This window comes from Passer domesticus, chromosome 4, assembly GCF_036417665.1.
Source record: "Passer domesticus isolate bPasDom1 chromosome 4, bPasDom1.hap1, whole genome shotgun sequence".
Classification (NCBI taxonomy): Eukaryota; Metazoa; Chordata; class Aves; order Passeriformes; family Passeridae; genus Passer; species Passer domesticus.
Window position 1 is genome coordinate 63,259,702 of NC_087477.1, and position 72,089 is coordinate 63,331,790.

Below are 72,089 nucleotides of genomic sequence, written 5' to 3' on the forward strand. Positions count from 1 at the left end.
ATGTTAAACAAAACTGAGTGTCAGCATAACTAAAATAAATAAATACCATTTTTCTAAATTTTCAGTGATTGTTAGAGCACTAGCTAAAGCGTTCAAAGAATGAATGCTTAGTGCTGAAAAGAGACACACATAAAAAGAAGATAAGTAGAAAAAAATCTCAGACTTTACAGACTTATCACAGGCAAAAAATATGCCAATTTCCTGAGGAAAAAAGGAACATAGTAAAGACACAATTTTCAGAAGTAGCAAGGGAAATAAATTCTTCATGAGTTAAAAAAATGTTTATCACCTGGCTATTTTATAATGAAAGGGAGAAAAACAAAAGTAGTAGAGAGTGTGAAAAAAAAGAGCATAGGAAAACCTTGAAGTCCCCAGCTGCACATTCTCAGGAAATTGCTCTCTCTCAAAGTAGATGCTAAAGCAAGATCTTACTGAAGTATATAAAACTACAGTACTCAAGGCAGGAAGGAAGATTCTGTGAATGAAGTTGAAAAAGAGTCTCTGGTTCATTCCAACAGGCAATAGAAAACAGAAAGGGAACACTCTTTCTCCAAATTCAATAAGCAAACCAGAAAATATGACACATCCATAGGGACAGACATCTAGAATTTTTTGCTATGCTTTTTGGATAAGTAAGAATCTGCAGATGGAATAGAAGATGACGCCCATACCTTGAACAGTCTTTAAAGAAATCTTAATCACAATTACACCTCAGTGTATTGGCCCCGCCTTCACCTACACTAAACTTCCAGAATCCCAGTCAGTGTTGGCTTCAAGCCATAGTAATTATATCAGTATAGAATTATGTCTGACTGAATGAATGTTTATTGTTTTCACTAAACGTTTTACAACCAGCTAATTTAGTGGACATAAATCTAAGTAGTTTCAGGGAATTACAGGGTTTGATATATAACCATTATCATCTGGCATATTAGTGGAAAGCAGTTCAAAATGTTTAAAATACGTTGTTACATTAAACTGTTAAAGGAAGAGAAGCACTTTTAAGCCACACAGTTTGAATCGATTTTTCCTTTATTATGCAGGGACATTTAATATGGAATTCTATCACATAAAGGCAAAATGAAAGGTTAACTTTAATTTCAGAAATTGCTGGGACAAAAGATTTGCAAGGAGTATGATGTAGATTTCTTTGTACAACATGTATATAAAGATTGCTAGTCTCAGATCTTAAATGTTTTGGTGGTCTGAGATAAGTCAGTTGTATAAAATATTCCTTCCTACATTAAAATCCTCACAGGCTGGTTTAAGTTTTGTCCTGGAGTGTCACTATATAAATTTCCTTGACAAGTCAAAGCATACATCATTTACAATTACATTATATGATACAGGAATGAGATCATATAAGCTTGCACTATTCAAGCAATGTTATGTGTAGCTCCTAATAAATTTAAGAAGATATTTTTATCTGGTAAGCAGATAAAAGCACAAAACTATAATGAATGGTAAAGTATTTCTTTTTTAATGAAAAGCAGTGAAATGACAATATGTATGTTGGTGAAAGAAAAATAATAACAATAATTATGTTCATGTTCCTTTGTCATACATTGCTATTCCTCTTGAGAAAAAATGGGGAGAATATATGCTAAGTAAGTGTCCATATTTCCAGAACTGATAAACAGAAAGATATTAATTCCCTGAACACCAAGTTGTTGGAGATTGGAAAGATATTCTGAGCCTCTGTTGCTAAATCTTCACTCATGTTTTCATATGTTCATATGTTTTCTTCAGCCTCTCAAAATACTGATCTAAGTACTTTTGTATAACTCTTCCATGATTTTTGACTTTTTCCTGAAGCATACTTGCAAAAATATGGTAGAAATCACAGAACTATGGCTTATAATTTAGGTTAGATGTTGGTGTACACAGTCCTCCAAAGGTCTCTTGTGTTTCTAAATTAATAACAGGGAGGTAAAAAAACCCACAACAACAACAAAAGATGTAATTTGCCAAAGCTCATTATCAAAGCTAGGAGCAGAACATAATTTTCAGATTGCAAAGTAATCTTTAGAAATATCAACATAGTTCCGTCTATCACATGGTAATACTAACAAGTTTGATGTCCTACATTAACACATACAAGAACCAAGTTATAGTAATATTTGTATGTACAAAACGTCTTAAGGAATCCATGAGAGTCCATCTAATTAGACACTAAATTACCATGAGAAGCTTCAAGTAATTATCAGTTTTGCTGTTTCTGGGGAAAACTCTCATCTGAGTCTCATCTGATATTATAAAGCTGATTGCACTGTCTTCACTGGAATTAACTCTAATAGGCACCAGAGAGATTCTCAGGTCTCAGGTTATGAAAATATTTAAATATTCCCTTAATTTTAAGCAAATGAATAACCCTTTTGACTTTGCTATATCATACCTCTACAGAACTCGAGATTGTTGCCTTAATGCCTTCTTGCACTCTGCAATCAGAAAACTGGACTTTGTCACTAATGTTGAGATAGCACAAGTGACTAGTCCAACTTGGCGCTAGTTGGAAAGCATCCTGAGGGATATGGGTTAGGCAAAGGACAAAGTCAGGACCCAGAATTTTGAGAAAGCGAATTTTAATCTATTCAAAGAATTTGTTAATAGAAAAGTGCCCTCAGGGACAAGGGTGCAGAACAGAGATAACAAATCTTTAAGGAAACGTTTCATAGAGAACAAGTTTTAAAACCCCAGATGTAAAAAATAAGAGAAGGAAGGCAAGAGACCAGCATGACTGAGTCAAGAGTTGCTGGTCAAAGTAAAGGCCAGGAAGGAAATGCAGTGCCAGTGGAAGCAGGGCCAGGCAACCTGGAAAGAGTAGAGTAATGCATAAACTGGGTTTTTTTACCTGCACTGCTTAGCTAAAGTTTGGATTGATTCCTCAGTTTTCATTAATTTTCTTCAATAAAATTCCTATAAAAGAGAAATTTGAAGACTAAAACAAGAACTTAGGAACTAGAAGTACATAAGAGTTTGCATTTCCGATTAACAACAGGCTGTTTCTGAATCCATGCACATATAGGAATAAGCAGTATAGCTTTCTAAATCAGCAGAACTTAGAAACATTATTTGAGAAAATAAATAAATAATCCTTCCTCAAGCCAGAATATATATTGCTCACTATTCTTAGAAATTCACCAACCATCTGTGGTCTAATTTTTGTTGACCTCAATACATTATGGATGGCAATGCTAGATAAATATTTTTGTTAAGAAATCCATAAGAAAATGCCTTGGGATTTAGCTGCATGGCTCACAGATCTCTTCACAGGTTGTTGGGTTTTTTATCTGTTGGTTTTTAATCTGCTTTTATTACATATTTATGCATATTTTAAAACCAGATACTAATACAAATAGGAAATTAAATATATAAGATGCTATCTTTGCTTTTTCCTACAGCTCTAAGATAATGTGTAGAGTCTGTTCCATTTTCTATCAACCTCTCAGTTCTTTTTTGTAATGAAAAATTAATCCTGGTGAAATGTTAAAGAACTCACTTTGTTCTTATTGCTGCCATAATCCTTTTAAGAATATTGGGATAGATGAGATTTCTTATCATGAGACTTCATTGATAAAAGCTGGGTTTTGCCCACCACAAGTTAGTTCAGTCAATTATTTATAACCTTTTCTCATATACTTCCACCTGTCTCATGCCTCAACAGAAGTTTATCTTGATTATTAGACAGAAAGAAGTTTTAAAGGAAATAATGAACTATTGTTTTGTCTTTCAATTTTTCTAAACTCTATTATATGCAGACTGTGTTTTGCAGTGATATTAAAGCTTGGAAGGTTTTGGGGTTTTTTTACTATATGAAAAAACTAATTCTTGCATAATTTTTACCTGGTCTTCTTGTGAACTTCATAGATTTATCCCTACAGGCATTTATTCTAATTCAATTTCATATGGTCCCTGGCAGCCCATTCCTCCATCCTGTCAAGGTCCATCTGGTAACAGTCATTATCCTAAATATATTGACTCATTACTCTATTTGGAGTTATCTGCAAACTTGATAATCAAGCATTTCATCACCTCCTTCAGACTCCTACAGACTCCTGGAGTTCTTGCCTTCCTGCTGCCCCCAAGATAGAGCATGACATTTTAATCACTACATTTTGTAGTTATCTTCCAACCTGTTCTGAACACCATTTAGTCATTCTCCAATCTAGATCATATAAGTCTAATTTTTATACAAGAGGAACCAAGGTGACTATTAAGACTGTTACATGAATAAGCTGGAATTAAATGTTTTGAATCAGTGACTTCTGTAGTGGATGGACCTTAGCTCAATACCATGTGCCCTTCAAATTGCTCTACCAGTCCTCTTCCAAGCTGGACTGGGGAAAGAATATAAAATGGAAAACCACTCAAGGGCTCAGGCAGATTACTGAGAAAAAGAAAAAGTTTTTGCATTCATAAGCAAAGAAAAAAAAAAAGTTTAATCTCTACTTCCCATCATCAAGCAATGTTCAGCCACTTCCCAAAAAGCAGGGCTATCAGCACACGTAGTAGTTGGCCCAGAAGGTAGACAGTGCAAATAAAAAATGCCTGGTCTCCTCCCTGTCATTTCCACCTCCTCTTAGCTTCTATATCTGAGCTGACATCACATGGTATGGAATATCCCTTTGGTCAGTTCTGGTCAGCTGGCCTGGCTGTGTCCCCTCCCAGGTCTGGCCCACTCCCAGCCCTGTGATGAGGGTGAAATATTGAGAGACAGCTCTGCTGCTGTGCCAGCCCTGCCCAGCAGCACCCAAAGCACTGCTGTGCTAGCAGCACCTTTACAGCTACCAATGCACAGCTCTGTGAGGGCTGTTGTGAGAAAATGAATGCCAGCTCAGCCAGGTTCAATACAACTCCAAATGAAGTTCTCTCAGATTTTTTGTTTGGTTAGAGAAGAAGGAAGAATATAAAACTGGTAAATTGATATCATCCAATTATAAAGTCTGTACAGTTAATACTGCACTAAAATCATGGTCTCCTTAACAATGTTGCATGGACTTCCACAACATTAAAGTTAAGGTAAATTTATAAATCCAAAATTCTGGTTTTGGTAAGATTGATCTTTGTACATACTTTTAATATAGGACTATTTCTTACATTGGATTATTAATTCCCCCAAGAGTCTTCAAGATACTGAACACTCTGGCCTTCATCCAACAAAGCACTTAATCACATAATTTTCTATTCATTTTAGTCTAATGTTTTGGAGGCTTGAATTTAAGCTTTAGTGCTTGTTTGGACTTGGATCAAACTGTTCAACAGCAAGCAGGAATGATCCTGCTTTAAGTTTTTAAGAAGAAAAACTCAGTGATATTTGGACATAAATTATAAAAGTTGTTTTCTGTAGGAGACATGAAAAAGGCAGATCAGTAAACAAAATGTATTTCATCTGGTTCAAAGAAAAAAAAATCTAATAATTAATCTCTTCTTCCTTGTAAAGATTGTATCTAAAGAAGAAATACTATCCCTTAGGTTTTATTTTGACAGTTTTCTTGATATTCTTTTATTAGCTCCTTCTTTCCCTGAGAAGGTTTTGTATCTCACTTTAAAAGACACAATATATGATAACGAAAATTCTGTTGCAGTTGTGCACAATTAAGTACAAGCTGGTATTTAATTTAAAATTAAAAGAGATGGAACACATGAAGGAAGAAGATGAAACTATATGATTGCACCAACAAGTACTTATCAAATTCACTAATTTGTATTTGTGAAATATAAATATACCAATTGTCCTTACTTAAACACATTTGTGGCAGATCTTTCTTACACAGAAAGATTTGTGGGAGAAAAAACAGATCACCAAGTCCAAATGTCAACTTTGCACCACCACCATGTCCTTAAGTGACACATCCAAAAGTTTTTGGGACACTTCCAGGCATGAAGACAATACCACTTCCCTGGAAAGCCAGTTCCAATGCTTGACAACAATTTATGCAAACAAATTTTTCCTTACATTTAATCTAAACTTGTTCAAGTACTCCCAGCACCAAGAAGTCCACATTTAAATTCCGATGCCAAGAAAAACAAGTCAACAGATAATAAACATTAAAACTTGGCAGCAAAAAATGTATGTTTAGCTTTTCTTTTGAGCTTCCTAATGATGGTGTCATTAGGAACACCTGCTTAGGCCTGCAGATAAGGAGCAGCTGTTTGGCTAGACCTTCCTTAAGGGACATGTAAAGTAAGAACAAGATCCTGTCTGGTGATTTGCTGAGTCTTAAAAACAAAGCTGTCAGTAAGAGATGATGTTAATAAAAATGCAGTTTTTTAACATGACACAGTACATTCAGAACCCCAACTTTATACTTAACGAGTGAAGATAAAAGGTGATCAGACTTTGGTGACAAAAATACAAAAATCTGTTGTATTGGTGATTACTGCAAAGATACTGAAGAGATTAGGACCAAGCAAACTCCAAGCTTGATGTACTATTCCACCAAATTATGCCAAGTTCTGCAGAGAGTTCAAACATACAGTCTTTCCAACTCTAACGTCATTTTACCAACTGTATTTATCAGGTCATTTGGAGTTTATTTCAAAGGTCTTTCACTACCTGATTGCTTGTTATAGTGCTGAAAAGGGCTTTCCACAGGCAGTTTTTGGAAATAAGTTACATTTACTAGGAACTGTGAGGTATGCACTTCCTAAAAAGTAATTACTGGGGAGGACAACATGACAAGTAGAATAGTTCAGAATGTGGTAATTCCTTTTATTAGAAGAAATAAAATGCAGTGTGTGTATTTTAAATAAGCAAGACATTTACATTTAACGTTGCATTCATGTCCCTTATTAGGAGTATGTAGGTATATATACATCTATCTCTATTTATAGTGGGGTGTGTAAATATAAATATAAATATAATATATAATGCTATTCCAGGGAAAGTTTTATGAGTAATTTTCTACATAAGTATTATTTTAAATAAACCACTACTCAAATGAAATTTATTTATTGTCTTCAAAGAAAATATTAGCCTCCATTATTGCAAAATTCTGGTAATACTGAAAATGGGAGTTAATACTGGAAATGGGAATTTGCAGTCAAAGATATTATATAAGTACCATGAACAAAATACTATGGAAAAATTCATGTTTGTGTTGCCTCAAAGAAGATACATTATAGAAGAATGAGCCTCTGAATTTTCTCAACAATTTATGAAGTAGTATGAAAAGAAGACAATGTACCATACCACAGAATTTCATTACATCCTAATAATTTCATTTATGTCTTAAATCAGAAATTATCAAATGCTATCAGGAAGTGAAAAAGTCAAGTTTCTTTCCTCATCTATCAATTTGAAAGGAACATCAACCTCTGGATAATTGCTTTGGTTTTGTTTTCCCAGATGATGTGGTTAACTCTATTTTATGTCAAAGAAAGCTTACAGACTTGTTCCTCATACACCAGAGTATTAAATACACTGAAAGTTTTTCTACAGTTCAAAAAGGTTTTTCCCACCATTTTTGTCATTTAATTCATTTCCCCCAGTCCTAAACAATTTAGATGTTTTAAATTAGTGTTTTCTAGTTGAAATAAATGTTTCCTAGATTGATCAGACCAACAAACTCTACTATATTTAAATCCCAGACCCGATTTTCCAAATGCCTATATAACTATTACTTGCATTCATCTTCCTGATGCATTTGACTTCAAAGGGATGAAACATGAAAGTAAAATTAATCAACTGCAGTAATATTTGCCGAATTGGGCCCTTAGAGAACATATTATTCAGGCTAGAAATGCATAAAACACTAAAGAGACAATATTGTAAATAATAGTATTTCTTTATGTGATATATTTTGAGAAAATGTAAACACGAGTTCTCTCAGTCTAGAGGATACTCTGAGGTAAAGTGTATTTCTTGAAAATCTGTCCTCTTTGCACAGAATATTCAAATTATCAACATCCAACAGTCCTTTCTTCTCCCAGGTTTATCCAACTGTATGTATGAAGTGGTGGTATTTCAAATATTATTGACAACTTACCTACTTCTAACACAACACCTGGATGGATAGAAGACAGCTAGACAATGAGAAATGTAACTCACGATGAGTTATGAGAAATGTAACTTTCTTGTAAATATAGAAAATCTATTCAGATTTTTCCACAGCTTGAGTATACACCTCTCAGTTTAAGGAAAGATAAAATATCCGTCCTGTTCCATCTCCCTATGTGATTAATTGGCCCTTTGATTTTTTTGCTGTTATAACAAGTTTTCATATTGATACTGGAACAATTTTCTTTTAAAAAATTACATTTAATAAAAAGGTTGATTCAAATTATTAAATCTGAGGTGTTTTTTTCTGTTTCAGTTTGCTTCTGATAAATAGGTTTACATCTCTGTCAGATGTAAAAAATAAGAATTTCATATAACTTACATTTTCCAAGTTTTTAATATCCTCTACTTTTTACACTTAGCATGTTATGTTTGCTTTGGTTTCGTTTTATTATTTTTAAATATATATGTATTATTGTCATCTTAAGTATGTATTTTATTGATTCATGTGTTATCTGAAAGGGTTGCATGAGCTGCCCATCAGGGGGCACTAACAGAGCATCCAGCTTCTTATCTCACCCTGTGCAGGTTATAACGTCACCTGTGCGGCCATCCTAGTTTCAGATCCCCTTAAGTGTCTTATGCTTGAAGCTACAAATCAATCTTGTAAGCACTGAGGGTGTGCACAGATCCCTGAAGGTAGCTTTTCAGAGATACAGTCAATGCCTACTTCAGCAACTTGGATTTACAGTAAATTTAAGCCTAAAGGCAGCCAGTGCAGAAGTAAACAGAGCAACATAAGCCAGTAACACAGTATAACAATAACACTAAAATAATTTTGGCTTTTTTTTTTAGATAGCACTATATGTTAGAAAAAATGTTTTAAATTAGACCCTTTATTTCCCCTTATTTCGTATTTGTACTTTTCTCAATATTCTTTTTGCTTTTCATGTCTTTCATCTCTTAATCAAACATTCTCAGGTGATTTAAACTGAACTCCACTTATGCAACACTGGTGGATTTTTCTGAGATCTAAAATAATGTAAACTACATCAGAGTTATCCCATAATATACCATGAGTACTGGAAGAGAGACTAGATATTATGTCTTCACCCAGAAACATTTATTTGAATTATGGATGCAATTTTAACTCCAAGTATTGTAAACCTCTGTTTTATATTTCATAGAGAAGACCTCATAAAATACAGGTGCTTTAAAGCAGTAAAAGAAATTTAATGAAGTACAACTTTTACATGTATAAAATACTTTACGAAAGGGTTGATTTTATTAATGTCTGTATTTTGTTCATTTTGTGGCTGGAATTGTTGCTAGAACTCTGAATGTAATGAATACTGTCTTTGCTCCTGTTAAGAAATGATAATGAAAGACAAGTTAAAAAAAACCACCAAAAAATTTGAGTTTAACTATTAAATAAAACTCTAAGAAAAAAAAAAATTCCTGACTTCTGAAACAATTGTAGAAAACCTTATTTTGAAATTAATATCCATTACTTGTGAGCCTGTTTTTTGAAGCTCTGCAATATGGTTTAATTTGGTTTTCAGAGATAATACATGTCATGTTAGCAGTTGGTAAAAAAAAAAAAAAAAAGGAATTCTGTAACACAGACCTAAGAAAACAAATCTCAGAAAAGGCATAGGTTTTACAAACAAACCTGAATGCTTTTTGCTTTGAAGTAGTAGTATGCTTTTTTGAGTCTGCTAGAAACTGGCTGATCCTCCTCAAGGAATGTGGGATGGTCAATTATGGGACTGTCATAATAAAAAGATATTCATCTTGTGATTCTTCCCTTTTGAAACTGTGATGAAGAACATAGTGGCTGAATCTCTTGACTTGCTTAAAGACATGCACAACTTCATAGCTCCTTGTTTTCAATTACCTTTTTTCCTGGCTGTAGTCTTGGATGCAAATAAGAACACTGCAATTAAAATTGTTGTTGATATAAAATTTCCTAACCAGAAAAATTGAATCCATAAAATATTTCTAATAATAAATTTTGGTTGTTTGTTTTTTCTCTTAATTTTTTTTCTTGGAATACATTATTAAGATTATTAGAATGTGTACTGCCAAGAAGTGTTCACTACTGAAAAGAAACTGGGGTTGATACTTCTTTTTTAACATTCATGCATATGAAAAGATAGTATTTACTTTCTGCTCAAATTCACAGTGTTGCATATGCATTAAGATGCTATACTGTCTCAAAGGACATTTTATTGTGAATGAATGAAAACGAATAAAGAAGAAATATGTAAAAAGAATGGAGCACATCTGGTTTCTAGAGCTATTTTCTACCATAACCTTCAGCTTATAAGCAAGATTTTTGTGATAATTATCTGTATGAAGCAAGGGCAATACATAACTACCTCATTTGTAAAATCACAAAATCTTACAAAAGTTTTACATTTTAAGATTAAAATGTAGTCTTTTAATACATACAAAATGGTTTGGAAAACTGTGGACGATGTTTCAGAAGCCTGAAAAAAAATATTGTCTTCTGTCTCTGAATTCCTCTTCCTGTAAGGATTAAGCATAAAGAATATATAGAAAAAAACTGTTTCTCTACTTGTGATGTTAATAAAGCCATGTGATACAAAAAAGTTCCATCACATATGCACATGGTTGCACTTGATTGGCAAGAAGCAGCTTTTGAAGGCATTCATCTCTTTATGAATAGAGTACTGATCCATCAGAAATAGTTTTCTTAGTTTAAAAATTAGGAAGATAATTAAATATATTTATGCTGATGTGCTGGTTTTGGCTGTAGCAGAGTTGATTTTCTTCACAGCAGCCAGTATGGGGCTATGTGTTGGGTTTGTGCTGAAAAGAGGGTTGATGACACAGGGATGTTTTCATTACTGCTGATCAGTTCTTATAAAACATTAATGGCTTTTCTGCTCCTCACCCCACCTCACCAGCAAATTGGCTGGGGATGAACAAGAAGATGGGAAGGAACACAGCTGGAACGGCTGATCCCAACCAACCCAAGGAATATTCCCTATCATTTGGCATTATGCTTAGCATATAGAGCTGGGGAAAGAAGAAGGTGGAAGGACAAGAGTAATTTATTGTGGTGGTGTTTTGTCTGCTTAAGTCACCATTACATGTGATGGAGCCCTGCTTTCCTAGGAGTGGCTGAACACCTGCCCGCCCTGGGAAGGGCTGAATAAATTCCTTGTTTTGGTTTGTTTGTGTGCACAGCTTTACCTAATAATCTTTCTTCGCCTCAACCCACGTGTTCTCACTTTTATCCTTCTGATTTTCTCCCTGCTCCCCCTGAGAGGGAATGAGCAAGTAGCTGTGGGCCTTAGTTGCCAGCTGGTGTAAACCATGGCAGCTGGTTTTCTTCTGTCTCTGTTGAGATTATTCATATCACCTGTTTTAGATACACTCCTGAGTAGACATGATTGTCTATTTTTATTATGCTGTTCTGTGCAGGCATCCAGAGAAAAAAGTATTAGTAACTGAAGTAAAGCACATCAGATAAGATACATGTCATCTGACATCCAGTGTTCTGTGTCTGGTGTAATCTAGTTGTCTATTTTCACCATAGCTAACAGGCAAAACTAGTTAACATCATCTGATCCTTCACAGGTAGCTCTTTTGAGCTTGGATTTGTTATCTGTAATCTGTTACTTGTTGCCGACAGACATAACTAAGCAATTAACTTTAGGCACTTAGCTAGAGTTATGTGAGATGGTTAATAACTAAACCAAATAAACAGAAAATTAAACCAAATAAACCAGAGGTCTGTTAATTTTTTTTCAAAATTTACAGATGAACCCCATTTCTATGTGCAATTGAATTTAAAGATTAACACCTTAACACACAACCTTGTTGATGATCCTTCTGTATTTCAATACTTAAAATTGGTGTATTCTAATAATATAATTAGATATTTATGTATCCAATGTATGCACTCATTAAAATCCTATAAAAATCATTGGTATTTGATTGCATTAAAACCAGAGGGGGAAAAAAACATCTTTTACTTACTATAATGTAAAAATCCTACTATTTTAATTTTGGATACTATTATGCCTGACTTTGAATAAATTAATGAACTTTAATGCACTACATTACAGCTTAATCTGCAAATATCTGGAAACAAACTGGAACACATGATACAGGTTAGTTAAAGTGTCTTGTAACAGAGGAGCTGCCTTAGTGAGTTAGTGAATTGCTTCATTTGCTCCAAACTCTTGTTTCTAGGTCTGGCTAGTAGTCAGTGTTTCTTAGCAAAAAGTTCTTGCTATTTGAAGAAAACATCTTCTTTATTCTTATACAGGGAAATGTAGAGAGTGATTTAGGCTCATCCCTCCTGCTATGGAGAAGCAATGAACAGTCTGGTAGCAGTCTAGCCAGTGCTAAAGCAGATGAAGAAAAGTCTTCTAGAATCACAATTAAATCATAAAATGGGAGGACATAAAAACTTACAAACCTGTTATTTTATTCACATTCACAATTAACATGCATTTTTGTAGTTTTGATGATTAAATCCTTTCTCAGCTCACCTTCAGTTTATACAAAAAAATATACTTATTTAATGCAAAATGTACTGTCCAAATCTGTTACTTCGAGTGACAGTATATTTTTTCCTCAGTATTCCCTTTTCTCTCTTTTGGGTATATTTTTATCACCTTTTTGGATCATGAATTTCAGTGTCAGGAATACTTATGTGAATTACAAGAGGTAATCTGAGCTGTTAACCTCTTATTAGAATACAAAATCTATATGCAGTGTCACTCATAGGCCACTGTTTGAATTTTAAACATTCATAGTCATTTATCTCATAATATTGTTCAAGTTTTCAATTAGTGTTTAAAAGAGTCAAAAATAAAAACTCTTGCAAAAGTTTAAAAAAAAGAGAGAAAGAAAACATCTTTCAAAAGAAGAAAGGATAATCTCACAGTCTCCTTTAGACTTTTTTAGATTGAATAAACTGAGGGGAAAATAGTTTGAAGACTAGCTTTCTTACACAGCCACTCAATTAAAGAATATAAGCAGAAAAATATGGCAGAATTTCGGTAAAAGGGTTCTTTCAGAACCTCTAAATGCTAATAAAATGTAAATACAATTCCATAAGCCGGAAGGTCTCTCCGTGGAAATCCCGAAAGGGCGGGCTCTGTATTGCTTTAGATTTTCTGTTGGTTTTTGGCTGTAAAACTGTCCTAGTTACAGGGATAGGAGGCAGAGTTTAGCATTATATGGAGGTGACCACAATTGTGTATCTTACACAGTTGTGTATCTCTAGGTCATCGTTAGTGGAGTACATTTTTAAGGCAGGAGGGGAAGCAGAAAGGTGGCCATTCTTCTCTGACCCGGTGCTGGGGATGGGAAGGGGCTGTCTGGACCGATCACCAGCACCGCAGGTCCCCTGTTCATCATTCTTCCGTCCCCATGGAGTCCAGACTTTGAAAAGCTCCTGTGCAGGAGCTATTCAGTAGCCGCTAGAAGTGGAGGGCGAGGGTGACCCCCGGAGCAGCCGAGCCACTCGAGCCAGAGCCCGCTCCCGACACATTCCTGCTGCCTCGCGTCTTGTTCCCCTGGGAGGGAGCCCCAGCAGCCGCAGGGCCGCTGCCGCTCCCCCTCGGATGCACAGACAGCACAGCTTGGGGCTGCAGCTTGCCCTGGGAGAGAGCCCCAGCAGCCGCCGGGCCGCTGCCGCTCGGCCCCGGGCACACAGAGCCCGCCGGCCGCAGAGGCTGGGCCTGTCCGGGCAGGGCCGCCCCACGGCTGCTGCCCAGGGCGGGGAGCTTGCCCAGCACCCATCGCCCGGCAGAGCAGTTCCTGGTCCAAAACAGCTCTCCAGGTTCTGTTCTGTCCCTGTTTTTGCGTTTTTCCTGGGCTGGGAGGAGGAGGCTGAGCCGCAAAAAGAACCTCTCTGGTGTGCTATCCTTTGCTCTCACGAGTATCATGCAGACATCATGGGGGCAGCCACAGTTTTAGTTTTGCCCTGGGCCAGGAGGAGGCACCTTGCCTTTGTTGGTTAAGCCATTCTGGTTTTGTTTAATCATTTATTATTATTGTTGTGTTTATTACAAGCCTCTTTAGAACATTGTGACTCCGGCGTCAGTCTTCCTTTGCATTTATTTCTCCGTTGTAGAGAAGGGGATGGCTTGAGTGGCCTTAATCTCCCCATTGAGTTTTTAATCCCAGGACAAAAACTAAATTAAAAAGTGAAAGTAATCAATCCATAAGTTACTCAACTTCCCACAGTATTCTTTTTTCCTATTACTTTGTCACTGTAACCTCTCATATTATGTAAATCTTACCTTATCATTAATCGTTTTTGTCGCCTGTGCATGAATCTCATTAATCTCTGGCACATCTTCACTGAGATGAAGCAACCAAACTCAAAATAAGGTCATATGAGGACTTTCTAAAACATAGTATTTTCTATATATATTTGTATTTCTATTTATCTGATTTGTTTTATCTTGCTTTAAGAGACTTCTTTGAAATAGTTTGTTGATTTGTATGTAAGCAAAATGTTTTTTTCTGTTTCTTCTGAATTTGCTTGAGTAAAGAAGTAAAAAGTTCCCCTTCAAACAACCTTTACTGATAGCCAACAAAGTAGTTATTGATGTATGATACACTTCAACATCTGCAAGCCCAAACTATAAATAATGCATTATACTGAATAATAATTTTTGCGGTGTGATATCATTCAACACAGCACTACATGGGCTGTTGTACAACCACACACAGTGCTGTAATTTTAAGTTAGGCATTTTATTTTTCTGGAAGAATTTAGCAGTTCAGAAATTAGATAGTCACAAAAAAATTAGATAACAGAATCAAACTGTTGAAAAAGTTTATATTCTGTTTAAACATCTGAAGTGATGGCAACAATAAGTTCTTCATAACTGTAGATTTTATGTGACTACGCAAATCAAAATAATCCAATTTACCTTTTTTCTAGAATTGACATCTTAGATGAATCATTGTAACAATTAATGCATTATGATTCATTGGACTAAAACTTGTTTCTACACTGACCTCACTGACCCAGTAATATTTGAGGCACTCGGAAAGTGAACCACCTGTTGATATCAAACTGGGTTTTTTATAACAATAAGAGTATTTTCCATTAAGTAGTAGTGTAATACATATCTAAGATCCATGGTTCTTTTTATTCCACATAATCACAGAATCATTTAAGTTGGAAAAGACCTCTGTGATCAAGTCCAATATTTTATCAATAAATAACTTGTCAACTAGACCATAGCACTAAATGCCACGTCCACTTGTTTCCTGAACAGCTCCCAGGATGGTGACTCCACCACCTCCCTAGGCAGCCCATTCCAATGCCTAACTCTACATAAAGAAGTTCTTCCTGTTGTCCAACCTGAGCCTTCCCTCTTTCTGCTCAAGGCTCTCTTGTCGTGTCACTAGTTACCTGGGAGAAAAAGCGGACAGCCACCTGTCTACAACTTCCTTTCAGGCAGTTGTAGAGAGTGATAATGTTTCCTTGAGCATCCTTTTCTCCAGGCTAAGCCACCCCAGCTCCCCCAGCTGCTCCTCATGACTTACCCTGTAGATCCTTCCCCAACTCCTTTGCCTGTGTCTGGTCTCAGCCCAGCCCCTCAATGTCTTTCTTGCAGTGAGTGGGCCAGAATTGGACACAGGATTTGAGGTGTGGCCTCACCGGTGCTGGGTACAGGGGGACAATTGCTGCCCTGCTCCTGCTGGCCACACTATTTCTGACACCAGCCAGGATGCCACTGGCCTTCTTGGCCACCTGGACACACACTGGCTCATGTTGAGCAGCTGTTGACCAGCACCTCTTTTTCTGCTGAGCAGCTTTCCAAGCACTGTTCTCCCAGCTCCTGCTGTGACTGGAGCACTAGGCCTTGGTGAGCCTCGCACAGCTGGCCTCAGCCCATCAGTCCAGCCTGAATAACTGTACGGACAAAACTGACACATAAACATGTTTTTTTCTTTTTGACTTTTACCTTCATGTAAGATGTTGCATTGACCCCATTTGTTGTCTTCATTATTCTTACATTTTTTCCATTACTTAATTAACTTTTTTCCCTTTGACAGTTGTTTTGCTTTCTTATTATTATTTTGTTACTGCTGAGATCTGAGGTGTAAAATAGAGATTTTAATTTCCCTAAACAATTGTGAATAATATTAGTTTATGAAATACAGTGTTTCTCAATTTATTTTAAAATTATTTCTCAGCTATTTCAGGAATTATATATGTTAATATAAAGTAAATGCCAAGAATAATATATAATGAAATGTCAAGAATGAGTTCCTGTACACAAGTATAGAGCCATATTGATTTTTTTCTGAATGCACATCTATTTGTTTTTTCATTTTATCACTTCTCATAGTTTTATTTGCTAACAAACTAGAGGATTTTCTATGAAGATTATTTTGTAAAATTTTTCTTGGCTCTGAGTTTGTGTCCCTGATGGTAATAAAGATATGAAAAAAGTTGTAGAACTAAGATGGTAAAACTAACATAATGAATTGTATTCTATAGAGTCCCCTCTGCAGGTTGTGTTACCTGTAGGAAGGAAATTTTTCACCTTATGAAGTGTGGAAGTGATTGTGTTAGCAAGGTTTAAGATTTGCAAATATAATTATATTTAACAATTTAAAAATTTCTTTTGGAAGTACTTTTAATGCAGTATAATAAAATAATTTCAAAACTATTTCAAAATAGCTCTTGAGGGTTATAATCACAGCTCTTTTGATAAACTTTTAGAGAAATCTAACTGATAATATGATAGTATTTGTGAATGACAATTTGCCAGAATAAGCTAATGGCGATTTGATCAATCATTGGTTATCACAGTCACAAATTAATCCAAAATGCTTTGCACCGGTAGAATCCCTAATGAAATATACTGAAGACAATGGCAAATATTTCTGTTCTTGCTTTTTACCATGTTCACAAATTCTATAATGTTCAGTGAAGCTGAAATATTCAGTGAGCAGGAGCTAGGGTTGATCACTGAGCTGAGAAACACAGTATTTCCCCCACTGGGTTGCACAAAGTGGGCCTCAGATATCAAGACAGAAGTCAAATGGATCCTGTCAAATGATTCTGTGTTGCATGGATCCCAACACAAGGTCAAATGAGACCTTTTTATATGCTTGATTAAACTCAGTTATAATTTGGATATAACTTGTTCTTAACTGTATGACCTCACCACAGGAAAGAAAGGGGAAGACAATCACCATGTATATTTGTGCAGGGTAAGCTTGCTTTCTTTCAGCTGTGTCATACACAATAATAGGAAATTTCTACCAGAACTGTGGAGGAATACAGAGAGCTGGCCAATGAACTTTTCCAAACTACTCTGGCCTTTCATATCTGCTTATATCCTCACTTGACCAGTTTCTTTCTCTCATAGTTTACAACTTCTACTTTAAGAAGTTTAAATAAGCAGGGGTTTTAGGTTTTTTTCAGAGTAATACTTATTTTGTGTTTGAATCATACTTTTCCTCAAATTAATACAACCTGAAGCAGAGCATACTTAAATTTGCTCTGTACCTTTTGCTCTGGTATGTACTTTTTGCTCTGATTTGCTGTATTATCTTCTGGTAGTCTATGATTTTGACATTTTAAGTGCCAGAAATTCTTTAAAATGTGAGGTATAATATAGGTTCAAAAGCATGTTTTGAAAATAGAAATTTATGGGCTTTTCCTCTGAAAATGAAGAAAACCTGATAGCTACAGAAATTTTGCCTCCATGTACAGCAAAAAACATGGAAAGTATGGAAAGGCAGAAAAAATCTGACTCATTATGTCATGGTCAAATATTTTGACAGTTCTCTAAATGAAGAGAAAATGGGGGAAAATTAATTGCAAATTATACATGGTTTCTATTTATTTAAATTTTCAGTTTATGGTTTAAATTGCAAAGGGGAAATGAATATAATAATGAAGGTTTTTCATAAGACTATTGTTTATCTGCTAAATTGAAGACTTCACTGTGCAAAGACAGTCTTTTTTCATATGCTGGAAGGGAAAATGAGGGGAAAATGGGACACAGACATTAAAAAAATATATATTCTAACTACTTTAAATTGGTAAATTAATCCCTGAGAATAGAAGAGCTCTTATATTCTGAAGTATTTTGAAGGAGAGAAGATTGAGAACAGTGTTGGCCAAATATAAGAATACAATTGTGACTCTCAAAAGTATTCTGCTAAGTCTGATGTGCAATCCAAAGAAACACAAGAATTACAATGTTTCTAGTGCCTTGTTAAGAACTCCTAAGATTATAAAAGAAACACCAGAAAGCTCCCTCCAAAAAAAAAAAAAAAAAAAAAGGAATATAATGAAGGTGAAAAATCAGGCTGCTGCTGCTATTCAGTCAGGACGAAAAATATTAGGCACTTTTACTAGCTGGGCATAAAGTATTCCTGTAGCATTTTCTAAATCTTCTGAGGCAGTGGATGGATCTTCAAATATGTTAGAGGAATGTTAATATAATGATCTGATCTCTTCACTTGTATTCTGCATCAGATGTGAATTGTATGTGTGGAGACTGAAAGTGACTTCATCAACTGGAAGCAGATCCATTAGAACACTGGTCCATGCTGGTACACTGTAACCAAGCTGGAGGAGGGAATAAACCCTAATACTTTATTGATGCAATTTTTGTTAATACTGAACTGGATACATAGTATCTTCATTTTGAAAACACTTAGCCACCTTTTCTATGAACATTTCCTTAATCTTCTTATATCAGGATGGACTATATATATCCATGCAATTTATCTCCCCAGTAAGAACTAGGGAAGTTCACATGAAAGTGAAAATATCTATGCCTCATCTCAGTTTATTGTTATTCTTGTATGTTTTTCCTTCTGAAATTAATAATTTTCATCTGCCTTTTATAATTACAGTAATAACAAGACCAAATGTAAAAATCACACTTCTCTGTCATCCCTTGTCACTTGATGCTCACTTCAGATAGTTGGACATTAATTTGTCTTAGCACATGCTACACATACTCATTTTCTCTCTGGGAGTTGTGCAAATGACTGACAACAACCAGAGAGGGATGAATATATTGGAATACATGGGTTTAACACTGCAATGAAACACTTGTAAAGATTAACAACAGAATAACTGTTTTATTACCTGTTTGGCCTTAAAACAGGACGTGGGCATTTGTTGGTGTTTGGCTTTTTTAAATTGTTTTTAATTTGATAGTCATACTGGTACTTCATATAGGCAGCTAAATTTGAGAAAACATGCACTTCATTTTAAGCACTGATGTTTAACTCATCTCATGCCCTGTAGAGATGTCATGAGTAGCAGATGAGTGCAACATGCCACATTAATATCATAACAATGAACTTTTTATATATATATATGTATGTATGTATGTATGTATGTATGCACACACTATATACTGATTTATGGAGAGCTTTAACTCTTGTCTGTGAAGAGACTTTGACCATTAATTTTTTCTTGTGATCCAAAGGGAAAATTCTTTTATCAAGGCTAAAATACCATAACTTCTGTGTCGCAGCAGTGAGCTTCCAAGCAGTCCATAGATAAAAGTAAATATTTAATGGTAAATAGTATAAATTACTCAGAAATGTTTCAGATAAGTAAAAGAGAATTCATAATAATAACAATTCATAAGAAATGTACTTTACAGTTTACTGCATAGAAGGAGAATTCATCTATCAGCAAATCTGAATGTTTGACTGGCACCATGCAGCATAAGTTCAAAGAGCTCTAAACACTTCCAGACATCTGAAACTCCTTTCCCAAACTTTTAAATATCTTAAAAAGTTGAAGTGGATTCTTTTGAAGACAGCTGAAACCAAGAATGTTGTACTTGCTAACCTAAAACAAGATCTTTATTCTTGCTCTACTAATAAATTTTCTACTAAAAAAAGTCTTTTCTCATGATCACTAACAAATGATGTTACCTCTTGTAGGTTTGGTTTTCTCAAACTAAAGGGAATAAATGGACTAACCTCCATTGTATCGTGCTATCATTCTTATATCAGTTGGTTTGTTTGGGTTTTTTTTAAATAAATATTACACATTTCAAAAATAGAATAGAAGAACATATATAGATGGAACCACTTGAGTTAAGTCTCCCTTACAAATAATAAAATCACAAACAGAACATAGTCACTAGCTACTAAGAGATCTCATTTTCATACTTTGCTTTCTTCTTTCCTCTTTGTACACATTTCAAAATACAATGGTGCATATCACTTTCTTATTCAGCTTGATGGTGCATTTAACTATACATGCAAGATAAATATGATTATTACCATTAAAATATTTTTTTAAGAGACTGTTTTGTAAGGGAGGGTGTCAGGAGGATGGAGCCAGGCTCTTCTCAGTAGTGCCAAGCAAGCACAAAAGAGATAGCAAGCAGAAGCAGATACAACAACACCTGATAATTAAAAAGAACTTCTTTACTGTGCAGATGACCAAGCACTGGAACATGTTGACCAGGGAGGGTGTAGAGTCTCCCCCACTTGATATATTCAAGACCCATCTGGACAGAATCCTGTGCTGTGTGCTCTGGGATGACCCTGCTTGAGCAGGGACCCAAGGACCCAGTTATTAGAGACTGTAGGACTCTAACAACTCAACCCATTTGGTGATTCTGTGATTTTGTGAATTTTTATTTAAGGTGAAGTGGGATTCTTACCAAACTGATGTGCAGACTTGCCAAGAAGTTAAAGTTGCAGTTGATAAACTTTTCCATATTTAAATTGCTAAGTAAGGACTGAAGGGAAACCTCTATAAAATGCTTATATATTCTATTCTTAAGCTATTTCTAGTATAAAAAAAAAAAAAGACTGCCATGCCTAGAAACAGCTGAAATACATTTTCTGTCAGAGGTGTAGGGCTGGAGGGAGACTGGGGGAGAAGTGATATTTTTTTAAGAGATTTTTTTAATATTTTGACAGTGAGTAGTCCATTGGAATATCCTGCTAGTCAAAACCAATTCATTTTAACAAAAATGTTGATAGAGAAAAATGGTTTAGCTTCCTACAATTATAATTTTATGTTTGATAAATACAGTTGACCTCATTCAATTGGACTATTCACAGTAGAAATTACCTTTACTTATAATATTTATATTACTTTTTACCTTTTTAATGCTGTATTTGTGTATGCTAATTTTCAGGAAAATAATGATTTAAATATTTTCTTCATTATAAATGCATGTAAATGTAGAATTTTCCTCAGGATAAATTCTGATCTATTCTGCCTACTCTGTAGGTATGTGTGCAGAGGTCTGAGTGACAATAATTGGAGGGGAGAACAAGGGCCTTTAGACCTGGGTTTCAACAGCAGCAGAGGCCAGGATATCTGTTTCCCTAGAAAACTAGTTTTCTTCAAATTTAGATGCTTGTATGTAGGTGCTGGGAGCATCAACAGTATAATGTCAGCATATGGAATAAGACAACATTCTCATTAGACTATGATCTTGTGTCCAGCCTGACAGACAATGCGTCAGATATTTTAACCCTCACAGCTTAATTTCCTTTGTACTACATTGGAGTTGTGACTGGCAGCAATGGGATGTTTGCCAAATCTTTTAAGGTGAAATTTGGCATATATATATACACACACAGACATATGTAGTATATAGATGCAGCAATCATAACGTTTTTCTTATTTTACTCTTGATCACAGTCATCTAATGAACTTGAGTTAATAGCTTGTTCTCTTCTCCATTTCATATCTATTAAATACAAAGAAATATTGTGGTAACATATAATAAATGTCATAGTTTATAACATAATTAATCAAATTAAATAAAATTTTTAGAGAAATTGTGCTTCATATAATATGGTTTTCTCTTGCCTAGAGAAAAGGAGACTCAGAAGTGACCTTATCACTTTCTACAACTACCTGAAAGGAAATTGTAACATTATGGGGGTCATCTTCTTCCAGGCAACCAGCAACAGGACAAGAGAACATAGCTGCAGCTGTGCCAGAGGAGGTTCAGGTTGGACATCAGGAATAATTTCTTCATGGAAAGTTTTGTTAAACATTGGAATGAACTGCCCAGGACCATTCCTAAAGGTATTCAAATAATGACTGGACGTGGCACTTAGTGCAATGGAATAGTTGACAAGGGGGTGATGAGGCAAAGTTTGGACTTGAAGATTTTAGAAGTCTTTTCCAACCTATATGATTCTGTGATTATGTGAATATCTAGAAATCTTAATGCTGCATTGCCAAATGACTTCGGTAGCTCTGAATAGTACGTACAAGGTGATTAGTGTTCACTGGAGAAGAAATCATAGCAAGTTGCTTGTGAGAATACTATGATTTAATTTAACTTCATAACTCGTAGTCATATGGGTCTAATTTAATTTTTAGGCTTTAGTTTAGTTATTACTTGCTTAGAAATTAAATGCTTGCAGATTAATGCTTAAGTGTTGTCTGTTATATTGCATAGCTTGAAATATACATACTACACATTGAGCTGTGATAATTAGGGAGCTACAGCTCTTTTAACCTCTTTTAAATTCTCATCCTTTACTGCTTGATTAAGAAAATGTTTATTTCAAATATATTTCATAGGTTAATAGATGGAGACAGTGGATTTGCTCAAAATACAGTTTCCTTTTGAGAAGTGATTGTCTACTAATTTCTTACCATGTAGTCCATCTCTCTGTGCATAAGATGTTCATATACCTGCACTATTGTCTTCTATTTGATTTAATCATACTAATTTTGTTTGTCTTCTTCAAACCAAAAGCCACTGTTGGCTTCTGGTAGTGATGTGTATTTTGATAGGCAAATGGTAAAGAAAAAATGCACTCCAAATATTTTACAAGCTAAAATTGCTAATTAACTTTAGTTAGTATTGTATTCTTCATGGAATTAAAGGAAATGGATTGTCCCTTACCAGTGACAATATTTAAATAAGATGCATTTTTCTTTTGCCAGCAAACAAGGGAAGTCTGGTAGATTAAAAGCTTAGATTTGTCTTTTCTCCAGCAGTTGAAGAGAGTGCTGAAGTACATACCTTAACTAGCTTTTAATCAAATTAATGTATAATTTAGAAGTTCCTCACTATGAGGAGAATAGAGGTTTTATCAATTGGCTATTTCCAGATTCTGCCATTTCTGGCACCACAATTTGCCATCTTCTGCTTCTCTGTCCAAACAATGCTTTTCTTCTCAGTGACATTTGCATATGTACAAAATTCTACTAAAATTCCTCAAAATTGTTACAACATATTTATGTAAAAAATCATCATAACTATGCCATCATTACACAGAGTTAGAATTGCACCTAGAATTAGCTAGTCTTCAATGCTAAAGTTAATCTTTTGTCAAGCGAGAATCCTGCAAAGTCCTTAGCACATGTACTATGCTTCATGCAAAAAAAATAATAAGCACATTTATCCAGAATACTTCCCTAAAAACCTCAAAGCTGATCTGCAAACAGGAATTAGACTTTCCTTTGAAGTTCAATAGCTATATATATTTATAAATAAATTTTTTACCTCTCATAAAGAAATTACTGGAGACAATTACAAACCAAACATATCTTAACTGGGACCCACGCTTTTAGGTACTTAGGAATGTGAGAGACTGAAATGTTAAATGTTAATGACTCAAAAGATAGACCATTTGCAAAAGCAGTGGGAGACTTGCTGAGGCCAGGTTTTCACCCCACAACCTAAAGGAAGCAGGAGAGTTTTTGTGTGTGTGTGGGTGAGACCTCTGATCTGTGTAAGAACATGTAAGAGCAGCCCAGGTGCAGGGGGTGAGCATCCACCACTGGATGATGACCTCACCAATCTGACTTCTGTTTAGATAAAGCAGTTTAGCTCTGCAACTGATTCTGTTCTTGATAACCTGGGACTGACTGATGAATAAACCTGTCTCAATTGTCTCAACTATACTGGTGTGGGAAACAGCTGTCATGTGTTAGAAGGTGTTATAAATCAGCTGTAATGTTGTAGAAGGTGTTATAAACCAGCTGTAATGTTGTAGAATGTGTTATAAACCATCAAAGACCCCTGAAGTACCCCCACACTCATTATCTTGGGCCTTCCACCAGAGAACTGCATGTGTTGCATCAGACAACTTAAAACTCCCCCACAGGTAAGATACTTGGATGTTCCCACCTGCAACCATTGAATTTTTTTCAGGAGTTTCCCTCACCCCTGATGGATCAAGACTTTGACCAATGGACATCAAAATTTGAGCAAGTCCCATTGCTGGATCTATGGTTGGTGACATCTTTCCTCTTCACTACCTACTCTTATCCGTTCTTTCTCTTTCCTTCTTTTCCTTATATATGTTCCTAATTTATATTTTTATACTTTTATATTGTTATATTTCTGTAGATAACAACCAAAATGGCTACATGCCTCTCCTTTCCAAATTGCAACCGAGTTGTTCTAAAATAAACCTGCCATATATACATTGGTCATTCAGTGCTGTTTCACTTTAAGCTGCCACAGGGGATCTATTATCAATAACCTCAGTTACCCCTCCTTCGGGGGCAGGTTGTGACAAAGATAGATAAAAGGAAAGCACGCAGTGGACCTGTAACCAAAGGGCTATTATTGTGATTCTTTTTGGTAGAGAGCCTTGGTTTTTTTTATCTCTTTGTGAATCTACAATATTTTATTTTCCAGGGAAAATGGTGGCTTTGATTATTTTTATGATTCAGTCAGTGATTTTCAGTCATGGGTTTGCTGTTTGGGAAGAAGGGTGGCAGATTTGCTGGTATCATAATTGCAAATTGTTGTCTCTTTTTGGTATTTGATTGTTAAATTACCCTTGGAGAGAAAGTAGTTTGTTGATAGCAGATATATTCATTCCTGCCCTAGAATTCTCCTTAAGTTCCACTTACCCACAACAAAAAAACCCAAATCTTTGTGCATTTCTTTGCCACATTTGAGAAAGAACAAAAGCTCTTAATTGCAGATCCTCTTGGAAGCATCAAGACTAAAATATAGTGTGGCTTTGTTGTGCTTTTCACTTGTAAATAAATTACGTTTCAGATTGAAAAAAGTAGAAAGAGGAAATTTCAGGATGCAAAAAATAATCTTGAACAGCAGATGGAAAAAAAAAAGGAACTGAAAGCAGCTGAAAGTACAAATATATATATCTTTAATTTTTTTAAAATAATAAAAACATAAAAATTAGAATATTTTATTTTCTAACATTCACTCCAGAGATTTATAAACATGCATATTATATGATAATACCGATTTTATGCAAATGTTTTCTCTGCAATCTGAACAATAACAAAAATATTTTCTAGGCCAGTGTGAAATACCTGATGCTTGTGTAAGCACTTGCTCTATTCAGTTTTCTTTCTGACTCATAAGATTGGATCTGGTTTCTGTTACAGCTTAATTTGCATAATTCACCTCAAATCCCTGGTAACAAATATTTCTGCAAGCAACACAGTATGCAGTGTATGGTATGAGTTTTAGTGAATTGAAATTCAGGCACTATTTTCATCCATAAAAAGATCACAACTAAAAGGTCTTAATTTCCCAAGGAAAATAAATCGTCAGGGACATATTTGCATTTTACAGTTTATGTAAACTACTTTATGCCCCAGAGAAAACAGAGTACTCTTCTTCTCCACGAATCTTTAAAATTCCAACATATAACCCTGTAATTTGAGAAAGAATAGATCATTGCCAATGATGATTCATAAGTGTATGTATCATTCAGCATCATAGCTCATCAAAATTTATTTCCCAATTTTACATGGAGTTGAAACTCATTAACAGTCTTATATTTTCATGCTTGAAAACTGTGTTTATCCTTGTTTTTCATTAATATTATTAAGAGGAAAAATATGAACATCACTTTACAGTATAGAAGATTTGCGTAAGAAAGAATAGGATTGATGGAAACATAGTACATAATTGTTCTCATTTGACCAAAATATATAAAAAAAACTTGGAAAGGAAAGCAATGTACCTGTGGGAAAAAAAAAAAAAAAAAAAAAAAAAAAAAAAAAAAAAAAAGTAAATTTTAAAAAAGATTAAAAAACCCCAAACAAAAAGAGGAAACAGCAGTATATGCTAACTGTTAAAGTTACCTGCTGTAATTATTAGGAAAAGCTATGTGTTTTTCTATTTTCTTTTTTTTTCGTCAGGTAATAATTTTATATATGTACTACATGAAAGCTTATTCACAAAAGGTATAATAAAATCATACTAAACCCACACACAAAAAGGAGGAGAAAATAAAACTGGCAAAGGTTAATGAATTACATGATTGATATAACACATAATTCTATTTATGTGAGTAATCTGTCGGTTTGAAACAGGTTAAAACTTCTGCCACACTTCAAAAAATACAAAGTTTTGAAAGATACAAAATACCTCATGTTGTTTTTAAGCCATTATCAACTGCATTAATGCCTAGTATTTCACAAACAACATTTTAAAGTGAATAAAGAATCAAACAACATCTACACATTTCCTCTTGAAGAACTTGCTAGACATATAGTAATGTTTCTCTCTATCCTTAAATTCTTTTTGTTTAGCCTTGTGAGCTGAGGCAGGAGAAATTTTTGCAACAATAATTTCAAAAATATTTCAATAAAACCTTTTATTTTCATTTGTTTATAATGATAATAAAATTATGACCATTTAGACTGTATGTCTCTTGAGGATAAACGGTTTGAGGTTTTTTATGCAGAGAAGTAAAACTGCTGTTTCACATATAAATCTGTTATTTTGACAATGTTAAAAATAGCTATGAAGCCAAGCTATTGGCAGATGTCTGTATAGCAGTCTATATTAGCACCAGTTATGAGAGCAGAGAAGGACTTGGTATTTGTATGCCTGAGTCTGATTGATGTTCACAAACATCCAAGTATTTGGTAACTTCTGAAGCATACAGCAACAATTAAAATGTCATTGAACCTGAGTTAGCCCAGGTGGTAGCAAATATTTTCACAGTACTGTTCCTCCTAGCAGAGCAGCGTGTCTTGTTGGGCACAAGAAAGTCTTAAGTGGTTCTGATGTTAATGAATCAGCCTCTGAAATAGTTTCTGAAATGGAAACAGACTTAGTATAAAAGAGAAGGGAAGATGGGTGGTAAAAGACCACAGAAACAATGCCAAGGGATAACTTAAATGATGGAGAAAATTAGAGATAAGAAAAAAATAATCCAATACCACTACAAAGATAAATAGATTTTGCCAGCAAGTGTGCTGTGCAGCATTTCAAAAGCTGTTCATCCTGATGACATAAATAGGACACTTACCTAAATCATGAGGTGGCTTCTTGGGGGTTACCTACCCATAGAAACAAGGATTCTGCAAATATGGTTTATACCTATCATCGATCTTGGCACAAAGTCAAGATAAGTAAAGGGTGCAGTTTGAAATCCCTCCACATAATAGCAACAGACAAATTGATACCTTCACTGTGTCCAACATGAAAAGATCACTTGTGACTAAAAAGAAAATAATTTCATACGAAATATTCAGCTAAGCCCACTCAGAATCTGTTCTTTTGCTGTCAACAGATATTCACAGAGCCCTCTCAGAAGAAATTAATGTCATCTTTTACCCAAATTTTAGCCTAGTTTTTTGGAGTTATTTTTGCTAGGTAAATAAATTACATAGTGTTTAAAACTTGTCAACACAACAAACCCATTGTTTTTACTAGATTATAATTTGCACATGCTGTCTAACAGAGCTGACATGCTTTCCTGGGATCTGAAGGAATCACTTTGAGGTTTATCTGACTTGGAACACTTGTTCTCAATTCTGTCAGTACAAAAATAAACCAACATCAAAATAGCTGTCATGTTTGCTACTCAAATTATATAACTCAGCTGACAATTGCTGAAGCCATCATTTATGTCTATATGAAATGCTACTGTAATAAGTGGTTAGAAACCACTGGTATTGTTAAACACTAAGAACCCATTAGGCAGCTATTACAGAGATGTTGAAATAATTAGCTAAAGTTCATTCTCATATTCTGTGGCTATCTAAACAACTATTTAAAGTATTTTAAAAAAACTAATTTGGTATCTTAGTTACAGCATCTTTTACAGCTGTATGTTGGATTTATATTTAAATCCCAATTCATACTTTCTTTTGCTAGATGGAAAACTTTTGGAGTGTTTGCAAGTGGCTTTCCCACTTGTTTTGACCAGGAAGCAAGCAAGAAAGATGACAGTCAGCTTGTTTTCTCTGTGGCAGCTGCTGTTAAAATCATTAGATCTGTACTTGTATCATGAGAAAAAACAGGCAACAACGTAATAAAAAAATAGGAAGAGTTTAGTAATAAAGAATTTTGATGAATAAAGTTCATTTAGACTTTTTATTTGCTGCATCTTTCAGATGAACTGATTTTTCATAAAGAGAAAATGTCATTCATCTGTTGGCTTAAGGCCTCAGCTCACCAAAATAATCTGATTTCAAGCTGTGGCCCTTAGCTTAACAAGGAAGGTCATGATATGGGGGTTAAAGCAGTAGAAAGAAAATAAAAGTATGGCAAATACCCTATAAAATCTGAAATAAATCTGTAAGATACTGGAAGAAAGGAAAACAAGAAAAGGAAGAGAAAATTTTCATGCTCACATTTTAATGCAGGCAGAAAATCAAAACATAAACATTATTTCCTCTTTAAAAAATATTGTAATAATTTATCTTGAGTGAATTTCATGTGAAATGAGTCAATAATATAAAAAAGTGTCAAGAAAAGGATTATAGCACTGATTAGAACCCTCGCTACTGCTTATTTATATTGGTATAGAAGCAAAGATTAAACTGGAACACTTCATTTCTTCTCCCTTTACAAAATGATTATTTTTCTATTTTGCCTCTCAGGCTTATCTCAAAATCTTTGAACCTTCACAAATTAGTGTAACAGTCTGCACATGAAGCTATGTGTTGCACAAGAAAAAAGCACAATGGAAAACGAAATGGTGTATCAGATCTGCAAGTGGGTTTTCCATGTATGAGATCCCTATGGAATATTTGGTTGTAGTTACAGAAAAATACAATTACGTGACCTGCCTGAGAACACTATTTTTGCCACTGCCTAATGAGAAGTCACAAAATTTAAATTTTATTACTCCTTGTTGTACAATTGATGTGAATAATTTAAGATCTAGTTTTTGTTGTCACTTTCCAATTTTGTCTTTCACAGATACTAAAGATTGCTTTTCATTTCCCTTTCTTACATTACATAGTCATACTGGGATGGAGTATTTTTGTCCCAAAGCAATTAAAAATGCAAATTAAGATTGAAAGTTTTGTATTTTGAAAAGAAGATGCAATCTTTTATTTCTTTAAATTATTTTAATGACAATAAATTTATAGAGAACATGTCAAAAGGGGTCAAAGTAATTTTCATATCAGAGAAAAATATTACAGAAAAGGGGGTTTTTTGGTACTTATAAACTTAACATACTTAACACTAACAGGTCAAATAAAATAAAAGTATGATTCTTTATCCCAGGATACTTATTCCAGTCCACTTACAAATTATCACAACTTGATCTAGCTTATGCCCTTCCGCTTCCCCTTCCCCTTCCCCTTCCCTTTTTCTTTCCAGGAACTTTTCCCGGAACACTTTCAAAAAAATTGCATTGTTTTTTATCTAATCTTTAGAGTTTGACTTTGTTTCTGAGTGACCAAATATGTTTTGGTCATGATTAGGTCTATTTTGCAAGCAGGAATGCTCATAACATAGCTATTAGAAGAAATATATCTAATATATATATATATATCTAAGACAGATGTCTCTAAATATATCTAATATATCTAAGATATCTAATCCATATTTGCACTACTAACACAACATAATTATTTAGCAATCTAAAACCAAAGATCTAATTTGTGGTTTTGCTTTTTTTTTTTTTCTAAATATCAATAGAATTCTTTAGAGCAGCCCTGTAACTGACTGAAATGTAAGACATTATTGGAACAAATATTTTATTTAAGTTTTTAGTCACAGAATCCCAAGATGGAGTACACTTTTGGAATTTATTATCAGGCTCATTCTAAACCTTCAGAGAAATCTTGTCATGTATTATAAGGTGTCATATCTTGTCATGTCTGTAAGACATAACATGTCATCCGAAGTACCTTTGGTTCTATAATGCTTCTGGAAACATCACTTTACATAACATGGCTTCTTAGCAGTCTGGGTATAGAATTTATCAGTTTTAAATTATTTTTCAATATATACTATTGATATAGTAAATATTGAAAAATAATTAGATAGAGTCCTTTCACTTCCTTTTCTTATGTTTTTAATTTTTTTTTACCCATTATTTTTGCTTTATCATTTTGAACTACAGAAACAGATTCTGAAGTTCTTACCTGGCTCAGGAAATACAATTCTATCAGAAGTCTGATGGATCTTGTTACTGCTTCCCTTCCTTTCATCTAGAAGAGAAGAAAATTGGCCAAAAGATAAATGTGAAACCAGTCCAGAGAAGGCATGGCATAGGATTAAAATAAAGATTGAAAGGAAACGATATGACTGAAAAATTGCTATCTAAATGACAATAATATGGCATACTCTTAATTGTCAAAGAAAATGCTTGACTAAAATACAGTTCTAAACTTAGTAAACTGTGTTATGGATCAATGAACTGTCATAAAACCACATTTCAATAATTCATTTAAACTTTACAAATTCCAGAAATTTATATTGGCTGGGATTGCCTACTAGGTACAGATCCTACCTGGTAAACAACTGCTTTAGAATTGATTTCTTGCAGCTTTTACCAAAGAAACCAAAAATCTCTACCTTTCCTTTTTTTTTTTCCTGACTGTAATAATGGAGGGTAAGCTCCCATATGTCAGTCTCCAATTTACCTTTTTTCTCTGTAATGATAGAGATTGTTTTGAATAGATATTTCTTTCCAGTAAAAAGCAAACCAAAATACTAAAAACAAAGAATGTCCATTTTCAAATTCAGAGTAGCTCAAAACGCATTTGCCTGCTGAACAGCTCCTTATCCTCAAACTTGAACTCCCTTTTGAACAGAAATACTTTCCAGTATGACCCATTTTGCCACTGACATGTCACTTAGCCTCTTTGAAATGACAGTTCCTATATGCCCTTCACACTGCAGTTATTGCAAAGCTCTTTTATTTTATTCAGAGCCCCCATCATTGTTTTGATTCATTTTTATCACTACTGGCCATCCCTGTCAAAGCTTCCTAGATCTAAAAGTAATCTTAGGAGGACTGGCAGAAGTAAGACTGAAGTCTCATACAATTTTGTTCTTCACTTTAAAGTATTTGGTCATTTGCTTGGGATGCATGATTAACTAAAATTCTTCATGCAAATAAAGACTGAATTCACAGAGTAGCTGGTGTTTTCAAATTTTACTGGTAAGCCATTTTTGCAGAGAATATACAGAAATGGATGGAGAAGCAGAAAAAATATTTTCCAGAATTTTAATTCTGTTGAGGATACTTCTACTGTCATGTAATAGATGAAACATTCAGGTATTGAATAGACTGGATATGGGTGTGCATGCAAATACTTTCCTTTTACATACTTAAAGATTTGTAACTGTCTCAATATGAGTGTTAAGAGGACATATAGTATCAGGAGTATCTTTGTATCTTCAAAACTTCCTAGACTGAAGCAAAAGTTTTAGAGAACGCCTGATACTGTATTCATCCAATAAGCTCCAGCCCATTTCCATAATACAAGAAGTCATGATAGTAATCCTTAGTAGAAACAAAATCAGTTCAAAGTGCAGGATGTTCACAGTTCATGAGTGTAAATACAAATAAAGTCACATGCTAACAACACAAACAAAAAAAAAAAAAAAGAAAAAGAAAAATGGACTCAAAATTATGGGTTTTAATTTTGCTAGTGATGATAGAGTGCTTTGGGTTGGAATGGAGCTTAAAGATCATCCAGTTCCAATCACTCTGCCATAGAAAGGGACACCTTCTACTGGGCCAGATTGCTCAAAGCCCTGTCCAACCTGGCCTTGGACACTTCCAGTGATTTTACAGCTACTCTCCATACTACATACCCACATACACACCAAAGCAAAAAATTGTTCCACCCACAAAGCCATTAAGAACTTAATGAATTTCAAGTATATGTGTAATTCAAGGCTGGATGCTTGCTCAAATGTGTGAATAAATATAAACTGTGTTCTTTAAAAGGAAATGCTTTTTAAATGTAAAGAACTCAGGTTAATGAAACAAGCCAGAGAAATTTACTGCATCTAAATACTTATTCTTATTTAGATATGACACATTAGATTTACTAGGAAATACAACTTGAAGTGGTTAATATTTTGTTAAAATATATTACATCTTTCCAGTAAAATGTTGTGAAGTAGTTGGATACTGTATCTAACTTTTAATGAGACAACAGGTCTTTCATCTTACTGCCAGTAAAAGATGCAGACTTGTAAGCAGCATTTTTAATTTGTAACTTTTTTTTTCCCCTTGCAATTACTCATAGATTTCTTACCTTCTGCTACCATCATGTTAGAACAAAGATGTGAGGAAAAAAAAAATTGAATGTGACATCTCTTCATCTGTTTGGAACTAATAATGCCTTCACAGCAAACAGTTGTTTTGGTACATGCTGGATACTGATGTAAAATAACAGTGGATGAAAACATATGGAATAGTTACCTAATTTGTGTGTGCATTTCCTGACATAATTGGGTCATTCTTGCAAGTTTTGCAGAATAAATTAATTCAGAGGGAAACAGTCAGATAATTTTTAAATAAGAATATTTGCTCTATAAACCAGGAAATAAAAATAGAATATTTTGTTACTTTGAATAAAATTGTCACAGTTGAATGATACTTTATTCTTTTTATTACTGTCATTTTATTAACTTTCTATGCTCTAGAAATATATTCAGTTCTCAGTAAAAAAAAGTACATCATATTCCATAAAAACTAGCTAAAGCCCCCTATCCAGCTCCTGCTTATGGGATATTATGGATTACGAGTGTAAATCTTCATCTAGGCAGGGAGACCCCCAGCATTTCCATTGCTGTGCTGCCTCACAGGGTTTCTCTGGTCCCTCCATACAAGCTGCCCCTTTAACAACTGAAATCTGCTTGTTGTGTTTCTGCTCACCAACTCTACAGAGGTGTCCACCTCAGCAGATATCTAATAACCAATCTGCCTTAATCAGCAGCCCAAAAAATATAACTGCTGACCTTTTGGAAAAGAAACACTAGAAATTCTTCCCTCTCAAGGCACTGTTTATGAAGATCCATGAGGTGGGAACAATTGCACAAGCACTGCCATGCTGATGACACTCTTCAGCACGTGTGAACATGTGAACCTAGAAAAAAGGCTTATGCACAGTATAACTGTGTCCACAGGTTCTTAACTCCATCAGGATTCAGGTGGCTGTGAATAACTAAAAGACTTTAGGAGATTGTAAAAACTTTGGTTTGCAGTAGAAATGTAATGCTCTGCTCTGAAGCCAAGGAGGGTAATAAACTTTCCTCAAATGGAGGTCACATTTTCTAGATAACGTAGGCATATATTCAGTATATGTTCTTAAGAGTGAAGACAACATTTTAGCAAATATAAAATTATTCTGTACTCCACATTTATGCAAGTTAAAACATTTGTAAAATGAAGAGACAAATATCATAGGTTTCTTAATTGCTAAACTTATGAAATTAATTTGCAGTTCTAGCTAGCAAACAAATGAAAAGGTAAAAAACCTGATTATTTTCTGTTTTATTTATTTTTAATTTTATTTGTTAAACACGATAAACTGTGAAATAAATACATTATAAATAGGGTAAGGATGTGATTAGTAACTACCAGAGAGTTGAAAGAAATAGCCCAGTCTAAAAACCTGAGTTCATTGTCTAAAGGAAAAAAAAAATAGCTTTGAATACCTTGAAATGTCAAAATGAAGCTAAAGAAATGTTGATTACTGTCTTTGCTATTTATGGCCAAATAAATAGTGAATGCATAAAAACAGATTAGGAAATACATGAAGACCCATTATTTTCTGATGTTATCAGTATTCTAAGTCTTCTGCATTTTTTTATGAAGTGAGCAAATAGTTTAACTTGTGTCACTTAGTTTGGGATTCCATAACCATATTGTTATAAAATAGTGGCAAATAATGTTCAGGGCCAAGGAAAAAGAGTCATCATTCTACTCTTTGTAAAGAAATATGTGTATGTGTGTGTATATATATATATATATATATACATCTATCAGTTAGAGAATACTAAATCTGTAATGGAAGTATTAATGGCCAGTTTAAAATTTTTTTTATCTGACTTCAGTAAATTATTTTATTATTAACACTTTTCAAGCAAGTGGTTGTCTTACATGTTTTTAATTATTGTCACTATGTGGTCAAAACTATTAATCTGAACAACCATATCTCAAATATACTCAATATTATTCTTATAATGCCCTCAGCCCACTTTACCATAGAAAAACTGAAACAAGCCCTTGGGTCACAAATAAATCATCTTGAACATCAATCATTTTGTAGAAAAGTGCTACTTTCCAATGTTTGAATCAATTTTTCTCCCTATTAAGAAAGAATTTTCTGAAATGTTTGAGAATAAGTGTCTAGTTACTGATATTTTCTGAGGGAGGAAGAAAATGAAGAGTATTCATAATATTTTGCTGTGCAATAAAGATCTTTTTATCTCTATAGGCATATCAGACCAAAAGAAAAAAGATAAATAAGGACAGAGTGAAAACAAGAAACCCTGAAAAAACTCAAAACAACACACCAGAGATAGGAGTAGTTTGGTACCTACTACTTGTACATTTGATTGGAGTAAAATTCCAGGTACTGTGGTAACTAGGTTGCAAAATATGGAGCAAAAATTGTGCTCTCATTCTTTCGTGCTTAGGAAAATTCCTGAGTTCTTCATTAAAGGTAGCACTGAACACTTCATTAGTAGTAACACATTGAATGTTCTTTAAGAAAAGGTTTTGCCAGTTACTGTAGCAGGTGAAAGGCTTTATGGTTCAGATGGGAGTGCCGAGGTACCTCCCCTGGGGGGCAGTTTCAGGACTGTGGATCATGCACAGTCCTCTGGTGGAAGGCCCCAGAAATGAGTCTTGGGTGCTTCAGTGGTCACTGGTGGGTGCTATCTTTGTGTGGCTGGTGATAGCTGAGCCAGGCAGTTGTGCTCTTTAAGAACTTACAGAGACAGTGACCATGGACATGAATGTGAAGGTTACAGAATAGTAACTTCCATCCTAGGTATGCATCAAACAACACAGCATTCGACACGGAATTATAAAGACACTTATTTTCTATCTTGAGAAGATTGGGATACACAGATAAGAAAAATTTCATTACTGCATTTTGTTACTACAGTGTGCAGAGACTAAAGCTGGTGTGAATATGTTTGATTATTTCATAATTGGAATATGCTTCTTCATGGGTTCAATTTCATCTATGGATTTTTTGAATGTCTTAATACTTTCTGAACACTTCTGATGAGTGTGTGTATGAAGAAAGAAATATACATATGAAGAGCTGTCTTACCATGACTACATTTCACCTAAATACTTACAAGTTTTATTTCTTCAATCCTGGATAAAAAATGTAAAATGACAAAAAACTTCCAAAGCTGTAATGACTTATAATCTAAATAACATATACAGGTTCCTTGTGACACAAAGGAAGAAATAAAGAATTGAAACATGAAGGACACCAGACATTTTATAAGTATATTCAAGGAATTAGTGTCTCTAGGGTTAGAAGATATCAGCGAACTGTATAAGTGAAGTACCTCAGTGGTTATTTGAACCTTTTATTTCATATATGATGGGAAGAGTTATGATATATTGAAAGTGCTGAATTTAGAAGGGAAGTTAAAATTAGCCCTAGGCTATGCCTAGAGCTTGTAATATCATAGACACACCTTTGGAACAGCCACAAAGTTTCTAGACCTTAGAACTGGGAAGAAAGTTTTCTAAGTGTAAAATAACTGCAATACAACATTATAGTGGGTCAGCTGCAGACTGAGAGCCTGAGGCTGGGTTTATATTACAAAGTTTTGCTGCCAGAGCTATATCAGCCTGCGCTACAACAGCAACAACAAAGAAAACAGCAGAAACCCTCTGTGACACCTGTAGGCTGGCAAGTCCTCCATGTAACTCTGTCCACAGAAGAGAATTTATGGCTGCCCACAGCAAAGTATTGCAAGGCATGTAAGAAGGTAGAAGTGATGTGGCTTAGTGGAAGAATGTAGTGATGATTGTTAGATTGTAAACATGTAGAAAAATCTAGATTGCTGTGGACCCAGGATAACCTGGCCCCCCTGGGACCCACTTAAGTTTGACTGCCCACAGAGTTTGCAAAGTTCACTCTGAAAACAGTTTCTAATTGGGAAGTGCAGTTTTTCCCAGCTGCTGTAGTTGCCAGTCCAGACACCTGCCCAAAGCAGCCATTTCCAAAGTGGAGCCTCTGCCTTCAGCAAATGCTGCCAGGCCAAAGGGGGAGTCTACTCAGGTGCCCTGACCTTCTGAAGGGACAGGCACCTCCCAGCTGCCCCCAATTCCAGTTCTGATCCCACTGGTGAGTGTTGAAGAGACAGTAACAATTTTGGGGCACTGTTGGAATACAATAACAATTTTCAGTTACCCAGGACACCCTGAGATCTGGTTTGCCCCAATAACACATATTTCTGAAATTAATTTTGCTAAAACCATCTCAGAGTTGACTTAAGCTATTATCCAAATGAAAACTCTGAAATTTGTATTTCCCAATATTTGATAAATTTGGAGATAATTATAAGCAAACTCCATGTGTTTATTTTTTATGAAACTTTATTTTTCAGTACACCCTGAGCTTAATTACACACTTCATTTTAGCTACTTTACAGTAACTGAGCTATAAGGTAAGCAAAGAGTCCCTTATGGTGTGATTACTTCCACATAGTAAATATTAAAATACATCTCTGGCTAATATTAAAATACTTTCTGTTAAACTTGGATTTTAACAATAATAGGAATAAACAACAGATAAGGAAAAAAAGGGACATAAAGGGAGATAAAAATTTTCAATTACCTTCATATCTTACTACAATTGCTAAGAAGTTAAACTATCATTTGCTATTATCATATAAACTATATGAAATAAAATCCATAAGCATAATGAAGGAAGTTAAGAAATTAATATGACTGCTGCTTCCTACAGTATAGAAATGATAGACTTTTGAAAAACAAATGTGATTTCAAGTTTGGGTTTGGAGGGATTGGGCCAGGGCCAGGAAATTCTTCATTAGATCTTTTAAAATTACTCTTTCCCTCTACTGTTGCAGTGACCCTAATAACAAAATTATTGTACATGAGGAGTTAGTGACCCACACAGTGCTGAATCTGAGTAGGCACAGGCCTGTGCCTTGTACATGTATGTCTGGGCCATGAAACATGTAGCTCTTTACTTCAAGACAAGCTCAGATAGCAAATCCTGGGGGAGAAGCCCATAGCTGTTCCCATGGGGTACCAGTGATTATGTCACCTGTGTACCTGTCTTATATCAAAACAGCATTTTCTCATGTGGACACTTTTACTTGACAGTAAAAATTATTGATAAAATTGTTTTCCACAAAGAAAGTCCTAGAAGGGGTTCTAAGTATCAAAATGCTGGTGAACCTTTCTGTGGAGAGGATCAGCACAGTCTTACTCTGATCAGATGTGCCTTGCCACTTGATGCTGTCAACTTCAGGACTCCCTGAACATGAAGCAACCTAGGATTATCTATGCTATTTCTCCTTTTCATTCTATTGATAACTGTCAAAGAAGTTATCAATATATTTTGGAATCTACCATCTGTCATTTTTACTCATAACAGACACTGGCCATAATGTATTACAATAATCATAGAAAATTAATTCACCTATAACATACTTTTCTGCAACCAAAACAAATGACAAAATGTGGTTAGTACATTTTACTGTACAAGTAAGGTATAGCATAAAAAAATATAGCCTTAAAATTGAGTTTACATTTTTAATGAATCTTATGATAAGTGATTTAAAGCACATTCACAGCGATCATCATCATTCTTACTTTCTCAATAATTGAAGGTGGGTGGAAGAGAAAATGCAACTCTTGGTTTAGCAGCTATAGGGAAATCTTGGATCCTCAAAAATATGTTTTTTGGTCATACTCACTTTCTGAAGAACTCCATCTCAGTATCACTTTGAGGCACTTAAAATGGTATTTTTCTTACTGGCTTCTATTTTACAGTCAGAAGATATTTTTTTAGCCTTATTTTTCATTATATAAGAAATGTGGAAATTTATCTCAGATACAGCTTAGTTTTCAAGCAGCTCATCATGTGAACTTGCTTGTCAGGTAAGCATTTTAATTTTAATCTGCGCATAGCAAAATTGCTAACATCAATTATATCTGTAGTTGGTAAAAAAAAAAACCCACAAATAAAACCTTAAATAAAAATTAACAAATATTTATAAGTGGTAAGGATGATTATTAATTACCATCAGTTGAACTTTGAAAGGCATTTCCTGAGTAAAAACAGTCAAAATCAGGCAAGGTTATTCAGTGTAAGTTCAATAACTGAGATATCCAGAAAAGGCAAAATGCAAATGAAACATTACACCCTTGATCCCCTGTAGTTAGCATGGATATTTTCTTCTCTATCTCTAGTTGGTAGATTTCTAAAAATATAAACTATAATAAACTTCATGATGCTTTCTTAGGAAGCTTTAAAAAATCTCACACCGCACTAATGCATTTCACTTGTCAAATTGTCACTACTTCTCTTTAGAAAATGAGTGTAAAACTCAGCAAAGCTCATGCCCTGCTTGAGGAGGAGCATTATTGTTTCATTTCAGTTTCCTTATCTGCAACAGTATACAAACACCCATCTGACACCCTGAATATCTGTAATGCAATAATAAAATGTTCAAACCTGCACAAATTAAAGGCAAAATTTAATCTAAGATCTAATGAAATATCAATGAAACAATATAGTCTGAATATTTCACAATTTGCTAATTATATTTCCTAAAACTTTTCCTAAATATTGCTAATTTCTACCAGTGATAATGGACAATATGCTCTATTTTGCAGTTCCAGGCTGGACAGACTGTTTGGTCCAGGAGCCTTATAATTTATTGGAGCTGTACTCTGCTGATACTACTCATCTTGATTCTTTGTTCATTGACCTATAATAGATTTAAGTATAAACCCACCTCTGTCTGCAAAGCTAACAAGAATTTTCACCCTGAAAGACATGCCAAAATATATTCTAGGTCAGACTGAGTGAGTGGGTCTGTATTTTACCTACACATAATCTACTCATATTAGTAATTGTCACAGATAACAGTAAAAATGTTACTACTGTAATATAAAAGTCTCTTGAAAGAATGGAAAAAAGGAATAATAATAATAGTCATAAGAATAATAATAGTCATAAGAATAATAATAAATTGAATATATTTATCTGTAAAATTATAAAATAATTAAATCGAAAAATAGAATGTCACTCTTAGTTCTTTGTAATGTCATATCAGGGCAATGAAATGTTTACTGAGATTTAGCTTACCTGGTTTCTAGTCTACATATTTTTGAAAATGCAACATGAGATATAAGACAGCAACATGGAGAAGAGCTCTGATTTGTAGAGATGTCAGACAGACTTTCTGAACAAGAGCATAAAAGTGAAGTTGATGCCTACAGGGGAAACTAGAGAGGGGAAAGAAAACAAGACTTAACATTTAAAAAAATATATATATAGTAGAAATGTTATTTTTTGTCTGGATTAAAATAAATAATTAAGATTTTGAATTTTTTTCAGAGAAATTGAGATTAGCTACAGCTCAGAGCATAACAGTAACACACTAAATATTCTATTGCTTGAGGTTTTGGGAAAATATACCTTTGGTCAGAGTCATAGATATGGTATTTGTTCAGGGAATGGAGCAGATCTAGAAAAAAGAGAGTTTTTTTACCTACTTTGTAATGAATTTTGTTGAATTGTCTACCAATTTAATAAGGCTGTAAGTAAAGATGGACAATGCACAGCACATTTATATGAATATATAAACATCTATATGAGCATACACTTCTGCTTACTGATATTCTCTCAATAAATTAGATGGCTACATTTAATCTACATGTCTAATAACAGTCTAATTTTAGAGTTTATGGATAAAAGTACAATGACTGAGGGGAAATATAGAATTATTTCCCTAATTGTTTTGTGAGCATGCTCCCCCTTTTTCCATAAGGGCTACTCTTACTATATTGAGACTAATTAATCAAGAACATAATGTACATATCAGAACAGACACTAAGATCCATTTTACTCACAGCAACAACAGTGGCCTTGAGAACAGTAAACATTTTTTATTAATGTATTCTGTAAACCATGCCAAACCCAAAAACTTCTGATAAAACAAAATACTTTCCTGGGAGAGGAGAAAAGATATGTGATATGTGATTTTTAATTTTGAGAAGGCTTTAACACTATCCTTAAATATGTCCCAGGTGAAATCACTCCACATTTTTAATCATTTTCAATTTTAAAAAAAGAACTAGAAGAAGTTATATGAAATATATGGGATCATAAAGTGAGACACCTTTGTAAGTCTAGTCACATTTTATGATGGGTCAATAATAGCATCATATATGAGATACAGGAGGTAAATAAACTGTTATGTATTCCAGTGTTAATTAAAAAAAAAAGGTTGAGGTTTTTCTCCAATATAAAACTTTCTCAAAAGATTAAGAAATTAGATTAAAATTCCTTAAAAAAATTAGAAAATATGATACGTGATGAAAAAGTAAAGAAAATTTTGACCTAGGGAAAGAAAGAACAAGGTGAAATATTTTGAAAATGTAAAGAGTTAATGTAAAGAAAGTAATCAACTATTTGTCATGCCCACTGTCTGGCTAGCACACGAGGAAATTGTTTTGTTTTCAAACACATAAAATTCATGTCAGAAATTGCAACTGTAAGGAATGTTTAGTGATCTAGGGAGGCTGGGAAATTCCCCTGTGAGATATTATAAAGCATGCCAGACAAACATCTACCATTGATTTCTGTATATAAAGTACTGAAAAAGTTCCCACAGGACACTTCTCATCAGAAAATATATAAACATTAAGATCTTTCTTTATGTTCTTGTAGTTGTAGTTTGTTTCACATCAAGAAGGATGGGTATTCATCACTTCCATATCCTTTGGCAGTGAGAAGAATTTCTTGGAAATGTGTAATGAAAATGCATTGGCTTCATGCTGATTGCATTTTCAGTGGAAGTTGCCTACCCAATTAATTACTTTGTAAAATATGTTCTTCCCCTTGAGTGTGCTTGAAAATAAAATGATCATACAGCCATTCATACAGGAAGATTTTAGAAGAGTTAGTGCCTACGTATACAGTCTGGTGATAAAACCTTGAAAAGAAATTCCAGTCAGATAACAGTCACAAACCCCCAAAAGTCAGAAATGGCAAAGCCACATGTCACTTTGCCATCTCCATGTTGAGACTTCAAACAAGTTTGATGTCAAATATAGTTAAACAGTTATAAAATTTCATCAAAATTCTCTAGAAACTGCAGCCTAGTCTTGAAACCCTACAGAAACAGCCAGAGCAATGAAGTAGTGAAGTGTCCCCAGGATCGGAATGTTAGGTGAAGAAACCTTATGAACAATACATTGTTTGAAGAGGCTCAAGCAGAAGCTGTATTAGGGTATAAAGTTAAATAATAACTTGGTCATAGCTAAGAATATGAAAATATAACCCAGAGTAACCTCAGATGATTATACAATAAAACCACAAACCCAGGGGAATTTGTATATATATGTATACTAATATATTGAACTGGACCAAGATCAGCACGTGCACGCTAGGAATTTTGTCATAGGCATGGTCAAATAGGAGTGACCAATCACCTCTGATATTATGATGTTTTTCTTGTTACCTTTTTGTGTAAAAGAATGTGCTTGTTTCCTGGGAGGTGGGCCAGCTGTATTAGATGTCTGGCACCCTGTTCTGTAATAATTTTTTTTTCTTGGTGAGTTGATCAGCTCTTGCAAGCCAGGTGAAAGAATCATGCTTTAGGAGTAACCAGTTGAAAACAGATCATAAATTTGGCAGTAGCACCTCCCATTTTGCTGATACCTGTCAGGCTCGAGCCTATTGTGCCCATATTTTCATGCCTTACAGCACAGCATCTTGGCTGCAGAAGGTACACCATTAGCTTCCCTGCTGAGTTCAGGGAAGACTTGGTCAACTGCCAGTCACCTCTGTGTATGGGATGAAGGGTGAGAGTGAGTAAAGGACTCTATACTGGAAGATGGAGTGGGTCTGCAGCTTTGGCAGATTATATATACAAGAGGTATGGACTGGGGAGCCTGGCATTCAAGGGCAGCTGCTGGGCAGATGAGCTCCTGGGGTGTCTGAGACCAGCTACCAGAGGGATATATATATATACAGACACACATACATATATATATACACACACTTTTTTTTTTAGACTTAAATCCTGTATCATAAAGCAGAGATTCACAAACTCCCTAGACATCTTAGATAAACCAACAGAGCAGGAAAACATTCTGTACCGCAAAACTATCTAAACTTGAAAATTTTTATGATCAAATTCTGTGTATCATTGTAGAGAAACACGTTAATTTCTAAACTACTTAGTATGCCATCATTTTTTTCTTGAAATTGAAAGACTATGATGTTTATCAACATGCAATGGTGTTTGTTCATTATGTTGATTTTTATTACAGGATCCCACAATTTGAAATAATTATGAAAGAAACAACAGAAACGGATTTTTGATTGTTCATTGTTTGTGGCATCTGTAGGAAATATGTCGGCTTGACATCAACTGTTAACAAGCTTTATTTAAAATTTAGGGGAAAACAGTTGTAAATCATAAACATTGTCTATAATAGAGCTTTGTAGTTTACATAATTATATTCTGTGAAAGAAGGGAGGCAAGCTTGGTCTGACTTCATTTTTCCATTAGAAAAGATTCAACTGTCTGCATCCCATGATACCAGCTGCACTGCGCTTTGTATGAGATCACTGTGCTTAATTTCAATAGCCTGCAGAAAGAGTTTGTTTTTTAAGTCCTGTCTTTTGCAGATGTGCCAAGGGAAAGATAATTTTGGTTTCTCTAATCATATGCAGAAAGCTAGCCCTGTTCTTAAGCTTTACTTTCCATGGTGCTTCCAGAATAGCCCGTACAGAAATCATAGTTTCAAGTTGAAGAGAATTTTAAGTCAGTCTGTTTCCCAAAAGGATTCTCCTAAAGTACTTAGAATTTGTTCTAAATATGAATATTTTTTACTCACGGGTATACTAAATGCTATTTGAAAAGAATGTGTGTGTAAAGATTTTGCAAATATAAGACCAACATTTAAAGTAAATGTATTAAAGGGTGATGATAGGAACATGAAATTTGACTCAACAAAGCTTTTAGATACAACACCCCTTGAACTTTCATCAAGAACTTTCATTGGGGCACTGAATGCAGGTTTGCAATGAATAGAAAAAAATATTCTTTTTCAAGATAAATTTTCATCTTGCTGTTCTAATTCAAGCTAAATGCTCATGAAAAAGTCTATGAATTTGAAAACTTTTAACTCCCTTTAATTATCTGAAGGCATAGTGTATATATTTCCCTCTTCACAAATCCTTAAAAATAAGCCCATCATTTTATTTCATGTTTCCATTAGGCAAAGGACAGTACTTAAAGTAATGTCTCTTGGAACTGCAATTCTGTCCTGTGAATGTTAAATTAAGGTTTTAGACTTCTGCCCTGGCAGTACAGATGCTCAATTAAATAATTTTTTGCTCACAAATTTTACTCATTTTAACTGAAAATCAACTTTGGATGAGTTATTTCCTAAACTTTGGGGAACATTGGTAGTGTTAATTAATTGACTAAATTGCCCAATTGTCATATCATTTAAGATATTTAAAATATAAAACTATCACATCTCATTTGAATAAATTAACAATCAGTAATAATGTAAATGTAATCACATTAAAATAATCTTTGTGATTTTTTTCTGTATGGCAAATAAATATTTCTGATTGTATATTTCTTTTTATTGAAGGCAAATTAATTACTTTTTTATTAAGAACAATCAAACTTTGAGTACGTATGCATGTGCTTTGAAAATAGATTAGATTAAAGAAAGGGAGATCAATAGATCAATAATCAATTTTATTGTGTGGATTAGACAGCAAGACAGACCTACACCTAATGGCAAAAAACTCCTAAGAATTCACAGCAAATATGAATAGCAGCAGTAAATGCAGCTATATATAAAATACACTACAATAATAAAATTTTATGTGAAAATACTACATTAGCCTGTGCAACGTCAATAACAAAGTAAGCTTTCTAATCTTTAAATATTATTTGTGCCTTGAAATGAAGGACCAGAGAAATAATGAAACCAATTTTTAATGTTAATCCTTTCTTAGAAGATTAGAAAGTAAAACTAGCCAAGCAGATCCTGACTATTTCTGAGACCAAGCCCTTAATCACATTATAATATAGCTGAACACAACTTGGTCGGGTGCTTATTTAATTATAATTAAATGCTTGCAACACGTGTGTCAGTGTCAATATCCCTATTCCTAGAAATCAACACTAGGATATATGTCTAATGATGATTCCACACTGAAGCTGTTGGGAAGTTTCTTAAACATAGTCTCCAATGGATTATATCTGAGAAAAGAGATTGAAAAGAGAAAAAAAATGTTCAAAACAACCATAGTATTGTATTACCAGTGAGTGGGAAAAGTGCTGGAGTAACAGCCTGAGACACCTACAGACTTTATTGGTACATAGACCTATCATTGAGAAAATTTCTCTAAATTGAAGTGTTCTCTGCATTTTAGATTAGTACTCTCAAAAGTTCAAAGCCCTAATCCATTTTAGGTAGAATTCCTACAGAGATGTCATATTTACTGTTAAATTTTCCACCATCCCATGATATAGCTCCTTTCATTTTTATTCAGAAAAAAAGACTGTTTTTCTGAATATTATAGTTTCATCCAAGTTTTAAATATGAATATTTGAAGTTCTGCATATGATTCTCTTCCAACTTCAGTAATAACCTAGAGATGTTTTTATAAATCATTTTACTTCTCCCTGAGGAATAAACTGTTGCTGTGTCACAAGATCTTTGATTTCTGTGGGTTTGATAGTGACATCAATAAAGCAAAGAAATATCCCAAAATCTGGCAGATTCAGACAAATGTATGTGTAAGCAGCCTATATATATCAGCTGTAATCCATATACAGAGCTATTTGAATCACCTGTCTATTCACCATCACTCAATGCACCTAAGACATGCCAAATTGTCTAATGGTGTAGAACTCTTTCACAAAGAACTTTCTGCAGGCTAACGGATATGTCAAAGGCCTACTCTGAAGGGTGACATCTGTTAGTCCCTGATCTACAACAGTTCAACACATATTATTGAATTGTGGGTGTCCCCTAATTACCATGTGGCTGATACTGTAAATACTGTGTGTGCCTTCTTCAGATAATGAAGGAAGGGGAAAGTTTCATTCCAAGGAAGGTAAAAGTTTCTTTTCATATTTCTGAATTGCCTCACTACAGCATCATTGAACTCTACTTAGAACAGTATAAACTCTTCTAAGGTAGGTAGTCTGCAATCTTTACCAGGCTTGGCATCTTCTGTTACATCACATATGTAAGCTCCCTGAAGGCTTTAATTTTCTCTAAAGGTATTGTCTGGGCAAAAATAGGCTCTTTGGTGCCTCATGGGAAGGAATCTTCAGTTAGAGAGGTACTGACATACTGTCCCGGTGACAGTAGTTGTAAAGCAAGTGGCTGTCAGACCAGCATTATATGGCTGGTCTTTCCTGGTTCTACTCTGATGCTAACTCTCATTCTGCAACCCCAAGGCATCTTATCTATTATGTAGTGGTATTTCAGGAGGAAGGGAAGGATTCCTCCTCCTATGAGCAGAGACAAGAGTTCAGTCTCGTTTGTCTCATAAGTGGTTGAGTCTGTCACCTCATGTTTAGATGCAAACTTACCATCCCTTTGCAAAGTTTGAAGTCAGGGTTCTCACTCAGCTTCTGACATTCGTGGATTTGATAGGTGGATCACTTGGTGGATAAGGAAATGGCAGGATTGTCGCACTCAAAAGAGTTGCAGTCTGTGCCTTGATATCTGGGAGGATGTCAGTGACACATGGTGTTCCTCAGAGGTCTGACTGTGACAAGAATGACTTACATTTTTGTCAGGGACATTGGACAGTGGGATTCAGTGCACTCCTCAGCAAGTTTGTGGATGACACCAACCTGTGTGGTGAGGTTGCTACTCTAGAGGGAAGCGGGGTAAGTGATACCATCCAGAGGTATCTTGGCAGGTTAGATAGCTGGGCTCATGCAAACCTCATGAAGTTCACAAGGCCAAGCAATGAAAGATCCTGCACCTGGGTGAGGACATGCCCAATCACAAGTACAGGTGGGGCAATGAGTGCATTGAGAGCAGTCCTGCAGACCTGGGAATATTAAGTGGCTAAAAAAGTGTATATGGGCTGACAACATGTGCTTGCAGCTCAGAAGGCTAACTGTATCCTGAACTGCTTCAAAAGAAGCATGGCCAGCAGGTCGAGGGGGGTCCCTTCTCATGATCCACCTGGAATACTTGATCCAGCTCTGAGGTCCGTAACATAAGAAGACTATGAACCTGTTGGAACAAGTCCAGAAGGAAAGCACTAGATCAGTAGAGGACTGATCTATCAAATCTCTGATAGGAGAGTACTTCTCCTAGAAAACCGCAGGGTTTTGTTTAGCCTAAAGAGAGGGTCTGGGGACACTCTCTAGAACCTTCCAGCACCTGAAGGAGGCCTAGAAGAAAGCCGAAGAGGGACCTTTTACAAGGGCATGTAGAGTTAAGAAAAGGGTGATGGCCTTAAACTGAAAGAGGGGAGGTTTTGATAGGATATTAGGGAGAAATTCTTTACTGTGAGGTTGGTGAGGCACTGAAACAGGTTGCCCAGTGAAGCTGTGGGTTTCTCATCCCTTGAAGTGCGCCTAAGCCTAAGTCTCAGGGTGCAACTTCAACTTTGCATATCCTGGCTCTCAGGAGGGGGTTCAACCACACTGCTATGGTTACAAACCAAGAAGGTATATCTTCAGTGTTGAATATTCAATACCAATTTTTTATGGAATTGTGAACATGGCAGTATTGAGGGCCAGGGAGGTCCAGGTTTTGACAGGGAGCACCAAGACACAGAGAATGGAACTTTGGGTTTTTTGCCCCATTTGCAGAAGGGGAGTGGTGGTATGTCCTTTAAAAACAGGCAGCAGAAACACAGGGAGTTATTCTTGCTCTTCTTGGCTGCAAGGCCCCAAAAAGCTTTCTTGATGAGACTATTAGAAGAACTTACAGTTTTTTGGCATACTCTGAGTTACAAAGAAAAATTCTCAAGAGGTCAAAACAATATCTTGCCTTTTTGCCAAGGGGAGCATGTGCAGTTACTTGGGAACAGCAGCCATTCTGTTTTGTTTGTGCCTTTTTTGGTTAAACAATGCCCTCTTTTTTACCACTTTATCTTTATTGCTGTGTTTAGTGCTATCTTCTTCAGTAAATTGCGATTCTGATATTTTTTACTTCTTGTAGCTTGTTTTTCTTTTTTTTTCCCTACAAAATTATGGAGGAGGGAGGGGGGGCATTCAATCAGACTTATCCTTTTCCCCACTGAAGTTTTTATTCCTTTAAAGCCACTACACACATGGTATCTTTTGGAGGGAAAACTCAGCCAAATATAAGCAGGCCAGGAAGTTCCTGCAGTGCACTGATGATAAATTTCTCCTCCAGCCACTCTGTTTTGCATTTTCTGCAAACTTGATGACAATGCCCACTGCTGCAATGTCCAGGTCACTACTGAAGAGCTGAGCAGTATCGGACCCAGTACTTACTCTTGGGATATATCACTACTTACTTGTCTCCAGCTGTACTTTATGAAACTGTTCACAGCACTGGAGGTGCTGACAAACAGTTGATTTTCCATTCACCTAACTGTCCACTAACCTGAGCAGTACTTTCTCAGCATAGCCAAAATTCATAGTTATAAAAAGGAGGACTAGAGTACTGTCATGGCTATCTTAATTTTTTTCTTCTGAAGCAGTTACAGAATTTGGATTTCATATTTAGAAGAGATTTCTTTTCTCTTTTTTTTGACTAAAGAATTCTCTTCAGTAAGTGTTTTCTCTCAGATAGTTCTAGTTTTGGAGTCAATTCATAAAGAGTTGTCAATGATTTGGTTTGACAATCCCACACATATGAGAAAAAAAAAAAAAAGGACCCAATATCATCTAGACAAGTTTAAAATAATAACCTTGGGTATTATTCTGTACTTATAAATCAAGAGATAATATAACCTTGTAGCAAGCATGAATAATGATTTAGACTTTTTTCCTACCCCATGTTTATAGAAGTGCAGTCTCTTGTCCCTTGGTTTGTTGTTTAGTTAAAGGACAAAGACAAGTAACCAAAGACATAAAGCTATTATACATTGATCTCACAGGAGAAGAAAAAGCTTTATAAAAGTCTGTAGCATTTTTGGCTGTGTCTTTAAAACAAAAAAATAGACTTTATTCTTTGACAATTTTCAGCTAGTTACATTTTCACACATTTCAAGACATCACTTTTCTACATTTTCAGTTTTCATTCTAATGAGTCTTAGATAAATGATTAATTTGTGTTTGAAAAAAAAAGTAAAAAGGGTTTACTTGGGGTAAATTTTAGTCTAGAGCATTTTCAAAGGGTTGTCTGAATCCTCATTCTGCAGATCTATTATGACAGACTGATGTCAGTACCTCACATTTGGCTCAGAGGTACATGTAAGCAAAAAAAGCAAACCAATCTGGCTTCAGACTGACTGTTTCAATAACCAGCTGGCTAAGAATACTAAACTATACATTTCCCAGGGAAAGATTATAGAGTAGAAAGCTCTAATCCCCATACCACCTCCAGATTCTCATGAATTAATGCATTAGTTCATAAATAAATTACATACTCAAACCTCTGCCTAAACTATGTTCAGTCATTTCCTTGCATCCCTATGGGTAGCTGAGTGTTCACTCAGATTTCTTTAATTACTAGTTGACATCAGAAGCAACATTGAACTTTCTCTCTTGCCTCCCCCCATAAGTATATTGCACACTGATATATTTTTAGTAAAACCAAAGAATGGATGGATGGCAATGAATGAGCTACATTTTTACTACTTCCTGAAATAACACTAATCAATTATTGGGAGGTAAATGTTAAAGGTTCATATTCTTGCGGCACATAGATAATGATGCTTAGGATATTACAAGTTTTAAATTGTATTTTTCTTTTATCCTTTAATTTTTTAGGGATCAGTAGTGCAATATTTTCTGCTGTTTTTCATACTTTATGCTGTCTGCTAATTAAGGACAAATCTGTCAGTATCCAGTTACTCAATTCTCTGGAAGAGTTAATAATGTCAGTAGGCAACATTTCATTCACTGAATGTCATAGAAAAGAGTAACAAGACTAATTCTTTGTACCCATCTGTATTGTCAAGAACTGGATGAGAATTGATGATTTAAACAACAGTTTTACTGTGGCTCTCATACTCAGCAAGAAATTTCAGGTTCTGTGGAAAAGTAGAATTTCATGTGTTTTCCTTTTATTAACATCTACTACATGACTCAGACTCCTCTATGTGGTTGGTGTTTTTTCAAGGCATCAAATTCTTATGTATTTACCAGGTAGCCAGAACAAGAAAATTAACTAAATAAAGGTTCTTTTCTTTTTCCAAGAAAGCTCAAGAACTGCTTCTGTTTCTTTGGTTTTTTGTTTGGTTGTTTTTTTGTTTTGGTTTTTTTTGTGTTTTTTTGGGGGGGGGTGTTTTGTTTTGGTTTTTTTTAGTAGAATAAATTAATGGAAAAACACTACTAAGGACTTCATATAATGTCTTAGATTATCCAGCCAGTTTAATTTTGAACCACAAATAACTATATTCTTTTGGATGAGTCTGAAGAAAGTAAGTCAGTGGATGGAGTGTTAAAGAGATGGGAGTGTTTTTCAGAAAGAAAAGTAAAATAGGTGACATTAACACCTTCATTCAGGCTTCCAGTCTAGACAATTAAGATGATCTGAGGACTGGACCACCTCTCCTATGAAGACAGGTTGACAGAATTAGAGTTGTTTAAGGTGGAGAAGAGAAGGCTCTGTGGAGACCTTACAGCAGCCTTCCATTACTGCCTAGAGGGGGCTTTAGGAATGAGGCCTACAGCCATAAGATATGCCATGAAATACATGGTAAAGGGATTTCCGTGGGCATGGTGGACTGTTGCTAGGTTTTCAGCCAGAGGCCAGATGGGCATTATCACTGCAATCAGCTATCTGGAAGATGGAGTGATGCTGAGGTGTCGCAGTTCTGTTCTGTCCTTGCACAAGACCCACAGTCTTTATAATCCCTCTTTATAACTCTCAGTGTCTCTCATTCACATATAGAGTGGCTGACACACTACCATTTATGGCAGCAGTAGCAGATTATTTGACTGCAGTTTCACCTCCACTTCTTCAAAAATTATAAACTGTCATTTGAAATCCTATATGGCAAAGGATGAGGATAAAAGCACCTTGGAAACAAGTTGACATGCTTGTTGTTCTCTCCTCCCCAAAGCAAGGACAACCCTTTGGTAATATCTGAGTCTCTGACTGCACTGTAGTATACCTGGGAACATTTGTACCTAGCACTGTGCACAGCTGACTGCACCCATGGTGGACTGGTTGCAACTTGATGATATTTAAAATGAACCCTTCCAGCCCAAACCATTCTATGATTTTATGATCTAGAAGTCCTATACAAAGAACTGTTGACTAAATAGTGGTACATCCAAAGGCTCTGAGCAGCAAGGAGGCAGTTAATAAGAACCTGAACGTCTATTATTAGGATGAAGATGAAGATATGTAGAGAAATTTTGTACTAATTTCTACTTGAACAACCTCCCTATATTCCTTCAAGACTACCTGACATTCCTTCCACCCTCTGTAGACTTCCTTTTTTAGCTTGAGTTTATCCAGTAACTGCTTGTTCATCCATGCAGACTTCTTGGCATTTTTGCCTGACTTCCTCTTTGTTGGGATGCATGATGCATCACTCATGAGAGCAGAGGAGGCAATCTTTGAATATCACCCTGCTTTCTTTGGCCCCTCTTCACTCCAGGGTTGTCCTATGGCACTCTACCAACCAGATCCATGTAGAGGCCAAACTGCTCTCCTGAAATCCAGGATAGCAACCTTGCTGTGTCCTCTCCTGGCTGCCCTTGAACTCTTTAACTCTGTCATTCCATGCCACTGCAGCCAAGGCTGTGCTTAGGTAATGGACTCCAAACAATTATTCACATTTGCATGGCAGATGGACATCAACGGCTGTGACACTCACAAAAAAACCCCAATAGTGGTAAAATACCAAGTGACATGTTTTCTATAAATTTCTTCATAAAAATTCTACAGAGACTGTGTAAATAATGAGATTCAATTTTTAGATAACTCACAAATTCGGTCTGATATTGTGTTAAACAGAGATCCCCTTTTGTTATATGTGATCTCTGATAAAAATCCTGCAAGTCAAATTTAAGCGCTAATCTTATCCACTTTTTGCCAGTAGTGATGTAGCAACATTAGTACTAACATCAAAAAAACCCAAGCTTTTTGTAAGTTGCCTTGTCAGACCATGACTCAATATATAAACATATGCACAACTCTATCCTATGTAGCCTTTTATCAGATCTCAACTAATACTGCAACATAGGTAGGCTGACAGATAGTAACTGATTAACTAAAAATTTTGCAAAATTAATTCCAATTTTATTACTTTATTTATATTTTAAATACATTAATATTTTTTTTAAAAATAGAACTTATATATTTAGTTATTTAGTTATTTAAAAGTAGTATCTATGCGCAGTGATTAAAATAATGACTAAATATGCTTTCATAACATCACTAAAATTTAAGCTTCTCATAGATTCAAGTTATATACTGTGTATGATAATGGACACTATATAGCAATTGTATTGATTTTCATTTTATTATTCCAGCCTTACTGTCATGTAAATACAGACACACAATTTATAATGTTTAAATCTAGTTTATGTCATGAGAATTCCTATTTTTCAGAAAGAATATTAGTGCATTTCAAATCCTTGAACCATGGGAATTGTACTTTTATATCCTTTAATTTTCTAATTAAAGAATAAAATAAAATTCTTAGTTCCCATGGGAATACACTTGTTAGCTATAGTACTGCATATTTTTTCTTTTCTCTTAGGAGGTAGAAATTTTGAGCTATCTTCATTAATATTCATTAATATTCACAAAATGCAGTGGCTTCCTGGATCCATATCATACAAAAAGCCTAAGGAAGGTCAAACAGAGAGGTGAAACAGAGAAAATTAATTTCTTGTGAAGAAAGGGAGAAAGAAACATTGCTTCTGCATCCTATCTTCAAAGTCATATCTATAAAATACTTCATTTTGCATTGAACAAGTGGGCTCACAAGTCATTTTATAAAGCAATAATGAAGTATTGATGTTTATTATTAAATAGCCAGGAAAACAAACTTCATAAATGTTTTGCATGTTCCTAAAGTATTTAATTAGATTTCATACAGAAAATGATAATTTATCTGTGGAACAGTTTTATAGAGTTTAAAAAGTTATAAACATAAAGTAGAACTAACACAAAAATAGTGACATATATGACTTATTGATATGGTCAGTATATAAATAGCAAACTGTGGTAGGCTGATCTTGGCTGGCTGCCATATGCCCACTCACCCTACTCCTCAACAGGAGGATATAAGATAGAAAAGCTCATGAGTAAAGATAAAGACAGAGAAATTACTTACAGATTACTCTTACAGCAAACCAGAATTAATGCAGGGAAAGTGAATTTGATTTATTGGCAGTAAAATTAAATTTGGATGGTAAGGAAAAAATACAGAAACTTGACATCTTCACTCTTTTCCCCAGTCTCAATTTCAGTCCTTCATTTTCAGCTCCTCTGGAAGTGAGGATTTGTGGTCAGCTCATAACAGTAGCTCTCTGCCACTCCTTCTGTTATGTCTGCTCTAACATGGGTCATTCCCAAGGACTGCAGTCCTTCAGGATAGATTTGCTCAAGTGTGGGCATGGGTAGCAATTTATCAGGGAATCTGCTTGCTCTCGTCCTCCACAATGTTAGCTTCACCATGCTCCTCTCCACCAGAGGACAGAAAACACTCTTTATGAGTAGACTAACATAATTACATGTTTACATTGTAAGTCGCTTGTTTGATAGAGTTAGATGTCTAGCCCAAGATTACTTTTATAGTCAATGTCATCTCCAAGAGTAACTACTGAACTGCTGCTATTCTATATGTAGGGGTCAGATAGGAAGGTTTTAGCAGAATGCTGCATCTGACCACAGGGAATTGGAGACGTTAGTGAGGGCAGCCATATTTCCCACCTACAAACGTAACTTGCATGTAGCTAAATTCAGCTGAGTTGTAGATGATAAAGTTAATAAATAATTGCATTAGAATAAACAGGAAGATGTTCACTGTATTTTATGGACAAACATAAAATACATGCTAACATGAACTTCATGTTATAAGGTTTTTTTGAAACTATTTATTAAGTGCTACCTTATTACTTATAGTTATTTTGGAGTCTGCTTTTAAACTTGATAGATTCTCAGTGAGCAATATTATGGACTGATAAACAAAACCCAGAATAGTTAGAAAGCTCACATTAATTTTTATTGTAAGGTACCAATACTGTCAATTCATGCTGTAAAGGATGTACTTTAGACAATTTCCTCATCATTACTACCTCAAAAATGCTTTATTATAATACATTCAACAAAGGCTGCATCTAGTTTAAGTAGTTTTTTGTTTGGTTCTCTCAAGTGGATAATTATATCATCTGCCATTATTGCATCTGTAATTCATTATCATTATGTATAGTGTGTACAGAATTCGTAAGTAAGGAATTGAAAAATACAATTACTATAGAATGATAGGTTTTAAACTTCGCACATAACACAAAATAAGCAGATAACTATACAAATATAATAAAATAATTTTTGTAGGTGTTTTGCTTTCTTACAATTGTAATGACCTAATTATAATGTAAGAAATCAAAATTATATGCTGATAAATATATTAATCAAAAAAACCATTAAGATCTATATATGTATAAATTCTGCTGAAAAATTATTTTCTTTTGAAACACAATTTATAATGGAGATAACTGTGTATTGATTATGAAAAGACTCCTCCTCTGCTATTATTTAATTATATTAAAGAAAATAGAAAAAAAAAAAAACTTGGTGAGGTCAATGGTATTTCAGACTGTTTTGTTAGAGAAAAATTATTAGATATAATTCTTGTAGTGCCTTATGAAAATACTTACCCTTAAATGTAGCAACTTTCCTGTGGCAAGAATCTCTCCCAAATCCATGTTGTGCCATTTGACCACTGAGAAAAACTTATTTATTATAGCTGAAAGCATTTTAAATGGACAGAAAATGAGTTGGTCAGAACTCCTTGGAGGAGGAATACAGCCATATCTTGAGCTTACAGTTGTCTGCAGCAAAGTGCCTATAAGCTACCGTGAAAACTCTAAATTACTAATCTTCAGAAAGCTAAAGCCCTTGGCTCCAATCATTTCACCTAGTTAGTGAAATTTTATAAAGCAAAAATTTAATTTATAATCTATTTTCTCTCTGTTAGGCTCCTTCACTTTTTTTAAAGTGATTGAGTGATGAGTTTTCATGCAAACATCTCTGTCAAAATAATAGATTAGAGATGGCACATGACCTCAACCACAGCTTGATAACCTTAGGACAGGCAGATGTTTGGGTGTCTTCTAATGGGACTTATGCTCTCAGTGAATACATATGATGTTCATTCTTGGTTTTGATTTCCACACATTCAGCCATCTGTTAAAATGACACCTTACTTGTTAACAAGATAGTCATATTGTTCTCAATATACAGAAATCAAATAAAGATAGTTGGAACACCTCAATAAAGATGAAAAATGGCTGCTTCCACTAAAAGTCTCTACATTTTAACTATACTGTGTCATATTCATCTACAAATCTCTAAACCCCCTAAAAATAGTAATTGAATAAAACAACCATCTCTGTGGTCTTTGTATTATTGAAAAATATTTTATCATATCCCCTATTTTGTATATATCCTGCGTTTTTGAGCAGCATTTAGAATTTATAATGTCTTCAGTCAATATCAATAGCTTTCTTATGTGCATTGCTGTCTTAACAGAACTTGTGCATTTGACACCAAATAAGTGTCAAATGTCAAATGTGATATTTAAAACACTGTTTGTATTTTGACTCAAGGAAATCTTATCAACATTTACATATCAAATTTCAAATCACATTATTCTGTAGAATTTTTAATATTAAAGAAAGGAAAAAATCAATAATTACTTAAGACTTTACACCTATTTTCACCATTTGCTGACAAGACAGTGATTTCTCTTGTGAGATTCATGTTTCACCATGTTAAAATTCAGTCATGGTCTAGAGACTTGACTACTGACATCCTTAAAAGCTAAATATGGAAATGCAAACCCAAAAAAAATGTGGAGGGTTTAGAATGTTATAGTCTATGTATCTGGATACCCACATAGGGTTATCTTATAATCTGGAAATTTTCAAACTTGATTAGATAAGCCCTTTGTGATATGATTTTCCTAAATTTATTCCTAAAATTATTTCTTTATTTCTTAAAGTTATTCCTAAAAGGCATCCAAAGGCCCCTTTCTGACTTTAATTTTTGTATGAAGAACAATTGTGAGAAGATAATGTTAAAATAACCTTGATAACCTTAAGTTTACTTTTCTGTTGTTATTGTTACTGGTTGTGTCTGAATATTTTTTTTTATTATGTGGGAGATACACCCCTTAATAATAATATTACACTATTTATTAATGATAAGCACCTCACCTGGGAACTTGTTTATTCAGGGTGTCAGAATCAACCAGTAATCACACAAAATATGTGTACTTTTGACACCTTTAGCTTTCAAACAGCTCTAAACATTAAAGTGCAAGAAAGCAGTAAAGTATACAGAATTTCACTTTTTACAGTATATTAAATATTTCATGAGTAAAAAATGTAATTAAATTCACCTTGTAAATGCATTTTATGAGAAGAAATTATGAGCATGAAAATGTAAGGAAAGATAAACTGTCTTCTATGTGGAAGGAAGGGGATTGGCTAGATAAAAATTTTCAAATTGTTATTGTACGGAAACAAGAAGAGGAAAAGACTGAAAAACATATATGTAGAAGCATAAGAATGTTCAAGATAAAAAAAGAGTATAAACACAATTTTGGAATTAATACCTGTGCTACACATCAATAGCTGAGATCCACTTTCAAATTTATATTTTACTTCGTTTATTGAAAAGAAATAGAGGCATTTAATATATCTTCTGTATTACTGAAATCTACTCATCCTTGGTCTCAAATATATCTCTTAAAAAATATACCATTATGAAGAGAACTCATTTATTGGTGTACCAACCTGAACATTTTGTGAGGTGATAATGATTGTGAACTTCTTTTGGTTTAAAAAATCTGCATGAGAGTTGTATGAAATCAGAAGATTGGCAAAGATGTTAAAAGGTTAAAGGACAGGAATATATGTTTAGCTAATGGTTTTATTTAACAGTTTGTCTTAACCAGCTGTGTGTTTGGTGCAAGAATACTGATATGTAAGCAGATTATGACATTATAGATTATTAAAATTACTAAAATATTTCTATCCATTAACACATATATGCATCCAGCATTTATTATTGTATTGTATTTGATAATTTTCCCTAGTAATTTTCATTCTTCACATAATGTGAGAACTGTATTTTTAACACTGTGCTAAAGAAAACAGAATAAAAAATATCCATTTGGTAATTTGTGTTTCTCAGCTATATAAATTTCAGGGATTTTTAATGTCTTTCACATGAAAAAAAAATAAAGTATTTTGCATTCTGAATTTAATGTATTTTACTAAAATAATGTGTCACTACTAACTCATTTCTCATACTGCAAGTCTTTTGTCTCTCATTATTTTGACAACAGTCTGGACCTAGAAGATATTTTATTGAAAAGCAGTAGAATTGCTACAATGATTTGTTCTGCATTTTATTTTATTTTTTTTTTAGTCAGTAAGAACCCATAACAAAATGCTTTTGCATATATTTGTCACTTGTATTTCAATGTAAAGGATATTTTTAAACTATCTATTTTGACTTGTATTTGTTATATATAACACCACATTGACTTTCAAAGTCATATGATACTGTCTCTTCTCCCTGATTAAGAACTTTCATATTAACTGACCGTTATCAAATAAAATATTAGCCATTCCAAAGGCTAGAAATTCTTGCAAATTCTTTATAATGATATTTACAAATAGCTTTCAACAGTTTCCAATGGAGAATATGAACAGTAAAATATTTTTAAACATATGGACTGTAGAGTTATCTTGCAGAATAGACCACCTCCTTTTTTATTTTTCAATCCTCACATCTTTCACATCTCCACATCATTTTCTTTTAGGACTGGTTTTGAAATATATTTATCCTAAGATAGTAAATATGAGATGGCTCTATATGATGCAATTTTTCTATAATATTTTATTAGTTTCCTTTTAAGTCTGTTATAAATATTAGCCGTTTTTAGTAAATATTATTGTACCAAAAATAGAGAATTATACTTTTAAAGTATTATTTCTAGAATTGTAAAACCGGCAACCAGAAACAAGCATATAGCATATTCGCATCAGTATTCATTATTATTATATCTTTTTCTCTTATTTGCTATACACACGGCCTTTTCTAGCACAGATCACTCAGTCCCCGTGTCAGTTCTACATGCAGAATAATGGAGTGTGAATCCCTACCTGGACTTCCTAGGCAAAAGTTCAATAAAGATTAATTTCAATGCCAATATCAACTCATTAATGCAATTATGATAATGACTCTTATTTTTATTGCTATTGTTTTTTAAAATATTGACTTTTGGTAAATATTGAACACAATGGGAATCAAGCTAAATAGAAGCCACTAAAAAGAACAGGCATTCCAATGAAATGCAATCAACAGTCATGTCCTGTTATTTCTGCTCTTAATGACAAACAACATCAGCAAAACCAACACTGAAACAATAAACATACTACTTGACTTTTTCTGTGTGAAATATTTGGGTTTGGACCAAATTATTTCTTATTTTATGTAAATTTTTAGAAATTTTCAAGTCCATATTTCAAAAATAATAACCATTGATCAGTATTTCTATATTGATTAAAACCTGAGAAAAGACAGATACTTATTTTTGACACTTTTTGTCTTGTTTAAATAAACAAATTTTCTACCTGTGAGTCCATTGGGCAGGGCAGGAAAGAGAATGGTTTCCGCATACAGGGAAAATAAAAACCTCTTCTATTTAAGATATTTAAAATAGATGAAAAAGAATCAATACAAAACTTAAGCCATATGATGAATATTATCTGTTTTCATTTTCTTAATGAGACAAAAGATCATACAGTTTTACATATAAATCATTAACAGACTGAGACATTAATTCATAGTAGAATAAACTAAATCAAATTACAGTAAAATTAGTACAACATATTTCCTTCAAATTATTTTCAGATAACAGTTTTGTGTAACCTGACAACTGTAGTTGAAAGATGAAAATAAAATTACTACTACAGTTACACTTTTTTATCTACCAAAAAAAAATCTGGTTATAAATCTTCTAATGTCTTTGTTAGACATTTGTTAGAGAAACATAAACAGAAACTAAGCCAAGTTCAACAATAGAAGTACCCTTGAAAATGTGCATACTTCAATGTCAGAGAAAAAGTCAACATATAAATTAAATATTTACAGGGAACATTCTGGAAAACAAAGCAATTTTATGAAAGCTGTGCAACAGATATCTACAGCTAAACACTTTAATTTTTATGGCATTTGCATTTCATGAATTGAAAAGATTATTGATTTCAACTTTTTTCTTATTATTTTTTAATTATATACAAAACCCATCTCATCCATTAATTTATCTGAAACTGGAAGGATTTCCCTTGCTGATTTAATTCTGCAGAAAATGAATTCCTGAGAGTGATAATAATTATATATGTCTTTCGTCTTTAAGATGCTGATTATTGCTCGCCTGCTTTCTTTCCTGTCTCATTTCTTTCCATATTACTTGCAAGGAATTTATCCTACTGCTCTAGATTTGTCAGGCTAATGTTGGGATAGAGTCAAAGTCCATTACATTCTTTCCATTACTTTTAAATTGAGATAATTGCCCTGTTGTCCTGTACTAAGCTGTAATGAGTGTCCTGTCTCCTCCAATACTGGGAACCAAAGCTCTAGCCTGATAATCTAAGAAAAAGCACACTGTGCCTCAGCTTCACACACAGTCTTTCTCCATCTGTTTCCCTGTCTTGTGAGGGTTGATAGAACCTGAAAGAGTAGCTTTGTGGCTTCAGTCTTTTTTTACAAATTGGAGCTATGGCAGATAAAATAAATGTTAGTCCTACTGAGGTGAGTGAAGAGTGAAAGAGCAGAAGGAAGAACTCAGGAATGTAGGCTAAACAGATTGGGCCAAAAGTACAATGAATATATGCCCAAAAGGCAGTTTAGCTGGTATTAAAGGAAACTGGTTAAATAATATCAGGAAATTTATTCAGAACTATAGAGCCATTGGATTATAGGAATTGTTTATCTAGAGAGGAAACTTACCTATCTTCAAAGAACCAGCCCAGAGAAGAACTATGTATGGATATTCTTATCAGTTATAGGAAAGTCAGAGAAGAGTAATTATTAATTTGAGGGAAGAAGAACAGAGTTCTTTTCAAGGTTATTGCTTATCTCTGGGGCAAGCTGAACTGTTATTTTCTGAAGATTGTGACAGCCTTCTCTGGATCTAACTAAACTTGTAACTAGACAGCTGCTCAGAGATCCTTTTTTTTTTCAGTCTTTTTTCCTTTTTTTTTTTTTTTTTTTTTTTTTTTTTTTTTTTTTTGAGATTTACACTCTCTTTAACAAGACCTAAGTAAATACTAATACTGTTATCATTAGCTTGGTTAGTTGAAGCATGGTGCTAATAACACCAAGAGGGTGGGGTTTGATCCCTCTATGGCCCATTCAATTAAGAGTTGGACTCAAGGACCATTGTGTGTCCCTTCCAACTCCACAATTCTGTGATCATCACTCAAGAAACCACAATACAGGACTAGTTCAGCTCAGGTTTTCTTCTGTTAGCATTGTTCTGAATGTGAGCTCATTACCCAGTGTGCAGCATCAATTCACACACCAAGGTGAGGCATTTCTATTTTTTTAATCTAGTTTGCGCAGAGCAGGGAGTACATGGTAACCCACAAAAGGCTGGCTCCCTGATCATCAAAAATTTACACTATTTATACATTTAATGAACAAAAGCATCAGCATTCATTGGTTACAGAGTATATAATGAGTTAGTAGTCATGACCTCCCACACCAATTACTTTTTCACCAGGTACTGTTCAGTTCTTCTGACTTCATTCCTGGTGGCTATTGTCCAAGCAGCCCATTCATCTTAGGATTGCCTTCCCTATTCCTTAAAAGACTAGCCAAGCATGAAACATTCACAATGCAATTACTTAATAATAACTGTCCAGCTACAGCTACTGATTAACAGCTAAAAAATTGAAAAGTTTCATTCCGATCTTGAGAAACTCAAATTTTGAGAGGTTCAATATAAGTGTGATAGGTAAAAGCCATGACATTACGTGTAAATTACTGTGCTTCCTAAAGCTAGAAATCAGTCAGAATCAGGCAATGGTTTGTAAGTCTTGAGCTAATGAGGAGATAATATAAAAGAAGTAGCCAAACCAAGACATGGAAAAAATAACAATTTTGTAGAATAGGTATCTGACCCATAACCTACAAAGCAATAACACAGTCCCTTACAATTAGTATTGAATTTGTCATCCAGTATAATAGAAACATTCTGTATAGCATTTAAGTGTATATTTAACATTAAATTTTCCCTTAGTTACGGATTGACTTAAATAAATTGTTAATGTTTTTTGCATGGTTTCCCTAGGCCTACGAACCAAACTGGGCAGGATATTTTAGGAAATCCAGTATGTTAGAACGTATTAAAATATTGCATAACATATTCCCACACCTTTGCAGAAGAACATCCTCTGAATAGGGCTCTTGTTAGAAATCAGTATATCTTTTACTAATACACTAATATTTAATTCAAATTTACATGAAAAATTGAGTGAAGGACTGACATGCTGGAGAGAATTATCATAGCTGTTTTTTGAATATGTGCCATCAGTAAGAAAACCTAGAAAAAACAATGTATGTACTATATGCCTGATAATATTATGGTGATAAGCTTTTATATTAGGGGATTTTTCAATCTTATGATGAAGTTACTACATGAATTTTTACATAAGATGCACACTTCTTTCATGCTTAGCAAAAGCTTATTATACACATACAGTGAATACCTATAAAATCCCTTCTACTATAAAACATAAAATGCTTATAAAGCTTCTATTTTGCTGTATTTTAACAATATAAATTAGATACAATAAATAAAACTGATATTTTTTTATTTCCTCTTTGTTTTGTAAATTTTTCAAACCTTTTCAATACATGAAGAGATTTGTGATTGCTCTTTCCAATTTCTATTTTAAAGCAATTTGAGAAGTGACTGATGAATCTACCAAAAGAACTTGTGAGCTTTTTGCTCCAGTCTATTTCAGTGATCAGCCGTATTGCAAAGGGTAAACAAATAAATGCTGCCATGCATTTTGCACCCCAAAAATCTCTTCAAATAACAGAAGAACTAATCAATGAAAACATTTTAGAGGTTTTATGAGTTTCACTCTTTAAAATTTTAAATTTTCACCCACTTTTCTTATTTAAGAAATTTTGAGGGGAGGGAGGTAGGGAATCAAACTGCATTTTGAAAGTTGTTTGCATCATAATAACAGTTTCTCAACAGTAATCTCATATTCTCTCATTGCTTTCTAATTACTACTTAGCAAGCAGATTAAGTTCCATTGTGTTCCAAAGTAGCTTCAACTTGCTGTATTGCTTATCAGTATAACCAGCTGTTCAGTGGTAGATTTGGTGATGACGGCATTTTTAATTGCTTTTTTCGTTTGGCTAAGTAAGTTCAGATGGTCACTAATTAGTTCTGTCATGCTGAGGTAGTTTTGTTATGAACAATGCAATCAGTGTTTCATTGAAAAGACAATTTTCCTGAGATCAACACTGCTTAATTATCCCTAGGAATCTGTCCTCAGTTTCTTTTTTTGTTATCACTGTCATGAGTAAGGTGATATGAATTAAACTGAACTGCCACTTAAAAGAAAGCTTCTACTACTGCACATAATGATTTCACATTTTCCTCTGCTCAAAAGCAATCAACTGAAACAGTCATAAAGACTTATTCTTTATTAAGGTCTATGCCTTGCTTTAGGGCAGCCCAAGTTATTTCAAAATTATAAGGCATTGAAGCAGTTTATGATATTCACACTTGTGTCTGTGTATCTCTTACATAAAGCATCATGAGATGACTGGCTTTTTCTTAGGTATTTTTATCTTATTTTATGTAAGAAAATACTCTCTCTGAAATACCAGAAGAAAGTACTGATGGCTCTTTTCTTCAAGATGAATAAAAAGAAATAAAAAATCGAGTAATGCTATTGAAAAATCATGAATATTGGTTATTTTTTCAATGTTGTTTTTATTAAAAATCTAGTGTTGATTTTTTTTAATTATATAGGAGTGAGTTTGTATCTTATAATACCAAAAAACTCAGTTGGAGACTAAAGGACTGATGGAACTCCTAACAGAAGTTTTACTTGCAGATGTTTAAATATCTGAGGTTTTTTCCCTGTTCTTTATTAGAGATCCTCTTTCACAGATATTTTATTATGCCTGGTGGTTGTGAATGCAAATGTATACTGATTTTATTGTTACTAAAGATTTACTTGTAATGTATCATTTCTGCAGCCAAGGTATGTAAATTCTTTTGTAAACTTCTTTGAAACACCAAGTAAGTATCAAAACTTGACTGTACAGAGCGCAGCATTTTTGTAGCAGGATTTTTTAAAATTAATTTAATTCCTTAGCACTTTACCGCTTTAACTTTAACACAGAACAGTGTCTCTTGACATTCTCACAAAGCTGTATCTCTTTCATTTTTATGTTTATAAATATGTGGAAATGCTCTATGGTATTTTGATAAGACAATTTATGTGTTTGGGCTAACAACTCTTTCTGTTGACTGTGGGATCAAATCACTAGAGGATAATTGATGAACGATGTGGAAAAAATTGAGCTAAAAAATTGCATTCTGCAGAAAATAGGTTGTAAGGAAGGCTGGGAAAAATATACTGTCATGATTTGCTTGGAGAATATTCAGCTGCATTTAGTCATTTGCGTTCAATATGTCATGGCAACTCCATAACAGAAATTTCTATCTGAAGAGTCAGATGTGGAGGTAGGACAGAAAGCACGGTAATGATTATGCAGTACTGAAGAATGACTACACCAGTAGCACACAAAAATGGGTTTATACCTGTTCATTGAGAAAAAAACAGAAAAATCCATTTGCACATGTAGTGACTCTATCCATTCCAAAGCATTATTCTAATATTAGTCACTGACTCATAATTTCTTGCTTTCCATCAACTTCTATTTATAGTTCAAGAATACTGAAATCCAATTTATTAAGTATATAATACATTTATGCTTGTGAAAGCAATCAAAAAACCTCTTAACATTTGTTAGATGTAAATATTTGATTACTCGCCATTTGTCTGATTGTACAAGAATTGTTCCCCATAGACAAAGATGACAAAGTATAAATCAGGAGTACCAATACCAAACAGACAGCAGGAATAGAAAGATATTAAAGGTACCTGAACACAGTTCTTATCAAAATATTCTTTATATATGTATAGCATATATACCTATATGGAAAACATATTTATATGTATATATAAATATAGCATATTTACCTATATGGCAAAAAAATGGAGAAAGTGAGTTTCACATAAATTATTTATAAATTGATATAATGAAATAAGTGAACTTTAAGTGGCACAACTACTTCAGAATTATAAAGTCTTTACTTTGACTGAGAAGAATGCTAAAACTTGGACCATATCTTTGAGTACTAGAAGACTCTGATGATTTGTCTTTGTAAAAATATAGAAGTTGTAAAATTAAACTTCTTCTAAATGAGGTTAAATTTTCAGTCTACATTAACCTTAATCAGTATGCAGCTTCTTTGTGATCCTGAAGTTGCTATAGGATGAGTCAAATGTGATTTTTCTAAAATAATAGACCACAGGATCATTGTGTGTTAATGTTGGATGGGACCTTAAAGATCATCTAGTTTCGATGCCCTCTGCCACTAGATCAGGTTGCTCAAGGTTGGCCCTGCCTTGAGCACTGCCAGGGTTGGGGTGTCCGCAGCCTCCCTGGGCAATTTGTTCCAGTGTATAACCACCTGCATGGTAAAGAATTTCTTCTGGATACTGACTTAAATTTCCCATCTTTCAGTTTGCACCCATTACTCCTTGTCTTATTGCTATAGTTCCCGACAAAGAGTCCTTCTCCAGTTTCTCTGCAGGCCCCTTCAGACACTGGAAGGCTTCTGTGAGATCTCCATACAACCTGCAGTTCTACAGGCTGAAGACCCCCAACTTTCTCAGTCTGCCTTCCTAGGGGAGGTGCTCCAGTCCCCTTATCAACTTCATGGTCCTTCTCTGAACTTGCTTCGAGTTCCATGTCTTGACATGGAATCACACCTTATTATTCTTTAGAAAAAGAAAATGGATATATAAACAATAGGAATCTTATATTCCTAAAATCAGTTTAAGGTAATATTGTAGGTTTGTTTCTTCAGGGAATTGTTCAAAGGGCAGTAAAAGGTTGCTACACTATTACTGAGTTTTCTGTTTGGTGGTTTGGTTTTTTGGTTTTCCTTGTTTGTTTTTGGGTTTTTTGTTGTTGTTTCTGTTGTTGTCATTTTGCTGTCTTCATATATATATATATATATATATATATATATATATATATTCATTCCAGTAAAGAACTTTGCCTGATAGCCCTGTAATTTCAAAGTTATAATCATTTGGAGGGAGGGGTCATTTTCTCTGTTCCAGGAAGGTTTCCCTCTTCCTTGGCAGACACCTGTCTTTTAAACCATGACAGATAATAATAGCCTTTTATCCAAAACCAGTGACACAGAAAGATTTTTTTAGAGAGTTAGTTATCTCAGAATGCAGTCTCAATCTCTTTAGACCTAATTCATGCAACTACTTAAAGCTGGGCAAAAATAAATTTTGAGAGATGCTATTTTTACACTAGAAATTAAGCAGGGTTAAAATATTAGCTCATATATTGTCCTGCAATTATCTATACCTGGCATTCATTTAATTGACAGTTCCTTTCAATGTATTTCCTTTTGCCAATTGGCATTTTCACAGAAAATCCTAGGTACATTTCAGGGCACATTTATCACATGTACCATTCCCAATGTGTACTTTGAATGTGGCAGCCTGTCTTAGAGTAAAACAAATTTTAGTTACTTTACTATGAACCAAGTAGTTCTGCTTGGACTCAGAAACACTAAACAGTTCTTCTCAGTAACACATGCCTTTCCTGAATTCTATACTAATTCTATAATAAGGAGTATAGAGAAGCACATCAGTCACTTACTCTTCAAAGCATGAAAACAATCATTTGCACTTTTAGAGCATAGTAGGTTTTTTAAGAACCCTCTTTGTGATAAAAACATTGGGAAATCTGCTCAGATTGTAACAACAAGGATTTGGTTTTCTTCTTTCCTTAAGGATACCAAAGGGATGCATTAGTCTTTAGTATCCAAATACCTCAGCACAAGGGGTATGATAGTAATAGATTGTTCTTCCTCACATGGGGATCTGCTTGGAAGGAGTTTTATGTTTGCTGGCATGCTTCCTTACCTCCCCACTGCAGAGGGTTTTTGAGCCATGGAGTCTCTGGTGTGTGCTTGGGCCTCATCTCTTACTAACTCGTGCCTGTAGTCCAGCACACTTCGTTCTCTGTCATCACCTCTTAACATCTCTATTGTCATACCAGGGGTGATCATTGTACTAGCCTGACTAACATAATGAACTGTGTTATTACTGTAAAAATCAAAATCATCTTATTCTACACCCAACAACTACTTGTTGCTATTAATTATATATTAAAAAAAGATAGTTATACCATACTAAGTAAAAAGAATTAGCTGTCATCAACTGGTCATTAGCCATATTGTCGTTACAGATAAACCAAGTGAAAGCATAGCTCCAGCCAGGTCACAACAAGTTCAGATTGAGTAAATCTGTCTCCATCCTGAGACTTGGCAAAATCCACACAAAGCCTGGGTCTTCATAGTCCCTGGGGCAGAACTGTATTACTGGGCCACAGGGCTATATTTATGGGATGTAAAAGGCACAGGGTCAATGGCAGTCCTCTATAATGACATGAATTTGAGTCATTGTAGAGAAAGTAATCCAAGATGCACTGTGACAGTAGGAATAGAATTCTTAGCTACTTATAGCAAGAAAAATATCTTCAGGGTAATTAAATTTTTGTCCTGTCCCAGAGTTATTTCTGCTGGGTTTCTTATAGGATGAATCGTTATACCATCTTCTCAAGGGGTAGGAGATAGGGGATTGAAATTCTTGCCTATGTTAAGTACTTTGATGTCTCTAGGACTTCTGATGATAATACCTTCATGCCTCTGGAATTTGCTTTCAGTCGGATGAGAATCTTCGGTATCACAACTTAGTGAGCAGTGGTGATATGTTATTATGTCCTACATTTGATCTAGGTATGACATCAGATATCAATGATGATACTTCTAAATATTTTTGAATGGTACCACAATACCTGCATAAAAAACTCCAGACCCCTTGTACTTTTTCTGACATTTGTGTTAACACTATTCTGCTAATAGGTCTACACTGAAATTTTAACATAATAATTTCAAACCAAATTAAGTTATGGATGAATGTTTGATTATTTTTCAAGGAAAGTGAATTCAAGAGTGCATGGGAAGTATACTTATTTATTATGCATGCTCTAATTCTCAAAAACATACACATTTGAGAATTTGGAACTTACAAACTACAGACTATAAATGTGCTATGAACTGTTACTGTATATACAAGGAACAGAAATGAAGATTTAAAGTCCAGAAAACATACATTTGTATTTAATGTACCAGTTTTCAACATAATTATTGCCTGAGTATTAAATACTTTGAGAAATGGCTGATACATAGGAGCTTAACTTTGTGGCATAAAACATTTTACAGCACAATGATAAAGTTAGTAGTAAATAGTAAAGTTACTTAGCAGTACTATAGGAAAAATGTTTTATAAAGGTATATTCATTCTTACCTTGTCATATACCTGATGCCATTGATAGCGTCTGCTCATATTTGCTTTCTAGACTGCAATAGAAATTTTATCTTAGGCATAAAATAGAAACATTACTAATAGAACTGTGGTGGGTCGACCTTGCCTGGCCTTTAGGTGTCAAGTAAGATGTCTTCCCACTCACCTCATCAGCAGGAGAGGGGAAGAAAATAAGATTAAAAACTTCAGGGTCAAGATAAAGGCATTTCAATAAAGAGAAGCAGAGGCTGCACACAGAAGCAAATTATACCAAAAATATTTATTCTGTACCATCTTAGCAAGTAATGTCCAGCCACTTCTTGGGGATAAGACCTCAGTATGCATAACAGTTACAATCTTCATGCTGTGCAAACATTGCTAAGCCATAGTCAAGGCATTGGTGTGTACCTTCTATAGTACCCCTCTATAAGGACTTCTTATAAATATAAATATAGGACACCATTTACAAAAGCAAATTAAATATATTCCTACCTTTTCAAACATTTTAATCAATTTAATTTATATAATCACTGGGTGTCTAGTATTAACAATCTAACAAATTAACAATCTAATCTAACTATTGTAGAAGATTATCTTACTTTGGAGGAAAAAATTATTAAATATTATTTTTTCACTTTTATTACTATTTGTAAATTAAAACACTGTGTTTTGCATAGCTACTAAGTCACAACTACAATAAAAAAACAGATATTTTATCATCTTAAGTGGCGCCAGTTACTAACTATAGTCCTCCAACATTCTTCTAATTATCTATCTGCATCATCATTTATTTTTAGTTCTCTTGGCAGGTAAACTCTGTTTGAAAATCATTGCTTGTGGAAATAAATCAGCAAAGACAGCAAGATATAGACCCCCTCATTACCATGATATTGATTTCAAGTGAACATTTGTCTTGTTAGTGTTCTTTTAATTGGAATTAGCATCATTACAATCCTGATCAATTACTGTATTGTAATTTCAAATTCTGTGCTCTCCATCTGCCCAATTAATGTGAAAGTATGTTTTGTTTTGTTTTTCTAATCTTAGAAGTTAAGTTGAAGCAGATGCTTTGTTTCTAGAAATTAATCCATCAAACATTTTCAGTAAGTGTTATTTCAAATACTAAAATTGGTTCTATTGTACTGCAATCACATTTTTTCATGGCTTGATATTTAGTAGGAATAGCTGAAAATAATTTTTAGAGATGAGCAAGTCCAAGATTTCTATAGTACATAATTTATTGTTTTTATTTAGTTGTATATTATGGATGGTAGCTCCAAGCACTACACAGGATTCTGGAACACTAAAAAAGGCAATTGAGGAACAGAACAGGAATTGTTGTGGAGAATCTTAGTTGATGCTTTCACCATTTGAGAAATCATACATTCAATAGATCCTCAGGAAACAGCTGAATCTTTAGAGCTCTAAGTCACACTTCCTGCAGTTTTTGAGTTTAAGAATGTTTTTCATACAGTGAGAAATGTCTATTGTTAAACAACAAATGTCTATCGTCTATTGTTACACATTTCAAATTATAGGGCTACAGTACATCCATGACATCGTGACCCATTTTCAAGATTGATTTACTTGCTTTTCTTCACTTACTTTTCCTTTGTTCATCAGTACATATTAAGTGCCGATTCAAATATTTGAGAAACTGGAGATGATTTTCAAGACTTTCAATTGTTTTTGAAATATTGTATTAAAATATTTAAATTTCATTAGTCGTAAAGAAATTGTGTTCAAGAATCAACAGTGAGGATTGTTTTCAAAAAATAACACGTTTCAAACTTTAAATGCAATAATTGTTCTAATTAACACTTTTCAAACATTAAGTTCAGTAATTTGTTTTCCTTTTTTCAAAAAACCCCTTCCTTAGTAGATATTTTAATCAAATTTTAGCATATTTAAAATATTTTGTTCCCTCTGTGATTTAAAAAGTAATATATAATCATAAGCATATACATAGATATATATATAATATGTAATGAAATTGATTTAATTTAATTAACTTCAATAGATATATATAGAACAAAATCAAAAAATACAATGAGAACTTAGATGTGTTTGATTATAGTCTGAATTTTATGAACTTAATGAGCTAAAGTTTTATGCAAATGATTAAATTGTTACTAAGGAGACAATTCTGCACACTAGGGCCTGTTTTGAAAGTTACAGTTTTCAATTAACAATTTTTTTCTTACCTTTATATTATTCCATTACAACTCCATCACTTCTTATATAGGTTTTGCCAGAGTGCAAAAAAAGCAATGAGATGGTTTTGGATTTTTTATACATCACACAGTTTGACTAGTAGAGACACAAAACGAACCATACGAGTTACTTAACATAAAATGCCTTTTCTTTATTTTCTGAGATATTTTTCTACTTTCTAAGTTGAAGCACAGTCATTTAAACAAGAAAAGATTTTAGGATTCATAGAACCACATTTGAAGAATTTTGCACTGACTTTTGGAAGAGTTTTTGTAACCTGTTTTTATTCCATGAACATTTTTTCTCTATCAGCTACACATCAAAGCATTTGAACTGATGCTACAAAACAAGTTTTTTCTTCCCTCTTCACTTCTCTTCTCAATCTGTCATTTGCATTTTGAGTTTACTTCAGATATGCTAGTTTTGGCAAATATAGCCTCAGAATCAATGAAACTGACAAAAGTAGTGTATGTATTGTGAAATTTCACGTCTCCTTGAATTCATTTTTGTGAAAGTTAAGGCATTTTTCAAATATGGATCTTGAAGTGGAAATTTCAGGCAAATTTCTTAACAAAAATAACACATCTAAACCACATTTGACTTCAAGAAGAAAATCTTTATTAATACTGTCCTAGAATTTCTCATGACATCATTAAAATTCTAGAATGTTGAAGGCTAAATAAGTCTCACTGGTATTTGGGGGTGTGCATATATTTATTTCTTTGTATTTACTAATGGTTCTCTTAAAGAAACATATGAAGTAAAAATAAATAGCTCTAGCAATCTTTATTTGTCCTAAAAAGCACAAATTAATCAATATAGAAACACATGTGGAGCTTTCTTAAATTGATAAACTTGTATGTTGAAAAGACAAACAGAAAGTATATATACATCATTATCAAACAAATTCAAACAATATATTTTCTCTTGACAATTATGCCAGAAATCTGAAAGTAGATAAATATATATGCAATGTGGCATGTCAGTCTTTTCTGCTTTTATTCCTTTTTTTTTCTCTGCATGCGGGTATCAAAAAACACTGACACTCTTTGTCGTGGTGAAGCTGGTATTTATGTTTGCAACTCTCATGGAAATGTGTATGGTCTCTAAATGTGTCCTAGCATTATTTGTGTAATAATTCTAATAGGCTTAAGAATCAAGTTTGAAGCCTTCAGATATCTTGTATTTGGCATTACACAGGCCTGGAAATATTTTTAACCCTTAAATGAAGTCTGGTTCAATGTTTTTGGGCATATAGCTATACCCATATAGACAAGGAATGGCCACTGAGATTTGAAAGAATTGGTTTAGAGATACTAAAGTATTAACTGTACCAAATAAGCCATAGAGCATTTAAAATGAAAATAAACCACCCATTCTGAGGAAAAGGGGGGGAAAATATTTGTTTCTCAGTTTATTTTATTCAATCACTTAAAAAACCCCAGAATGCTAAAAAACAACCAAAACCATTCCCAATTGAAAGACATTTAATCAAATACTCAGATTTCCTGATGAGAAGTGAAGTGCTTTTTTGAATAGAAGTGTTATGAAGGTCTATTCCTAGTGCAGAGGAGCAGCACTCACAATTTAATCTGTTTCCACTAAGAAGCAAAAATCTTCTATGGGTTGAATCTGTGCTTTTGATATTGTTTGCATAAAAAACCAGCAGAGTAATTTGTAGTTTCATATTTTGTTGTTGTTAAGATCTCCTTACTTCTTTCCTTATCTCCTTAGTATACACAGTAAAATGTCATCACACTTTTCTTTATCATCCCGTGGTTATTGCCAGAGAAAAGTTAGTATCCTAATGGGGAAAAAAATCTCACAACATTCATATTTACTAGGTCAATATATACAATTATTTTGGTTCTGTCTAAAGGGAAGGAGATATTTGCATACTTGTAAATTCAATGATAGAATAAAACCTGAATTAGCATAAGTATTGGGAAAATTTTTAAATTGACTTGCAAAATGCTGTTTGCCAATGCTCTGTACTGAATGTTGAATATATACTGTTCAACTTGGTTTAAGTTGAACTGGTGAGGGGAGAGGAGACACTCCACAGTCTAGAAATTATTTTCTCTACAGTGTATTGGCAAGGTCAAACCAGTCTGGCATTTTACTTCTGTCATAGTCTGCTAGTGCTGTCCTTGAATTCTCATGATCTGGCCAGTAGTGCCCTATACTACAAAAGTTCTGTTCTAGAGGATGATCAGGGAAGGATTATTACAGGGAAATCATCTTATTACTGCCCAGGAGCCACAATCCAAAGGGCTGGGTTGCTAAAGAGGCGTTAACTGAGTCATCTAAGAAGTTAAATCACTCATTAAAGGCTACAATGAGCTTTAGAAGCAGATTACCTTCAGTCAGATCTCCATTGCTAC

The 72,089-nt window shown here is 34.1% G+C and overlaps 2 long non-coding RNA genes across 4 annotated transcripts; one reads left to right on the forward strand and one right to left on the reverse strand.

Annotated features, from left to right (window-relative positions):
- Nucleotides 1-7,933: 7,933 nt before the first annotated feature.
- On the reverse strand, nt 7,934-13,465 carry LOC135300050 (uncharacterized). 2 transcript variants are annotated; one of them, XR_010361919.1, is made up of 4 exons: nt 12,456-13,465; nt 10,454-10,531; nt 9,672-9,915; nt 7,934-9,363 (listed from the first exon to the last, which is right to left on the reverse strand). It is a non-coding gene; the product is annotated as an uncharacterized LOC135300050 (long non-coding RNA). The 2 variants fall into 2 exon arrangements; XR_010361918.1 differs by having other exon boundaries at nt 7,934-9,915.
- A 270-nt stretch (nt 13,466-13,735) lies between these two features.
- On the forward strand, nt 13,736-31,472 carry LOC135300051 (uncharacterized). Of its 2 annotated transcripts, none has more exons than XR_010361921.1 (4): nt 13,736-13,826; nt 21,927-22,058; nt 24,145-24,224; nt 30,296-31,472. It is a non-coding gene; the product is annotated as an uncharacterized LOC135300051 (long non-coding RNA). The 2 variants fall into 2 exon arrangements; XR_010361920.1 differs by having other exon boundaries at nt 13,768-13,901.
- The last annotated feature ends 40,617 nt before the right edge of the window (nt 31,473-72,089 follow it).